Genomic DNA, 63,149 nt, shown 5'->3' with positions numbered 1-63,149 from the left:
TGGAGCATTGGCCTGTAGCACAAAGGGTCCCAGGTTCAATTCCAGTCAAGGGCACATACCTCAGTTGCAAGCTCTTTCCCAGCCCCCTGGTCACAGAACATGGAGGCAACCAATATGTTTCTCTTGTATCAATATTTCTCTGTTTTTTCCTCTCTTCCACTCTCTCTAAAAATCAATAGAAAAATACCTTCGGGTGAACATGAATATATAATTAAGTGTGTAGGAATTCAGGAGAGCATACTCTTTTTGCAAACTTTTTTCATTTAATATATTAGGAGCATCTTCCCATGCTATTATACATCCATCATCACTTTCCACAGTGGCATGTTATTCTCTTCATGGATGAGCAGTCGGTTTAATGGTCATAATTTAGACACTGACAGGAACAAGCAGATCACGTAAATGTGTAAATTGTAAGAAACCGAATCTATCTAGAGAGTTGGATAGATAGGTAGATATATCAATCCATCTTTAAAAACTCAAATGAGGCCAACGCCCCGGCGGAGAGGCTGAGGTCATCAATGGATTTGAAATATTTAAAGTGGATATAAAACTGTTTCAGCAATGCAGACAATTAAGTGTGTCGTTGTGGGCGATGGTGCTGTTGGTAAAACATGTCTTCTGATATCCTACACAACAAACAAATTTCCATCTGAATATGTACCAACTGTTTTTGACAACTATGCAGTCACAGTTATGATTGGTGGAGAGCCATATACTCTTGGACTTTTTGATACTGCAGGGCAAGAGGATTATGACAGATTACGACCACTGAGTTATCCACAAACAGATGTATTTCTAGTCTGTTTTTCAGTGGTCTCTCCATCCTCATTTGAAAATGTGAAAGAAAAGTGGGTGCCCGAGATAACTCATCACTGTCCAAAGACTCCTTTCTTGCTTGTTGGGACCCAAATTGATCTCAGAGATGACCCCTCTACGATTGAGAAACTTGCCAAGAACAAACAGAAACCTATCACTCCAGAGACTGCTGAAAAGCTGGCCCGTGACCTGAAGGCTGTCAAGTATGTGGAGTGTTCTGCTCTCACACAGAAAGGCCTAAAGAATGTATTTGACGAAGCAATATTGGCTGCCCTGGAGCCTCCAGAACCGAAGAAGAGCCGCAGGTGTGTGCTGCTATGAACATCTCTCCAGAGCCCTTTCTGCACAGCTGGTTTCGGCATCATACTAAAAGCAATGTTTAAATCAAACTAAAGATTAAAAATTAAAATTCGTTTTTGCAATAATGACAAATGCCCTGCACCTACCCATATGCACTCGTGTGAAACAAGGCCCATAGATATGGTCCCTTTCCCCACCTCAATACTAGTTAATTTGAGTAATTGTGTATTGTCAGAAAAGTGATCAGAACTAGTTTTTGTTTTGTTTTTTCTTTTGTTTAAAAGCAAGGCATGCTTGTGATGACTCTGTAACAGACTAATTCGGGTTGTTGAAGCTGCTCCCAGGTTCCACTCTGGAGAGTGATCTGAGACATCTAGTATTTTTTTTTTTTTTTTGTGGTGGGAGGGGAGGGGTGTGTATGTGGAGTTTGTTTTTATTTAGTCATTTTTTAAAAATCCTTTAACCTTTGGACAGCCCTTTAGGTGAGGAGGATGGAGTGATTCCACATTCCACTTCCTAGATCTAGTTTAGAAAACACGTTCCCCACCGGTGCTCTTAGGAAGGAGTACAGTAAATGCCTCGTTTAATAACATACTCCTTTTTGAAAGTTGCCTTTCTCTCCACCCTCGAGTAGGTTCAGTATTTGATGAAACTCATGCAAGTGGGTGGGACCTGTCTTGCCCCTCCTTGTCTAGGATGCACTCTGTCCGGGACTGACTTTCAAGGAAATTGGTTAGCCGTTTGCTGATTTTTTTTTAAGTTAATGTCTAACTTCTTTCACTGATGAATGAAGAAAAGTATTGCACCTTTTGAAATATACCAAATGGATTAAGTACATAATTTTTAAAAAAACATTTTTTCCTTGTCAGTCATTGTCTTACATGCTTAGCATAGATGTGCAGCTCAATAGTGTATGAAACGGTTCCTAGAACACAGCTGAAGACCTGGTATATATGAGGGGTGCTAGAAGACAGATGTCTGTGGAATGATTCACATCCTCTTCAAGTTAGGAGGATGGAGACCTGCTTCATTAAGAAGCTAGGAGTGGGGTGGGAGTGGGGAGAACATTTAACAACATGGGGACCAGTCAGGGGAATCCCCTTATTTCTGTTTTGCATGGGGAACCCTAGAGCAGCCAGTCGAGGCTCTCTAGTTTAATAAAAACCATGGAGAGAGTCTTATGAAGACTCTTCATAAGTGTTAATAGGGATTTTATCAGTTTATTTTGGTTGTAGTTCCCAACATTTAAAAAAAAATGTTTAGGTAATACTATCCACCTTCCCCAAATCCTAATTCTTGTAGTTTCATTAGTGTTGAACCAATGCTTTCTCATGTCTCAATTCTTTGTATATGCATTCTTTTCAGATGTATTAAACAAACAAAAAACCCTTCACAAAAATAAATAAATAAATAAATAAAAACTCAAATGAGCCCAAACCGGTTTGGCTCAATGGATAGAGCGTCGGCTTGGGGACTGAAGGGTCCCGGGTTCGATTCCGGTCAAGGGCATGTACCTTGTTTGCGGGCATATCCCCAGTGGGGGGTGTGCAAGAGGCAGCTGATTGATGACTCTCTCATCGATGTTTCTAACTCTCTATCTCTCTCCCTTCCTCTCTGTACAAAATCAATAAAATATATTTAAAAAAAAAACCCTCAAATGAGCCGAAATCAGTTTGGCTCAGTGGATAGAGCATCGGCCTGCGGACTGAAGGGTCCCGGGTTCAATTCCCATCAAGGGCATGTACCTTGGTTGCAGACACATCCCCAGTGGGGGGTGTACAGGAGGCAGCTGATCGATGATTCGCTCATCGATGTTTCTAACTCTCTGTAAAAAAAAAAAAAATCAATAAGATATATTTTTTAAAAATTTAAATGAGCCCTAGCTGGTTTGGCTCAGTGGATAAAGCATTGGCCTGTGGACTGAAGGGTCCCAGGTTCGATTCCCAGTCAAGGGCATATAACCTGGGTTGTGAGCTTGATCCCTAGCAGGGGGCTTGCCGGAGGCAACTAATCAATTCTCTCTCATCTTTGATGTTTCTATCTCCCTTTCCCTTCCTCTCTGAAATCAGTAAAACGAAAAAAAATTTTGAATAAAAAAATACAATTTAGCCCTAGCTGGTTTGGCTCAGTGGATAGAGCATTGCCCTGTGGACTGAAGAGTCCCAGGTTCAATTCTCGTCAGGGGCACATGCTGGTTGTGGGCGCAATCCTCAGAGGGGGCGTGCAGGAGGCAGCTGATCAATGATTCTCTCTTCATTGATGCTTCTATTTCTCTTTCCCTTTCCCTTCTCAGTGGATAGAGTGTCAGTCATGGGTTCATCCCTCGGTCTGGATGTTTCTGTCTGTCTCTCCCCCTCCCTTTCACTCTAAAAATCAATGGAAAAGAATATCCTCGGTGAGGATTCACAAGAACAAAAATATGATTCAGTCAAAGAGAACACTTCAAGGTCCCCAATTTTTAAAAAAATATATATTTTATTGATTTTTTTACAGAGAGGATGAGAGAGGGACAGAGAGTTAAAAACATCAATCAGCTGCCTCTTGCATACCCCCTACTGGGGATGTGCCCACAACCAAGGTACATGCCCCTGACCGGAATCGAACCTGGGACCTTTTAGTCCGCAGGCTGACGCTTTATCCACTGAGCCAAACCGGTTTCAGCCATTATCAATTCTTTTTTTTTTTTTTAAGGTTTTTATTTTTATTTTTTAAAATAAATCTTTATTGTTCAGATTATTACAATTGTTCCTCTTTTTCCCTCCATTGCTCCACCCCACCCTCTGTTCTTGTTGACTCTACTGCAAATTCTACAGGCTCAAATCAACCTGTGCCCCTCATCCATGTAGGTCCTCAGCATTTTTCTCACCTGCAATGGCTCCTTACAGATCTCACCACCTTCAGGAGCACTCTTACTCTTCAATCTGTCTTCCACAGTTATAAAATGTATGTGGCTTAAAACCTTTCAGTGGCTCTCCATTACTGAGAAAGTAAAAGTCATTCTTCGTAAACTGATCTGAAATCCTTCACAATCGAACTTTTTGCAGCTCCTTAGTTTAAGCCAATACTATTTGAATTAGCTGCCATTCCCCAAAGGACAGGCTCCTTCTGCTTCTCTGCACCAGTGTAGTCCTTGTTTCCTCCACAATATTCTTACAGTGCTTCTTCTCTGACAAACTCCAACCGAACCATCAACTCAATCTGCATCACCTCCTGGGCAGTGGTCTCCCCAGATCACTCTGAATCACAATGACCTGGGTCTCCTTGGGATTCCCTCTGTACTGAGTCTTTATTCTCCATCATCTCCCCCATATATAAATTCCTTGAGATCAGGGACCACACCCTGTCTTTGTATCCCTAGCATTTAGCAGTGATTGGAACACAATATGAGCTTAATAAACATTTGGTAAGTGATTAAATGCACAACACGATTCTAATTTCTGTGCTATTTTATTCACTTTTATCTCAATTTCCTAACTCAAGGATCGGAAATGTTCTCTCTTATTTCATGACAATGCTTTCTATTTTGAAGTTCCTCAGCATTTAAACTTATCACATCTTGTACTGAGCTAGGTGGCAATCGCTTTTCGGGTTTGTTTTGAAATTATTAACTTTTCATTACATGTAGGATCAGAATCTTCTCAAGGCAAGAACGTCGCTTGCATAGCTGTTGAAACTCAAAAGAGTCGATATGTATGTAAAGCTCAGGGCATGCGCGTGGGACACTCATTTATTTATTTATTTTTTGCTTTTCGATTTCTTTTTTTCTTTTTTTTTTGCTTTGGAGCGTGCGCACCCAGGCAGACAAAGGTGGGGAAAGTGACCAAGCAGCCACTCCAACGCATGCGCATCCCTAATACGTCCAAGCCTGTTGGAGCTCACAGGGAAGAAGGTGTGGTCTGGCCAGAGCAGCGGAAATCCAATCCAATTGAGCGAGCGTGGCCCCTCCCTCCCCGTGATTGGCTAGTTCTCCGTGTTGTGGGGCGGGGAAAGGAAGATATGGGGGTGTCCGAGTGGTGGGGTGGCGAAGAAAGACCGCCAATCTCCTTCTGCGCAAGCGCAAGTGAGGGGCCGCCAGGGGGCGTGCGAGAGCCGCAGGGAGTGAGGTGTCCCTGAGGCGCTGGGGAGCGCGAGCTGAGTAGCCGGCCTCGGCGCCTGCGCAGTAGCCCTCTGGGCCCCGCGCGCGGCGGGCGGGTGCCCCGCGCGCCTGCGCAGTGGGCGGCGGCGGCAGGGGGAGGTGGAGGCCGTGGAGCGGCAGCGGCAGCAGCGGGTCCCGCGACCGAGGCAGCAGCGGGGGTGGCGGCGGGCGGAAGCTGAGGTGACGAAGGCAGCGGCGGCGGCGGCCGTCTCTCTCACGGTGGCGGAGACCAAGGCGGTGGCGGCGGACCGGGAGCGGCCGGGCCCCGGCCCCCTGCTCGTTGGCTGTGGCAGGGCGGCCGTGGGGCCGGCCCGGCTCCCGCCCCCCGCGGCTCCCCCTCCGGCTCCTCCTCCGGGGAAACGCCGGGGGCCCGGCCCGGCCCGCACTCAGACCGCCGCTGCAGCCGCCGTCGGGGGAGTCGGAGGCGGCGGCGGCGCCATGGGCAGCCTGGCCTCTGGGGGAGACGTGGAACCGGGACTGCCCGTCGAGGTGCGCGGCTCCAACGGGGCCTTCTACAAGGTGAGGCGGCGCACCGGCCCGGGACACCCTCCTCCGGCCCCCGCCCCCGGCCTGAGCGGGCGGAGGGGGCGGGAGCGAGCTTCCGGCGCTCAGTCCTTAGAACCTCAGACCGCGCTCCCATCGCAGCCCTCCCGGGGGGACCTCTGGAACTTTATCCCCATCCTCTTGTTTTGGGCCGTTCTATTGCACCTGCTTTTCCCCCACCTCAGAGGAAAGGAACACGAGGACATTATTGTGCTCGGATTAGCCCTCCCCCCCTCCCCAGACCCCATGTACCCAGCACTTAAGGACTTTTTCTGTTTCCTGGTAGAAGACACGTCTTAGACTTTAATCACATTTCTCCCCACACACTCCAAGCACATGGAGAATTCTCTTTATTCTTTTTCTGTAACCCCCCTGGGAAGGCCGTTCCACATTATATCCGTTTCCCTTGCTCCAGAGGCCTTTACCTGCTGGCGCTGGGAGGCACCCCCTTCTTTCATCTTGTATTTCTGTTCCTCCCGACCCAAGGATAAATTGTCAAAGTCTGTGACATTTGGTATCTTTGACCTCAGGAACTGTGGATTGTACCAAGTCAAGTTGCCTCTTAGCCAGAAGGTGGCATCTTTTCGCCAGACAGCCACCCCACCCCACCCCTTTATCCTAAAGCTAGCCGGTCTGTCATTCTAAGCTAAGGATGGATTTGTCTTTATCATCTCACTTTGATCTCTCAGGTACATTTAAGTCTCTTCATCTTGAGGAATGTAAGTTTTATATTTAAGATCTGTAAAGGAGAAGGGGGGATTCATGAGGATTCTGTTGATCTTCTTACCCACTTCTAGAAGACTTATGGCCAACTCTCCCAATTTGGGAATCTGATGTAGTCTTTTTTTTCAAAAAATAATTTATTTTTATTGATTTCAGAGAGGAAGGGAGAAGGAGAGGGGTGAAACATCAATGATGAGAGAGAATCATTGATTGACTGCCTCCTGCCCACTCACCACTGGGGATGGAGCCTGCAACCTGGGCATGTGCCCTGACGGGGAATCTAACGGTAACCTCTTGTCTAACCTCCTGTCGTAGGTGAAAGCTCAAACACAGCCATGCTGGCCGGGCTGATACAGCTTTTTTTGAAGAAGGGGACTACCTTGCCCTTGCCCAGGATTTGGTTCTTTAGAACTTCTTTCACTACCACCTTTGTCCTGAATCCACTTTCTAGGACATTTTTTTCACTTTTAGATTAAGCCACAGAGAGACTCCTTTTGTCTCAGGAATTTTTCTTTGTGTGACTTGTTATTTTGAAACTTTTTGGACTTTATGCTTGGAATTATGCTTAGACTCCCCCCCCCCCCCCCCATATGTTTTGATTTTTTACAGAGAGGAAAGGAGAGGGATAGAAACATTGACCAGCTGCCTCTTGCACACCTCCTATTGGGGATGTGCCCACAACCAATGTACATGCCCTTGTCCGGAATCGAACGTGGGACCTTTCAGTCTGCAGACCTACGCTCTATCCACTGAGCCAAACCGGTTTCAGCTATGCTCAGACTTTGATTCCCATCTTATTCTTTTATTTTACCCTGAGGAGCAAGAGCAGAGATAGCTCCTGATAACATCATTTGTGAGAAGAGCTGCATTTCCTTCACTTCCCCTTAAACCTTCATCCCATAATAGAACTCTCCACCTTCATATCCTTGGAAATGACTTTCTCCAACTCCTTCCCTGTGAAGTCTTATCTTATCATGGAAAGGGTCTCCTATTTGCCCTTGGAATGAAAGGTTTCCAACCCAGTTTCGATAAGTTCTGTGTAGTCATTTTTTACCCACTCCAAATGCTATCTGTTTCTTACTACCCTCACCAGATTTCTTTAAGATTTAAAAAAATTGATTATGAGAGAGAGAGGAAGGGAGAGGGAGATAGAAATATTGATGGGAGAGTGAAACATTGCTTGGCTGCCTCCTGCACACCTCTCACAGGATCGAGCCTGCATCCTGGGCATGTGCTATGACCGGAATCAAATCAGCAACCTTTCATTGCTACACCAGCCAGGGCATATTTCTTTATATTCAGTGCCTGTGTGTACCCATATTTATCTATCTTATTCTCTCTTTAAGTCTTTGCCTTTTTATTCTGATATTTCTATATTCCTTTATAATCCTCAGGAACCACCTTATTCAATGTCTGAAGGAAGCTCCCAACTGAGCTCCTCTGTCAATTTTTTCTGCATTCTTTCTAACTCATGGGACTTTTTCTTCTAGGCTGCCTCCATAGCTTTTCTGTTTTCTTTGGAAAAATCTCTTAATTCCTTTCTGATTCTGAAAGTACATTTGTCTCATTCTTTTCCCCAAAACTTGCATTACTTTTGTTAAACTAACTTTCCTCATGAGATTTTAGCCCTATTTCACCCAGTATCTTGTCCTCTTACCTAGGTCTTTCCCATCCCCAGATTCTTAGATTCTTAAATTGAGTCTGAGATCAAGATAAGATGTTTGCTTTTGTTCTAGGGAGCATGGGAGCCAAGCACAGCTGGGAAAGATTGGTATCTAGTTCAAATGAACTGTGAGACAACTAGGAAAGGGATGTTTCCCTGTCTACATATATACCCAGCAGAAAATCTCTTTTCTGAATCTTTCCCTTTTCTCTTGGTGGTTATGGCAATGATAGACTTGGGTGAATTGGGGGACAGGATACCTTAAATCAGGGAGTAGAGATTGTAGTTGAGCTAAAGCCAGGTAATACAGATTTTTTATTCTGGCCACTTTAGAATTTTCTGCCCCATGACTTAGTTATAAAAAAAAAAATCCCTAAATTCAGACTAATTTTTCTTCAGTTTTCCGTGTCGTATACTTACCCATTCTGACCTTGCTTCTGATTTAATATTCATGACTCAGCACATTTTAGTGTGTGGGTCAAGGAGTGTGTATATTGCTTCTGGAACTGTAAATTGGGAAGGTCCTTTTCTCCTCTCAGAATTTGGTCCTATTTTTGATCTACCGTGAGAGAACTGCAAATGTCAGGTTTGGGATCTAAGTTGTTTTTGTCAGTTCTTTTCTGTCAGAATTTAATGTATTTTACTCTTTCAGTTATACTGTTCTAAACGAAATATCTGTTCACCTTCCAGGGCACAATCCAACTTTTCAGACCTTGCCTGGAAATCCTAATTCCCATTCTTTTCTCACTTTCAACACATGGTTTTTACCCAGACCCTTACTGCTTTTCTGCTAGAACTCCCTCTCTTTTGAGAGCCCAGGCAAGCTCAATTTCATCTTTTAGATGTTGAGGAAACTAAAGCACCTAAGAACCTAGGGCTCTTCCTTCTGATTAGACCTAGGCCCTATAAACCAAAGCCAGGATATGCCATAGCCACCAAATTGAGTCATCCTTTGGAGATTCACCTGCTTATCTTCCCAATGAGCATGCATTAAGCAGAACTGGGATCTGACTCTCTGCCACTAGTATATTTGGAGGAAAAAACTAGGATATGTTGGTGGAATTAAGGAGCAGAGACTGGAATGAAATATGAATGGAGTTAAGGTAAAAACTTGGAGAATGTTTGAAGGAAAAAGACTCTGGAAATAGAGTAAATGACATTTGGTTGAATTGCTGAGAGTGCGAGGGAAAACTCCATTCTGAGTTCTACATTTCTGCTTTGGGGATCATGGCAGCTAGAAAAACCAGGGTGTCATTGTTACCTCCACCTGAGGGCCAACTCTGATATGTTGGAGAAGAATTGGGTTAGAATTTTAGGCATATATTTTGTGAATAGTTTTATCTAGAAGTGGTTATCTCTTTACAAAAGAGGTAGGTAAGTAATTTTCTTCTATCTCTTTCACTCCTTTTATCTTAATCCTAAAATGTTTTTGTTTCTTTAAAAATATATTCTATTGATTTTTTACAGAGAGGAAGGGAGAGAGATAGAGAGTCAGAAGAAACATCGATAGGAGAGAAACATCGATCAGCTGCCTCCTGCACACGTCCTATTGGGAATGTGCCTGCAACCAAGGTACATGCCCTTGACTAGAATCGAACCTGGGACCTTTCAGTCCGTAGGCTGACGCTCCATTCACTGAGCCAAACCGGTTAAGGTGCAGGCATGTGCCCTTGACTTTAATTGAACCCGGGACCCTTCAGTCCACAGTTCGACACTATCCATTGAGCCAAACCGGTTAGAGAGGGATACAATATTTTTTAAAAAAAAATTTTTTAGTGGATGACGGAGGAGGAAACTTAAGGAGCTAAGAAAAGAACTGAAAAGGAAGAGGGACTCAGGCAAGTAGGAATAAAAATGCTTCAGAAGACTTGAATGGGGAATAGTAGGAGTGGGCATTGATGGAGCTGAATGAAGAGTAGAAAAGAGCCAAAACCGGTTTGGCTCAATGGATAGAGCGTCGGCTTGGGGACTGAAAGGTCCCGGGTTCAATTCCAGTCAAGGGCATGTACCTTGGTTGCGGGCATATCCCCGGTAGGGGGTGTGCAAGAGGCAGCTGATCGATGGCTCTCTCTCATCGATGTTTCTAACTCTCTATCTCTCTCCCTTCCTCTCTGTAAAAAAATCAATAAAATATATTTAAAAAAAAAAAAAAGAAGAGTAGAAAAGACGTTTCTGGGGAAGGGAATGGCAGAGAAGGTTAAAGCATGGGTAAGGAAGGGGCCAGATAGTACCGGGAGTGCTATTGCCTTGGGCAGTAGTAAGGTCCCATACTAAGATCCAATCTGAAAGAAGGGAAAGATGGCTTATATCAAGAATAAAATTTAGCCCCACAGGTATGGCTCAGCGGTTGAGTGTTGACCCAGGAACCAAGAGATCACCAGTTCGATTCCTGGTTAAGGCATGTGCCTGGGTTGAGGGCTCAATCCCTAGGGGCAGAGGGGGCAATTTAGGTTAAGATTTTCCCACCATAAAGAAACAGCAATATAATAAGTGTTTATGATGACCAATTCTGTGAAGTGGGAGTGATATAACGTGTGCTTTTGGTGTTTTCTCTCGTAATCTTTTATCCCTAGCTGCAAAGTTCAGGAATAGCTTTTGAACCTCTTTATTAAGAAAAAAATATTTTTTAATCCTTAGATTTCAATGTTTTCATTGATTTCAGAGAGAGAAAGAAAGGAAAACATTGATTTGAGAGAGAAACATTGATCAGCCTGAAACCTGGGTATGTGCCTTGACCGGGAATTGAACCTGGGTCCTTTTAGTGTATGGATAAACACTCTGAGTCACACCAAAGCTGGAACCCCTAAATTTTTTTTAAATCCTTACCTGAAGACATAGAGAGTGGAAGGGGAGGTGGGAGGAGGAAGAGAGAGAGAGGGAGGGAGGGAGGGAGGGAGGGAGGGAGGGAGGGAGGGAGGGGCAGGCATGCATCAATTAGCTGCTTTCTGTATACTCCCAGACCGACGATCAAACCTGCAACCCATGCACATGCCCCGACCAGGAATAAAACCGGCGACCTTTCAGTGCGCCCCCAACCAACTGAGCCATTCCAGCTGGGCTGAGATCTCTAACTTTTTTAGCTGCTATTGAGATATAATTGGCATACAGTGAAGTACATATTTTTAAAAAATATATTTTTATTGATTTTTTTACAGAGAGGAAGGGAGAGAGAGAGAGAGAGAGAGCTAGAAACGTCGATGAGAGAGAAACATCGACCAGTTGCCTCTTGCACACCCCCTACCAGGGATGTGCCTGCAACCAAGGTCCATGCCCTTGACTGGAATCAAACCCGGGACCCTTCAGTCCGCAGACCGACGCTCTATCCACTGAGCCAAACCGGTTTCGGCTGAAGTACATTTTTTTTTTTTTTTTAAATATATTTTATTGATTTTGTACAGAGAGGAAGGGAGAGAGATAGAGTCAGAAACATCGATGAGAGAGAGTCATCGATCAGCTGCCTCTTGCACACCCCCTACTGGGGATATGCCCGCAGCCAAGGTACATGCCCTTGACCGGAATCGAACCCAGGACCTTTCATTCCCCAAGCCGACGCTCTATCCATTGAGCCAAACCGGTCCCGGCTGAAGTACATATTTTTAAAGTATAAAATTTGTTAGGTTTTAGTGTGTGTGTGTGTGTGTGTGTGTGTGTGTACATAGATAGATATAAAATGATTTCTAGAATCAAGATAATGAACATTTCCTATCACTCCCACAAGTCTTCCACCAATCACTCATCTACTTTCTGTCATAAATTAATTGTATTTCCTAATTTTTTATTTATTTAATGAGTTTAGAGAGAGAAACATCAATGTGAAAAACATTGATTTGCCTCCTGTTTGCTCTGTACTGGGAATCCAACCTGCAGCCTGGACATATGCCTCACTGGGAATTGAACCAGTGAGTTTCAGTGCATGAAGTGATGCTCAACCAACTGAGCCACACTGGCCAGGGCACATTTCCTGATTTTTTTACAGAAGTTAAAGGCAATTCACTATAGAAAAGATAGTTTTTTAAACAACTGGATATCTATAAGTAAAAAAACGAGTTTTGTTATTAATTATCTTGCATCATATACAATATTTAACTCAAATAGATGATAGAGCCAAAACCGGTTTGGCTCAGTGGATAGAGCATAGGCCTGCGGACTGGGGTGGTCCTGGTTTCAATTCTGGTCAAGGGCATGTATCTTGGTTGCAGGCACATCCCCAGTGGGGGATGTGCAGGAGGCAGCTGATGTTTCTCATCGATGTTTCTCTCTATCCCTCTCCCTTCCTCTCTGTAAAAAAAAATAAAATAAAATATATATTTTTAAAAATAGATGATAGACCTAAATGTAAAATAAAAACTATAAAACTTCTAGAACACATATATACCTTTGTGGCCTTGGATTAGACAAAGATTTCGTAGATATGAAATCAAAAGCTCAGTCTTAAAATTAAAAATTGATGAATTGGACTTTATAAAAATTAAGTCCTTAATTTTGAGTATGTGAAAATAGGCAGGTAGAAAAATTGGGAGCATAGGATCAGACACATAGCTTTGGCTTCTGCAGTGAGGACATAGAAAGTAGGAGATAGACCAGCTATTTACTCATCCCCGTTCTCCCTTATCGTGATCTCAAGATTGGGGTCTTCTACAAATTTTATCATCCTTTTCTAATGGTTAGCAGTATTACAGTCTAGCATTCAGAAATCTCACATTTCTTAAGTTCTAATTTTTTCTTCTGTAAATTGTGTTTATCATTTTTAATTTTTTAAGTGTTCTCTTTATTCTTTTAGGACCCCAGGCATCAAGGCACCAAGTTTGCTCTGGCCTCTGGCTGTACTGGGGAGCTAGCCCCTTCTCTTTCCTTGGCAGAGCCTGCTGTCCTCTAGGTGTTTCAGAACGGCCTCATGCTGTCTCATGGGATATTCTTAGCCTCGCTGAATGTTGTTGGTATTTTAATTGAATTCTGGCAAGCTACTCAGCATAGCAGAAATCAGACAGATAGGAAGTCCCCTGTGGGAACCATGGTAGACCACCAGTTTCCAGGCTAGTTTTTGTTTATCCTTACCTGAGGATATTTTTCTATTGATTTTTAGGCAGAGTGGAAGAGAGAGAAAAAGACAGAAACGGCCAAAACCTGTTTGGCTCAGTGGATAGAGCGTCGGTCTGCGGACTGGAAGGTCCCAGGTTCGATTCCAGTTAAGGGCATGTACATTGGTTGCCGGCACATCCACAGTCAGGGGTGCGCAGGAGGCAGCTGGTCGATGTTTTTCTCATCGATGTTTCTAGCTTTCTATCCCTCTCCCTTCCTCTCTGTAAAAAATCAGTAATAAAAAAAATATATAAAAAAAGAAAAGACAAATATAAATGTGAGAGAAACATCAATTGGTTGCCTCCTGCACATGCCCCAACCAGTGCCCGTGTTGGGGAGGAGCCTGCATCCAAGCTCTTTACCTACCAGAATCGAAAGCTGATGCTCTATCCACTGAGCCAAACCAGCTAGGGCTTCCAGGCTGTTTTGATGCAAGTGATTTGCCTCCCTCTACTTTCTGTCTCATCTTATTTGTGGATTTTGCCACATCTCTTTCCATGTAGATATCACTCCTTTATCTCTATCTCAATATTCATATTCTTTTTCCAGTACAGCTTTTTTCTGGCCCTATCTTTAGATTGCTTGTGTCCCCACCTAAAACTATATTTTTAAGGGCCTCTGAATGTCTCTGTTCCCTTAATGGCTAAGATGGTGGTAAATTGTTATTCTCTTTTTTTAACTTTGTTTTAAAATTTATTCTAGGGCTTTGTGAAGGATGTCCATGAAGACTCTGTCACCATCTTCTTTGAAAACAAGTAAGACCTCGGGAATAGAGAATCTAGTATATTAGGTTCTAGAAGGAGCATGGAGAAGAGAGGGTGGCTGAATTAGGTTCTAGAAGGAGCATGGAGAAGAGAGGGTGGCATGATGCATGTAATAGGTAGGGGAAAGCCAAGGGTTTGGGTGGGCAGCTTTTTATGGATCGCATGAGAGGAAAGGGCTAAAGTTCAGTGAGGTAGGGGAGTATTTGACCCAGTATTTAGATGGTAACAAGAGATGGAAGATAACCATATGAGCAAGGCCTGGGCTCAGCCTCTCATCACCAGGGAAGGTAGAAATTGGGCAGCGATTTGAGGTGATAACCTAATCCTGAAAAAAATGGGCAACCACATGAGCCTGAATAGCTTTTGTATCACCGTTTCATTTGCAGCTGGCAGAGTGAGAGACAAATTCCTTTTGGGGATGTGCGGCTACCGCCTCCAGCTGACTATAATAAGGAGATCACAGAAGGGGATGAGGTGGAGGTAAGGTCCATGGAGTCCACCCTTTCTAAATTTCCTTTTTCTCACTGCATCTCCCTTACCCTGATTGTATCCTAGGCTCCTTCCTGGTTGGTTCACTCTCCTTATTCCCCAAGCTAAGCTACTACTTCCAGCCAGGTAGTCGATAGACAAGTGAAATGCAGCAGTTCCCTGCCCATCTCTGTTGTGATCAGCCAAACTTTCAGGGAGTTTCCTAGTTGCAGAGGATTATTTACCTTTCATTTATTATAGCAGCATGTAAATTCTAATGCTCTCTGATTTCTAATTAGCAGCTCCTTCCTTCAGTTTCTTTTATCTCGGTTTAAGGATACCTGCCAAGTACTTTAATGCTTATCCTGTCCTTGATGTTTTTGGATGGTCTTCAGTATCTTTTTTATTTTTATCTTCCCTTCAGGTTTATTCTCGAGCCAATGAGCAAGAGCCTTGTGGCTGGTGGCTGGCCCGGGTGCGGATGATGAAGGGAGATGTGAGTGATTGTGAAGGCCTTTGGAGAATGACTGAAACAAATATTTAGTTATAGAAAGGCGGGAGGTAGAAACTCAGGTCATCCAACAGCTTCTCCTTTCTTTCCTTTGGTCAGTTCTATGTCATTGAATATGCTGCCTGTGATGCCACCTACAACGAGATTGTAACCCTGGAACGGCTTCGGCCAGTTAATCCCAATCCCCTTGCAACCAAAGGCAGCTTCTTCAAGGTTACCATGGCTGTTCCTGAGGATCTAAGAGAAGCGTAAGTGTTAGGGATGTAGGGAGTAGTGTTGGGCTCAGGCCCTCTTTATAACCCTCATCTCTGCCCTTATTTCTCCCAGTTTCAGTCTTGTCTATTGTTCCCTTGGTCCTCAAGAACCCTTCTTGCTCCCAGTTCTTATTTTTCTTTATCCCTTGAAATGCCCCACCCCTTTTTTAATCCTCACCTGAGGATACTTTTTCCATTGATTTTTTTTTTTTTTTTTTTTTTAGAGACAGTGAAGGGGTGGGGTGGGGAGGCGGGAGAGAAACAAGACACAATGATTAGTTGCCTCCTGCCCATGCCCCAAATGCGGCTGGGGATGAACCTGCAACCTAGGTATATGTCCTTGACTGGGAAGCAAACCCCTGACTCTTTGGTGTATTCTAACCATTGAACACACCAACCAGGGCTTCCCTGACCTTTGCCTGCACTCTACACTCTGCCCTCTGAACACTTATATTTCTCTGCAGCTGTTCCAATGAAAATGTTCATAAAGAGTTTAAGAAAGCATTGGGAGCGAACTGCATCTTTCTCAACATCACAAATAGTGAGCTTTTCATCCTGGTGAGTTTATTTATGTAAACCCTTCCAGCAGTTTTTCCTTCTCCCGTTTTAACTTCTTTGTAGAAATGGAAGAGCTACAATGTGCTTATATTTATTTGTCAGAGAGGACTTGATTGCTCCTGGCCTCTGTGCGCCCAGGTAGCCCTACCTTTCCTTAGTGTTCCTTATTTCAGACCTTGAACTTTTTATTTATTTTTTAATCCTCACCAGGGCATATTTTTCCATTGACTTTTAGAGAGAGCAGGAGAAAGAGGGAAAGACAAAGAAATATTAATGTGAGAGAAACACATCGATTGGTTGCCTCCTGCACGTCCCCAACCAGGGCCTGAACCAGGGAGGAGCCTGCAACCGAGGTACGTGCCCTTCCTTGACTGCAATCGAACCTGAGACCCTTGGGTCTGAAGGCTGATGCTTTATCCACTGAGCCAAACTGGCTAGGGCGAATTTTTTTTTTTTTAACCTGGTCTTTATATTGCAGTCTAGGCTGGGACCCTCTCATATATTTAGACTAAAAAGTAGGCTGTACAGTTTGCACCTGTGTCTGCTGCCTAAAATCTGTTCCCGTAGGCACCCAGAGAGTAGGCCCTTGTGAGGTTGACAATGATTTTCCTCTTCCCTAGCTTTATTTTTTAACTCCCACCCTTGTCCAGAGACCAGGCATCCTGATTCCCAATTGCTGGCTCTCCCCGAGTGTGTATTCAAAGTCATTTTTTAAAAGATATATATTTTTAATGATTTCAGAGAGGAAGGGAGAGGGAGAAAGATAGAAACATCAATGATGAAAGAGAATCATTAATTGGCTGCCTTCTGCATCCCCCCTACTGGGGATCGAGCCTGCAGCCCAGGCATGTGCCCTTGACCAGATTGAACTTGGGACCCTTCAGTCCACAGACCGACGCTCTATCCCCTGAACCAAACCAGCTAGGGCTTGGCTTCAGAGTCAATTTTAATGACGTCCATTGATTTATTCTCAGTCAACCACAGAAGCCCCTGTGAAGCGTGCATCCCTGCTGGGTGATATGCATTTTCGAAGCCTGCGCACCAAGCTGCTACTCATGTCTCGAAATGAAGAAGCTACGAAACACCTAGAGGTAGATTTTGGCTTTTCTCTTTATTGCTGTTATATTGGTACTAGAGAGGCCCAGTACACAAAATTTGTGCACAGGTTGGGTCCCTAGCCCTGGCCGGTGATCAGGGCTGATTAGGGCCTGCCTTCTCCCAGCTGCCAGCTGCCAACTGCTGGCTGGGGCCTCCCTTCATTTTGTGCCGCCCCCTGGTGTTTAGCGCACGTCATAGCAAGCGGTCAAACTCCTAGTTGGTTGAACTCCCACGGGGATAATTTGCATGTTAGCTTTTTATTATATAGGATAGGATAGAATTACTGTCTTCCCTTCTTGCCTCATCCTTTACCCATGCTCTTATGTTTATAGAACACAAAGACGAAGGCCTTTGTGGGCCATTATACCTGATCTGCTATTTTATCCCAGACGCCTGCAGATGGCAGAGCTCCATCATGTTATAGTACAGTTGTTTACAAACTCTTTGAGCCATGGGACTCTGACTAAGTGAAATACTTGAAAGCACAGCACATAAAACATCAATCAGAGCAGGGGGGCATTTTCTTCTACTTGTCTCAGAACCAAAACACTTTGAAGGATATATTTGAGAACCATTTGTACCCTGGAAAGACAACTGAACTTGGGATCATAAGTTTTGCTTTGTCAAATAATTGACCTTTGGCAAATCATTTTATTTTACTGAACTTTTATCTTCATTTGTGACAGTGAGGTTAGACTAAAATACAGGAGTGGGCAAAAGTAGGTTTACAGTTGTGACTGCAAAAGTTTATTCGTATTATTTGTACTGCAACTGCAAACCAACTTTTGCCCTCCATTGTATTTCTGAGATTTGAGATCTAACCGTCTTAAAATGGTTAGATTTCCTTTTCTTAGGTATTATTCCATTCTAAATGAGTAGGGTATGTGTTTATGTTTGAACATGCATTTCCATTTATCAAGTAAACTGGTCTTTTTGGGAAGCTTTTCTCTGAGCCTGTGCAAATTCTGGATCATGGTAATCTTCACTTCTCTAGGGATGCTCTTCAGGGGACTGCAGTTAAAAACTCACCTGGTCGGTGCTCGGCAATGGAGCATTGATCCAGGAACCAAGAGGTTGCTGGTTTGATTCCTGGTCAGGGCACATGCCTGAGTTGCAGGCTGGATCTCCAGAAGGGGGTGTGCAGGAGGCAGCCGATCAATGATTATCTCTCATCATCAGTGTTTCTGTCTCTCTCTCCCTCTCCCTTCCTCTCTCTCTCTAAAAATCAATAAAAATATATTAAAAAATAAGTAAATAAAAATTCACCATTGCCTCCTGATAATAAAAACTACATCTGCTTCATTTCTCAGTGGATACATTTCCTGGTGACAAAGGTAGAATATTTAACTCCTTTAGAAGTTGGCTATATTGATCTGTATGGTAAAGTGTACCAGATAGCTAAGTTAACCATAGGTGCAAGGTTTTAAGAATCGGGACATGCTTTTGGTTTTGAGAAATCTTGTGTGGGTTTTTTTGTGTTTTTTTTAATATGTATGTATATTTTTTCCTTTTATGTATATATATATTTTAATATATTTTATTGATTTTCTACAGAGAGGAAGGAAGAGGGATAGAGAGCTAGAAACGTCGATGAGAGAGAAACATCGACCAGCTGCCTCTTGCACACCCCCTACTGGGGATGTGCCCGCAACCAATGTATATGCCCTTGACCGGAATCGAACCTGGGACCTTTCAGTCCGCAGGTCGACGCTCTATCCACTGAGATAAACCGGTTTTGGCTCTTGTGTGTTTTTTTAAATATATTTTTTATTGATTGCAGAGAGGAAGGGAGAGGGGGTGGAGAGAGAGAGATAAGCTTCAGTGATGAGACAGAATCACTGATGGGTTGCTTCCTATGCACCCCTTACTGGGTATTGAGCCTGAAACCCGGGCATGTGCCCTTGACCGGAATCGAACCTGGGACCCTTCAGTCCACAGGCCTATACTCTATCTTTTGAGCCAAACCTAACAGGCTAGGGCTTGTGTTTTGTTTTTAAAAAATTATTATTAAAATATTAAATATATAAGGGATAATAAAATAATACAACACCCTTAGTATACTTCTCTAGAAGATACTTATAAATCCAGTTAGATTCTTTCCTCTTCCTCCCTAAGTTATTTTGAACACCCAACTTAGTTATTTTATCCAGCCTTTTCTTCTTGCCTAGTGTAAATCCTTGCTACAATTCAAACTCATCTATTTTGGAAGTAGGAAATCATGGATTGTGATTTGGGAATGTCCCCTTTAGATACTTTCCTATTTGGTGCTTTTTACCTAAAACTCTCTCTTCTAGAATCTCCTGTCTTCGTACTCAGAAATCTCACAAAGGACTGGTTAAGAAGTGAAGCAGTACGGAGTTCCATAGGCTCCTTTTATGCTTTTCTTTACGTATTGCTTCCTGCTCAACTTGCCAGGTTTCATTTTGGAAATTGATATTAGTTTGACTAAAGTAATAGTCATAGTTCCTTATACTTGCATTTACTTTGTGGAAAGTCTTACTTGATTGTCTGGGAATGGGGTGGGTCAAGTGTAATCATTTAGCAGATGGCAGAATGGAGGCACAGTGTGTGTGTTTTGTTTAGGATCACACAACCAGATCAGTGCTATAGCTAAATCCAGATCTTTGGTGCCTCCAAGCCCAAACTCTGCCCTCATTTTTTTCCCTTTCCCCTAAGCCATTGGTATTTGGAAGGTAGGAGTGGAATTTAAAGTTCCTGAGTTTTCCACACAGGTTCTGATGGCAGCAGACTTTGGGGTGGTTCTGGTTTGCTTGCACATACTTTTTCTCATTGAAGTTATGCAAAGCGTCAGGTGCCTGGGACAGGTATTCTGAGACTCTGCCACTATGATTCCTACAGTGCCTTTTCCTTTCAGACCAGTAAGCAGTTGGCAGCAGCATTCCAAGAGGAGTTCACAGTGCGAGAGGACCTGATGGGACTGGCAATTGGGACTCATGGTGCCAACATCCAGCAGGCCCGAAAAGTACCTGGAGTGACTGCCATTGAGTTGGGTGAAGAAACCTGTACTTTCCGCATCTACGGGGAGGTCAGCAAAATAATAACTGTTTTCTAGATCTCTTAGGGATACAGAGGGGAGAGGGTGAAGTAGAAAGGAAACAGGAGTCATGTTGAGCTCCCTCCCTGACTTTGGTGGCTACTTTTCTCAAAGACAAAGAGTGGCAGAAAGATTATTGTTTGAGATCCAAGTTCTCTGTTTTAGTAATGACTCCCCACTCCTCTTAGACTCCTGAGGCATGCCGACAGGCCCGAAGCTATCTTGAGTTTTCTGAGGACTCTGTGCAAGTGCCTAGGAACCTGGTTGGTGAGTTGGGGGTGTGTATATATAAAAGGGAATTCAGTGGGGGGCCGGAAGTGGAATTCTCTAAGTGATTCTGGGCTTGGCACCTCCCTACGGACTTTAGTGTCACAAGGACAGAATGATCTATAGTAGGAATGACAAAAATGGAAGAACAGATTTCTAGGGATTGTAATATTTTGTCTTGTAAAAACTTAATAGGATACAGTAGATGCAGTAGAATAATAAACAAAATCTACATATAGAAGCTGAATGACTATCTTAACTGTTTTGACTCTTTCTCTCCTTAAAAAAAAAAAAAAAAAAAAAAGGTCTAAATTGTCCTTTACCCATTCAGGCAAAGTGATTGGAAAGAATGGAAAAGTAATCCAGGAGATCGTGGATAAATCTGGTGTGGTGAGGGTTCGAGTAGAAGGTGATAATGACAAGAAGAACCCCAGGGAGGAGGTATGGACAACTATGCCTGCAGATTGGTGTCCAGAAGCAGGTGGGATTGCTCACAAAGCCGTCCTCTGAGGGCTAGGATTTCCAGTGGGGGTAGAGCATTTTGTTTCCCCCTCGATGTAGAGCCAGAAAGATCATGTTGGTCTCTGGCCAGGTAGCTCAGTTGGTTAAGAGTCATCCCCATATGCCAAGGTTCTGGGCCAATGAATGTATAAGTAAGTAAGTGGGACAGCAAAATTCATCTTTCTCTATCCCTCCCTCCCTCCCTCCCTCCCTCCCTCTCAATGATCCCATTGGTTGGGCTCCCAGGGGAGATAGGGTAGAATTAATACTTCCAGTTGGCTCTCCTTCTAATCCATCTGCCTTTCCCTCTGTTCTCCAGGGAATGGTTCCCTTCATATTTGTTGGCACTCGAGAGAATATCAGCAATGCTCAGGCTCTGCTGGAATATCACCTCTCCTACCTGCAGGTACCCAAGCTAGAAACCTGGGAGAGGGAGCTCTGAGTCTAGCAAGGGGGCAAAGACTGCTGGTGGATTAAGTTAGGAGTTGTGCGCAGTTTGTCCCTCTGAGTAGAATATAGAAACCACTGGGTGGGAATTTGGGGCTGTGGAGTTGGATCCCATAATATTTTTTGTTTAACCAATGCCTGCCTTCTTACATTCCTGAAAGTAAAGTTACGTAGGGATGGTCGCGGCAGAGAACATGAAAGGAGACTGTTCACTGAACTTATACTTTTTCCTCTTCCTCATCTTCCTCCATTTTTTACCCAACCAGGAGGTGGAGCAACTTCGCTTAGAGAGGCTACAAATTGATGAACAGCTTCGGCAGATTGGGCTGGGCTTTCGCCCTCCTGGGAGCGGGAGGGGCACCGGAGGCAGTGACAGAGCTGGGTACACCACGGATGAGAGCTCCTCCTCCCTGCACACCACGCGGACCTACGGGGGCAGCTACGGGGGCCGGGGCCGGGGCCGGAGGACGGGCGGTCCTGCCTATGGTAAGGAAGCTGTGGAGAGGGAGGCCGACAGCGGGGCTTGTGAGGAGAGGCAGAGGTCTGGGTGGAAAGAGTGACGGAGGTGACAGTGCTCTGGGGGCCTGGGAAGTGAGAAGTCTTCCAGTTTGGGGACAGTGATGGATCCTGGGATTGGGGGGAGTGACTTGATTAAACTCCCTGTGTTCTATAGGCCCCAGCTCAGACCCATCTACAGCTTCTGAGACCGAGTCTGAGAAGAGGGAAGAGCCTCTCCGAGCTGGGACAGGAGATCCCCCGACCCGGGGGGAAGAGAGCCGGAGGCGGCCAGTTGGGGGCCGGGGTAGGGGACCGCCACCTGCTCCCCGGCCTACTTCGAGATACAGCTCTTCGTCTATTAGCTCAGGTACTAGTGCCAGACAGCTGGGTGGTGACTGTAGGACAAAGGGAAAGTCGGTGGGCACCTGACTTTCTAATTCTTTTCTAACCAGTGCTGAAGGATCCAGACAGTAATCCCTACAGCCTCCTGGACACCTCGGAACCAGAACCTCCGATTGATTCAGAGCCTGGGGAGCCCCCCCCAGCGAGTGCCCGCCGCCGCCGCTCCCGCCGCCGGCGCACGGATGAAGACAGGACTGTGATGGACGGAGGCCTGGAGTCTGATGGGCTCAGCACGACAGAAAATGGCCTGGGTAAGCGGTGTTTAAAAAGCAGAGCTGGGCAAGAACGGAGAGGTGGGAGTTTGGGTGCATGACTTGAATTTTCCCGTCTCACAGAAGATGAATCCAAACCTCAGCGACGAAATAGGAGCCGCCGCCGCCGTAACCGCGGTAACCGTACTGATGGTTCTGTCAGTGGAGATCGCCAACCAGGTCAGCTAACACTGCGTACCAGCATCCTTCCTTAGAGCTGAGAGAATGGGATGCCTCCTACCCTGTGATAACCAGGGACGGGGGTTCATTGGGTATCTAGGGGCTGGATACCTGGGTTCCTTCTGAAACTCTTGGTCCTCTGCCTCCCGCAGTGACTGTGGCTGACTATATCTCCCGAGCGGAGTCTCAGAGCCGCCAGCGGCCAACCCTGGAGCGCACTAAACCCTTAGAGGACTCTCTTTCAGGACAGAAGAAGGTAGGCAAGCAAGATGTACTCTCCTCCCCTTTTTTGTTCTTTAGGGGCAAGGGACACAAGAAATTTCACAAAGAAATCTTTTTTTAAAAAAAAAAATATTTTATTTTTTATAGAGAGGAAGGGAAAGGGAGAGAATTAGAAAGGTCGATGAGAAACACTAGCAGCCTCCTGGACACCCCCTACTGGGCATGTGCCTGCAACCAAGGTACATGCCCTTGACCGGAATCAAACCTGGGACCCTTGAGTCTACAGACTGATGCTCTATCCACTGAGCAAAACCGGTTAGGGTACAAAGAAATCTCTTGCTAAACGGCAGAGAAGACTGTTGGATGGAATGTAGACTATATTTAGAATAGTGGAAAATTTGAAAGAAGTTTCCAGCAAAGTTTGGTTCATATTTTATGGTCCCAATGAGAGTGACTTAGTTTAAGGACCAATCCCTGGGACACCAGGTGCCAGGCTAGGATGGTAGACAATGTCGTAACCTGAATTTCTACTGACCACTTCTCTCTCTCCATTCTTTCCCACTTTCCCCTCAGGGTGACTCTGTCAGCAAGCTTCCTAAGGGCCCCTCAGAGAATGGGGAGCTCTCTGTTCCCCTGGAGTTGGGTAGTTTGGTGAATGGGGTTTCATAAAACCTCCAGCCTGCATCCCTCCCTTCTCCATCTCGCTTGCTGCCCAACACCATGGCCCTCACAGGCCCGACTGACCTGCGCTGGAGCTGCTCTTATCTAGGGGGGAGGGGGGTGGCAGAAAAGCTTGGGTCCCCCTCCCCAACCTCCAGGAGCTAGTGGAGGGTGTGTAACAGGGTCATACCCACCTCCCTCTTTTCCACCCTACCCCAGGGTGAGGGGAGCCTCCTTCCCCATCAGACTGGATGTGCCTTTATCCTCTAATGCCCCAATCTCTCTGAACATCCCCATTCTCCACCTGTTGGTGCGGGGTGCTTCTTGACCCACCCAGATTTGACAGTTCAGGGGGGTTCCCCTGCTATCCCTCCTACCATCCTGTACCCCCGATTTCTGGGGCCTCATCACTGTGGAAGACGGGGATAGTAAGGGTATAGTGGGTGGGAGGCATGGGGAAGGTTTTGGAGTAGAACCAGGGGTGTGTATGAAGGGGTGACAAGGTCCCCCAGGGGAAGGGGGACCAACCTTATCTGGTGGATGAGAAGGCGTATTTATTTTTCACTGTACAGTATTTAAAAAGAGAATTAAAAAATCCAAACAGCTCTCTGGTTCTTGTGTCTTCCTTGTGCCAGTTTGGTCCAGCTGTTTCCCAAAGACTGAGCTGGTCCCGGCCCTTGCCTTCTGTTTCTCTGCACCTGGCTCTCGTGTTCCAGAGATGGTCTACTTTGGGGATTCTGGGTGAGGAGTGGCTTGTGTCTTGCTGCTTCTCTCCTCCCCCAAGTTTGCTGCTGGAGGGAGCTGGGCCACTCCTGTACCCTGAGTCACAGCTGGCTGGGTAGGGCTGGCCAAGCTGGAACTGTTCCTGCTAGGAGCCAAGAGCCAAGACTGGCTGCTTAATCGGATTACCTGAGGCCTGGGGCTTGGGCTGAGTCTTGGGCAGAGTGAGACCTAGATGTCCAGCCCCCATTCCCTGCTCTGGAATCAGACCTTTTTTTATCTCCCAGCATCTTATGTCACCGATCTCTCAACCCCAGGGGAGAGATCCCTGCCTCCAGACTCTGACTGAAGTTTGAAGATAAGCGTGTGGTGGAGAAACCTTTGTTTGGGGGCCGAGTTGGGAGTTTTAAGTCTTCTCACCTGGAGTGGTGCTGAATCACCACCCAAGCACCTGCTGGGATGACTCAGGCAACAAGAATGGCCTGCCTCCCAGTAACTGCCCTGACTTTCTTGCCCCAGGGGCAGATCGGTTTTGAGGGGCACTGGGCACAAGAAAAGGGTTTGGGGTGGGTGTGGGGTATTCTAGTTCTTCCTAGCACAACTGACCCTGAGGGCTTTTGATTCGGGTGTTTGCTCCCATTGTGCAAAGGAATTGACTGTAAATTGCCAAAGCTTAAAAAGGGAGGGGAAGACCTAGAGCTACTGGGGCTGGAAGGCTAGACTCGGGCTTGGGTGGGGAGGGGGCGTGGTGCCCTGAGGGGCTGGGGGCTGGGAAGAGCAGGATACTTGTCAGCCCAGGACTGTGAGGCCGGCGCTCTTGAGGAGGCGCGGCCTGCCAGGAGGGAGTGGGGAGGAGTCAGTCGTTAAAAGCTGTTCCCTCTCGGGTCTGACTCACCCACAAGGCCAGGTGCGAGTGCGGTGGTACCCGGGCTGCGCCCCGGCCTCAGCTGCGATACTAGCAGGAAGCTGACGGCCTCCGCCAAAGACCGAGCAGCTAGAGGTAGGAGCGGGACTGGGTCTGGCACTGCACCGCAGCAGGGAAAGGAGAAAGCAACCTGCTGTACGGACAGATTTTAACTCCACTCCCCTGCAGGGTGCAGGATTAAAACGGTAGGGAGCGGGGGCTCCAGAATAAGGACTCTTGAACTTGGGGACGAGATTCTCTAGGACTCCGTACTAGGAAGGCACTTCCCATTTTAAGGACACACTTTGGAGACCAACGTTTCGCTTTCGAGGAGAGGGCGTGTAGGCGCCCTCTTTAAGGCTTCCCTCCATCCCCATGGCGCTACCCGGCCTCGCACAAGACCAGGCTTGGAGCCTGGAACCTCCCACTCCCGCGGCCCCTGCCTCCTCCTCCTCCTCGGGCTCCCGGGAGCGGGAGGACGCTGAGAGCCCCGGGGTCTCCGGGGGCCTTCCCTTGGAGAAGGTGAAGCGACCCATGAACGCGTTCATGGTGTGGAGCTCCGCTCAGCGCCGCCAGATGGCGCAGCAAAACCCGAAGATGCACAACTCGGAGATCTCCAAGCGCCTGGGCGCGCAGTGGAAGCTGCTGGGCGAGGACGAGAAGCGGCCCTTCGTGGAGGAGGCCAAGCGGCTGCGGGCCCGACACCTGCGCGACTACCCCGATTACAAGTACCGGCCACGGCGCAAGACGAAGAGCGCGGGAGCTGGGCTGCCCCATTTCTGCCAGGGAAGCGGCGGTGTGGCTCTCTGGGGGCCAGGATACACCACCACCCATGGGAGCAGAGGCTTTGGGTACCAGCCCCCCAACTACTCGACATCCTACTTGCCTCGTGGTTTCATGTAAGTGGCTGGGAGCGGGGGTGAGGAAGGAGATGCCATGTCCTCCCTCCGAGCCTGGATGGGGCACGGATCAGAGGGCCTGGCTGACAAGGGCCTGAACCCACCCAAGCCGAGGTCACCCCTTTTGGGGTTGAGGGACTGCCGTTAAGGTTTGAGCAGCACCATCACCAGCACTCCCAGCAATTTGGGGAGGGTGGTTCTGTGGCCCAGGGTGGTTCTGTGGCCCTGGAGGGCTTTCCCATCAGCCTGGCAGGGCCCTGCAGTGGGGGTCGAAGGGGGCAGACTGCTGGCCCCTAGATGTTGATCTTGTTCCTATTACCTATCTGATTTCCTGCCATTGCCCTCCTCCATCTCCCCCCACTCCCCACCTCCGCTTCTGGCCCTGATGTGACCTGACTTCCTCTCAGCCCCCAGGGCAAGGAGAGGCTAATCCCAATTCTGCCCCTTTCTGGCCTGCTGCCCCGAGAGGAAAACAGGCGCACAGCACGCAAGCTCGCTGGTGAGCCTGCCCCAACAAGGCTGCCTGCCTCTAAGCTAGCCTTGGGTCTGGTTCCGGACCTGAAGTACCTCGTGGGGCCTGAATAGCCAGGGAAGGGTAGGTTCCATTTGTCTACCCAGTATGGGTCTGACCTGCCCTCACAGGCACACTGGGGACCCTGCCTGGAATAGCCCTCTAACCCGTATTTCTCTCTTTGCAGCTCTTCCCACTCTAAACCGGAGGCTTCAGCGTGCTCCCTCCATCAGAGTAACCCTAGGCTCCAGGGGGAACTGCTCCCCGCTTATAATCCCTACCCACCCCCAGGCTCTCCTACTCCCTACAACCCTCCCCTCTCAGGGGCCCCCATGCCGCTGGCCCACCTCTAGTAAGCATGGGTATGGACCTCCCAGGAAGGGCTCCAACCTCTTTTTCACCCAGAACTATCCTCCCACTTCCAAACTGCAAACCCTTCTTTTGCACATGTGACCGGTTTAGAGGAGGCCCGTGGTCCAGTCCCCTCCCCCGCCTACCCACCCAGAGGGAGCAACACACGTTTTTATATATATTTTTTGTAGGACAAACACGGTTTTGTACAATTAAGCCATGTCTCTGCGTCTTTATTGCCCCATCTCTGTTCCCCCTCAACAGGAACCAGCATCATCTCCACTCCCTTTCGCCTGGGCCTGCCAGAGCAGGAACCTCCTCACCCCACCCTGCGGCCCTGCCTGAGTCATTCTCCATCCCCCTCCCCTGCCTCCCACCCAGCTCCGGGGGCAGGAGACGGTCCCAGCCAGGCTGGGGAGGGAGGCAGCCACACGCCTTCGTCCCTGGCACTGTCCAGGCTCTGTCCTCTTAAGGCCAAAAGGGAAGTGAGGAGATGGGAGGGCAGGGCAAGACTTGCCCAGAATAGGTAAGCAGCTGGAAATTGCTGAAAAAAGAAGTTCAGCAAGTGGTTAAATTAATTGGTAGTGCATACACAGGACAGTGCACAATCAGTATCAAATGTCAGCCTGATAATCTGGTCCACCTTCTATGCCTTTCCATGGAAACACAAGCTCTGGCTCAGAAAGCTGCATCTGCAGAGAAATGGGGAATGATTAAACGTCTCGCCGGCAGGCTGGCTCAGACGGACCCTGAGGTTAGGTGGGCGAACAGGAACATGGAATGGATGGTAACAGCCGGTTCAGCCCCGCTACTCCTTTTTCTTCTTGTGAGGTGCCTTCGCGTTCCAGTAGAAGAGGAGCTGGGCAGCGATGAGGCCGTTACAGAGGGAGGAGACCACAAAGGTGCCAGCCATGAGGGGATCTCCGGTTTCCTAAGTGTGAGAAACAGCTGGGGTCACTCTCCAACACCCCCCCAAAGGCTCCAGAGACCAGGCAGCTTTAAGCCCGCGGGTGGGAGGTAAGATGTTTTAGTGCCCCCCAGAGGGGAGAAGGTGAACTCACCTGAATGGAGGTGAAGATTCGTGCCAGGGAGCCCCCAAAGAGCAAAAAGACTGTGACGGCTGAGAGCTGGCCCGTGTGCCCGTTGCGGTAGTTGGTGGCTGCCTGGAGCAGCTAGAACAGGAGATGAGACCCTTTGCTCTATCTTCTGAATTCTTCCCATGTTCCCATCAGATTCCCCCATTCTCCTCAGTCTAATATTCTCACACACAGCTTCCATTCTGCTCAATATTTCTTTCCTTGCTCCCAGTACGCACCTTCCCCACCACCACAGAAGGCATATTGGAGGCCTGGAGGATGGTGATCACGGCCAGGGGCGTCAGTGGAGAAAGCAGTATCAGCAGGACCAGAGCGTAACCCGCTAGGAAAGCCACACCTAGGAGTCAGAGACAAGGAGTCCTCATCAACCTCAGGAGTCCTCTGGCTTCCCCAGGCCTGAGCTCCAGCCGGCAGGCTCTCGGGAGCCGCAGCTGCCCTCGGGTAAATCCCCAGCACCTGTCACAGTTTGTCCTCGGTAGTGCAGGACCAGGAAGCAGATGGTGATTGTCTGGAGCATCAGGAATAGTGCTTCACCCCAAGAGCTGCAGAGTCAAGAGTTGGAAGGAAGAAAGGCGGGCCTGGAAAGAGGCAGGAAAAGCCTCCATAGCCCATCCATCTGGGGACACAGTTATCTGATTACTCCCTGCCCCCCCACAGCCCTGCTGGGCCCTGCCTCCAGCCTCCCAGCACCGCCACCACCGCCTCCGACTGACTCACTGAATCTAGAGCTCACCTCCTCTCATCAGCTCCATAGGCGATGATATTTCCAAAAGGGCTTAAGCTTTTCCTGCCCTTTGACCTCCCTCACCCTGACCCCACTAGAGTGGTGGGTATTTACCCTTGGGAATCAAGGGCAAACGCCTCACCTGAAGGGGAAGTTGTTGACAATGCTGTAGACCATGGTCCCAGTCAATGCCACTAGTTCCAGCATTACTGACTGCAGGCTCAGCCCTTCGGCACTCTTGGCTCCAAGGATTTTAAGCACCTGAGGCAGTTTTACTGAGAAAGGATGAGAAGGGTATATAGTTGAAGAGCTGATAAGCCTTGGAAGCACAACAAAACAGCTCTTGAGAAGCATGTTAATCCCACTTCTGGTTAAGGGATCCACCCAGTTCAATCTCCATCCACCCAACAGCAGGAAAAGGAAGATGAAACACATACCCAGAAGTGACCCAGCTACAATGCCCAGCCCCAGGCCTTTGCTGATGAGAATCTTCAGGCAGGGGACTGCGAAGAGAAAAAGGGGTGAGCAGAGAGATCTCCGGAACCCAGACCAGGGTTTTCAGGAGACAGTACAGGCCTATAGAAGTAAAGCACTGTGGTGGGCCACTGCTCCCTCAGACTAGGACACACCCACACAAGGAAGCCTTGGGTTGTCTGGAGGCAGGGGGAAAAGGCCGGCCCTTACTGCTCCAAATCATATCATGCTAAGATGAGGTAACTTCCAAAACAGCTTTCACCATTCTTTCCCTCCAACCCAATTTTTCATTCCCTGAAGATTACATCTAAGCTCCTGGGTCTGGCCAGCCGGTTGAGTGTTGTTGCTGATTTGATCCCAGGCCAGTGCACAGAGCTGGGTTTCTGGTTTGATCCCCAGTCGGGGAGCATATTGAAGGACACTGACCGATGTTTCTCTCTTCCTTCCTCTCTATGCATGTCCTCAGGTGAGAATTACATAAAATAAACTCCTTGGTCTTGCTTCAAGAGCTCTCCCTGTATAAAGCTGAACAATGCCCAAGAGTACTCCGCTCCTTTATTCTCCTTCACTGAGCGCCTAGGGGCGACCCACTTGGGTCTCGTCTTTACTCTTCACTCCTGAACCCGCTGTTGCTAGTCCTACCCTTCCAGGGCCCGGGCCACCCACATTTTCTCCAGCCTTTGAGTTTTCATCTCAAGGAGCTTGGCCCAGCGGGTGTCAAGAGTCTCCCGGGTCATGAAAGCAGGTAAAACAAAGTGTTTCAGAAGCACAGTGGGGCGCCATGAGCCGAGGGGCAGGCTGGGAAAGCTCCCCAAAGCGTCTGAGTTCTCAGACGGGCCTTGCTGTGGAACTGCCTCGTAGACAGTTGAAGGAAGTCAAGTTATTCCAAAATTAGACCATCGACAAACGTGGGGGCTGGAAGGAAAGCATCATCGGGATGGCAGAAAGCTTTGGGGGGTGACGCTTAAGGCCTGGATTCACGAGGCCTGCAATCAAATCTAGCCTTGCTCCTGAAGGTATAGCGATCAATTGAAGGTTGGAACTACTGGATTATATTTTAACTTCGTTTTATAAAATTTGAGTCTTTTGGCCTTCCGTTTTCTCAAGCATAAACTTCACAGAGAATTACTTCCAGCCGGCGATCCCCCTTCACCCCAAAATGGCGCACTCTCTCTACGGAGTCCGAGACACTTCCGCCCCTATCAGAAGTAATTTCCGCCCAGCAAAGCCATGCAGTATTCCCCGCCATCACTTAAGTCCGCGGTCACGCCCCACTTTGGCGCTCCAGCAGAACTTTGACCAGATGCCAAATAAAACTCACTGTGAAGCAAATCCCACTGGACGAAAAATTGGTCGTAGCATTTCTCAGGTAAAAGAAGCGGCACCAGCACCCGTTTGAGCAGCCCGTCAGCTTCGGCCGCCATATTGTAAAGATCGTTTCCGCCAGTTCCTTCCGAGCCTCAAGGGCCTCCGGTGCGCATACGCGCTCTGAAACCCCGCCCCCTGTCTTCCGGGACCGAGCTGGCCCGCCCCTGCGCTCCGCTCTTTCTCAGCGTGAAATAGGTCCCGTCCGGAGACCACGTTTCAGGCCCCCCTCCCTGCTGTTTGAATGTTAACGCAGGCTAACGCTGTACGCCTGCGCACTTCATTGTCTTGCGCCTTTGTTTACCCTTCCACTTTGGAAGCAAGATTTCTCTTCCTGCTTTTCTCCGCTTCTCCCGCTCGGCGCCATCTTATCTCCTCCCCGCGGACTTGACTGTTCAAAATTGAGAGAGGAGCTGAGTCTCCAAAATGGCGTTGGGTGGGGGCGCTGTGCCTCTCTAACTTTTGTTCTCTCGGCGTCTCCAGTAAGAATGGCACTGGCGGGAGCAGGAGAGCCTGCACCAGGAAGCCGTTTGCGGACTCGCGGTGCGGGCAGGGCTCCGCTTCTCCCTCCTCTACTTAACCCCGGCGTTGGCGAATGGGCGCGGCAGCGACTGCTCCCCCGGGACAGCGAAGCAGAAGAGGAGGAGGTGGAGAAGACGAGGCCATTTTCAGGGAATGGCACTGCTGCCCCCTGCGGAGCCCAGCCCCGGCGGGTTCCCTGAAGCACACGCAGGGCCCCGAGTCCCCTCCACCCCCTGTGACCTCGCTCTGAGGAAGGAAGGGCTTAACAGGGCTAAATGGGCCCAGCAGCTCGTGCCGGGGAAAGGACACCTGGACTACCTGGCGGGAGTGATGCCCTCTGCCCCCCAGCACTGGGACACTAACCCTGGCCATCCCGCGGTGGGACTGGCCTTCATGCTCTGCTGCTAGCACCACACTGTCTTGTTCTCATGGCACAGTCTGCCCGGCCGTAGGGGATGTCTGTGAGGAGTGGTGGGGCTCTTGGGACCTTGCCACATGGGGGCTGCCCACAATGGGGTGGTGGGTCTTAGGTCCCAGGGGCTACTTTCTGTTGCGTCAAGGCCTCCGACAACTGGCAGGGTCCCATTCTGGCCCCCAGCAATTGTACTGGAGAGAGAGTGGCACTTAGTGATGGTGCAGGCTGTCTGGCAGGCCCTTTTGTAGAATGTGGACACAGGCTGCCCTCGGGCTGCCACCTACCACCATTTGGAACATCAAGGCTGGCTCCCTGGGCGGCCCAGGCTGGAGGTTCCCAGGAGCACAGAGGGAATCCGATGTGGAGGTTGCAGTGCCCACTGCTCCCTCCCATTGTTGATGAAACCCTTTGCAGGCGAGGAAGCATCCTAGGTGCAGTAAGGGTTTAATCAACACAGTGGGCGGGGCAGGCATTCTTGTTGCTAAGGAGCCACTAGCCCATCCTTTGGAAACAAAATGACACAGGTGTGACCTTGCCTCCCACACTCATTGCTACTGCTGCCTGCTTCACCTGTAATTGCATGTAAGGGTCGGGAAGAATGCCTCCAGGATGGGTGACTCTACTGGATTGGAGAGGAGGAGCTGGCGCAGCCAAGGGCCCAGAATGAAGAAGGGAGGTGAGCAGATTCAACGCCAGCTACACCAGGCTTTGGGGGAGGAACCCATGAGGGTGTCACACATTGACATTTTCATCCCTCCTCACCAGCTCCCTTAGACGCAACCATATAACGCATAGAAACCATATGGCAAGAAACTCATGGCTTTTAATCCTGGCAGGAAGGACAAGGAAAACCAAAGATAGATTTGAGTAGGCTTTATTATTCTCCCATTGGGGAAGGGGGAGAGGGAATGCCATATTTAATAAAAACACCTCCCTTCAGTTTTCCCAGTTGCGTTATCTTTGATTTTGTTCTTCATGACAGAGGGAAGGAAGACAACTTTGTCCCTGAGGCAGCTGAGTGGTTCAGAGGGGCTGGTAGGCGGGTGTACGTCTCCGGGAGATGCAAAGGATAACAAGCACCAAGGCGAGGAGGCCGAGGGCAATCAGGCCGATGATAAGAGGCAGCCACGTGGATTGGTCATTGGGGCAAGAAAAACCTGGCAGAAAGACAGGCAAGCATCACAATGGTGGTGGTGGGATAAAGGTGGGAGGAAGGAACACGGGGGATGTTAGAGTACGTAGGTAGTTGGTGAGAAACTCGCCTAGATGACAGCAGTAAATGAAGAATGGGTAATGTAAAGGGAGGGCCTTAGCCTGGAGTGGGGCTTTCAGTGCAGTGGGAGAGTTCTAGAAGGGAAGAAGTTAAGTCTTACTTGGTCCAAAGGCCCCTGTAGGGGGTAGGTGAGTAGCTTGTAGCTTCAGGAAGAGCAGGTCGAGGTGGACAGCAGGTGAAAGGATGATGCTTGCATTTCTGCAGCTGAAGCTCTGGCCCAGCGGGGCTTGGAGTTCTCGAAGGGATGAATTTTGAATTGAGAATGCCCATTCTAAGAGAGTGAGGAAGGATCAGCTCTATATCCACATCCCCATTCCCATCCCCATCCCCCAGCTTAGGTCCCTTCAGGAGTCCAGACATCTAGTGCAAGTGATGAGAGAGGGAAGGTGAACTCACGCGTTGCTTGCGGGAAGGACACATTGTACTCCATAGCCACAGAGTTCAGGTAGACAGTGCTCTGCAGTGGTTCCTGCAGAGGTGACCAGGAAAGCTCAGGGTCATAGGGGAGAGTGATATTCATGTCCACAGAGGGATGCGGCAAGGGATTAACAGGGAAAGGAACTTGGAGAGTGAAGGAGAGAGGGGTGAGGTACCTGCTTGAATCCAAAGATGAGCTGTCCATAGGGGAATGAGAGAAGCAGGTGGGGATGGGCACCTTCACAGCCTCCCTGGGGCGAGGTTTTGTTAGGGTTCAGTACAGAGATGCCCCAGGCCTGTGGAAGTTAAAGATAAGAGGGTCATAAGGCTACACATCTGTGCCATCTAAAATACCTTTCAACCTCCCCCTATACTGGACTGATCTCCTCTCCTCTTCCTTCTTCCCTTCTGAACCAGTCTCATCCCCCGATTATCCCTTTTAGCTTTACCTTTCTTCCACCTTGGGTTGGGTACAGAATTCGAATCTGAATCTGGGCTTGGAGATGGACACAGGGCAGGGAGCCATTAGTCCAAATGTAGTCTCCTACAGCTGCCTGGGAGCCTGGGCTGGGACTGGGAGAGGGTGGAGGTGGTCCTGGGTGGGGGGAACTGGTGAAGGGTCCTGGGCTGGTGGCAGTGCTGTTGCTGGTGAAGGGTCCTGGGCTGGTGGCAGTGCTGTTGCTGGTGAAGGGTCCTGGGCTGGTGGCAGTGCTGTTGCTGGTGAAGGGTCCTGGGCTGGTGGCAGTGCTGTTGCTTGTTGGATGAACCGTGGTATTTCCAAGGCTTGTTGTGGTGACAGGATTGTGAGTGGTGGTTGTGGGTCCATGGCTGGTGCCTGTGGTGGTGGTGCTGTGGCTCTTGGTAGTTCTGTGGCTCTTGGTAGTTCTGTGGCTGGTGGTCCCATGGCTTGTTGTGCTTTCCGTAGCTGTAGGCGTCACCGTGAAGGATGGTACCAGAGTGGCCGATTTCTTACGAGGGCAGTCATTCCCCGTCCCCTGGGCTTTCAGCCGAAGAAAGACTGGTTAGCAACCCAGGGACAGGCTCCTTCCTGGGGGGCTCTCTCACCCCCTCCCCACTCCCCGTGCTTTTCCTTACCTGCTAGTCCCAGCACAGCCCCCAGGAAAAGCAAAGCAAACTTCATGGCGGAGCAGCCGGAGCTCTTGGTAGTGTATGGGCTGCGTACCCAGCCTACCCTATCCCCTGCCTCCTTTTGGAAAAGGAGGAAATGAAAGTCTTAACTTCCTGTAACTAAGCTAACCCAGCCCAACCTGACTCAGGGACCTCAGCCCCAGCCACCACTTAGTCATCACGTTTTTGTCACTAGATGATTGGCCCTGGCTTCACCCAAGTGGGAGTTGTCAAGAGTGGAGACCATCATGTGGGGAGAGTGAGTTGAGCATTGATCCTTGGGGACCCATTAGTCACCTCAACAAAACCCAACTGTTCAGGCAAATGACTACAGAACCAGTCAAAAGGCAGTCCCTCTGGTTCCCAAAATTCCCCAGGAAACATTCAACGTAAAAACCAAGTTACCAGTCCCATTTCCCCTCCACCCGTCACTTCCTCTTGGCAGAGACATGTGAGGCACTTGTGATGGGGATTGCCCAACCCTACACAAGGGTCACACTGTTAAATGACTATGACAGAAGGGTAAAATATCAGCTGGGGGTGGGGGGAGAGGGATATATACCCCATAGCAGGTGGGAAAGGGAAGAAATGAGAAGCCCAAACAGGCAGTTTCCAAGTAATTTTATTCAGAATTTTGTTTCCTGAATCAATAAATACTATACAAAACAATGTAAAAATGGCTACTATTTTTTCTCCCCTGCTCCCCCCCACATGGGGACAATCCCCTGGGCCACCTAACTCAAGGGTTCTCCCTCCAGATTTGGTCCAGTAAATGAGGTTGAGTGACACAGCCCCCTTGAAGAATCATTTCAGAGGAATTTGGCTGGAGCAGGGAGTCTGGGGTTTGGACGTTGACTAGGTTAGGGAAGTGGATTAGTGTTTTGGGGAGAAGAGACGGCGCCTGGGGCATGAGCCTACCCCAAAGAAAAGGGTATCTAAATTGTTCACGGTTCCTTCTTTGCCTCAAAAAGTGACATTTATTCAAAGGGAAAAAAAAAAGAAAAAAATTGACAAGATGTCCATCCCTTGGCTCCCTTCCCTCCCCCCTCCTGCTGCTCCTCAGCCTGCCAAGGACCGAGAACCCTGGCCGGGATGAGGTAGCAGGCCAGCCCCTCAGATGAGGTCAGCAACATTGAGGGGCATCTCCTCAATGGAGGTGTTGTAGAAGGTCTCGATGTCTCGAAGAGTCCTCTTGTCTTCTTCTGTCACCATGTTAATAGCCACACCCTTACGGCCAAAACGTCCACCACGACCGATTCTGGAAAAGAAGGACACCTTAGGACCCGGCACACAGGGAAGTTTCCAGTCCAGTGGGGATTGGGCAGGGGGAGTGGGTAAATGCACTCACCTGTGGATATAGTTTTCCCTGTTGGTGGGAAGGTCATAGTTGATGACTAGAGAAACCTGCTGCACATCAATGCCTCTGGCCTACAGCAAGAAAATAGGACAGCTTCAGCATTTGAGGAGGGCGTAAGCTACCCAGAGGGAACCTGAGTATACATGTAGGCAGCCAAAGGCAAAGGAAATGACGTATCATCTTCTCCCCTGAGAACCTGAGGCATGCCAGATTTTATTCCAAGTTGCTACTTTCCTGAAGAGGGGCACTGTGAGTCCCCTTGGAGAGGGAATCACCTTGGTTTCTCCCTTGTTTTTATATAAACCCCCTCGTACTCACCAGCAGGTCAGTGGTGATCAATACTCTGCTCGAGCCAGAGCGGAACTCCCTCATGATCACATCTCGTTCCTTTTGGTCCATATCCCCGTGCTAGAACAGGAGAGAAGAGTGTTGGCACATGGGTCCTAAAAGCTGGCTGACGTGGGCTAACACACTGTTGGTTAATAAGGGGGACCTCACCATGGCAGAGACAGTGAAGTCTCGGGCGTGCATCTTCTCAGTGAGCCAATCAACCTTTCTTCGGGTGTTGATGAAAATGACTGCCTGGGTGATGGTGAGGGTTTCGTATAAGTCACACAATGTGTCCAGCTTCCACTCCTGGGGGTGAATTTGGGGAAGAAAAATCAGTCAGGGGGCTACACCCAACAACTTCCTACCAGGTCCGCCTCCTGCACTGGGCCCCACCTCTCTTTCCACGTTGATGTAGAATTGGCGGATACCCTCCAGAGTCAACTCTTCCTTCTTGACGAGAATGCGAATGGGGTCCCTCATGAACTTCTTGGTCACCTCAAGCACATCAGAAGGCATTGTAGCTGACAGCAATACCACCTAAGGGGGGAAATAAATAGTAAGCCTAGGCTAGGATACTCCATTGCCACCTAAAACAAGCTAGTGCATAAAAAGGATGGAGACGAGAATTCTCTGGCACCTCACTCTTAATTCTGTCACCCCAGCCATAAAGGCAAGACTAACTTTCTCACCTGGGTGTTGCTGTTGAGCTTTTGGAATATGTCATAGATCTGGTCCTTGAACCCACGGCTTAACATTTCATCAGCTTCATCCAGTACAAACATCTTGATGTATTTGGGAGCTAAGGAGCAGGAGAGGGGGAAGAAGACAAATAGTAATCAGGGAGATATGCTTAACTTTCCCAATAAAGAACCAGAAATGGATAGGTTGTCTGCTCTCAGAATTCAAATTTTGATCCTTTGCCAGGCCAGACACTAGCCCTGGGAAGTAGAACACTAGCCGGGCTGAGACAGGGAAGCCAGGCTCAGATGACACGCATGGGGTTCATCACAGAGCAACTCTTTCTGGGGAAAATGAGCTTCATTGGCAACAAGACTGCGGCCAGTGGGAAAGCATGGGAAAGACTGGGAAAGCATGCAGAAGAGGCAAGTGAGCTAGAGGACCAGAAGATTAAGATACTCACACAGGTATCTGCGATTAAGCATGTCAAACACACGTCCTGGGGTGCCCACGATGATATGGGGAGCTTCCATCTGTAGCTTCTGCACCTCTGCACGCACGTTGGTACCCCCAATGCAGGCATGGCAGGAGGCACCCATGTAATCTCCTAAAGCCATGACTACTTTCTGTATCTGAACCCAGAAAAAAAACAGATGCTCATATTATTAGCTACAACTGTGCCAGGCCCCATTTTAAGTGCTTCTCATGGTTTGTTTTTCCCCAACTTATACGCACTATAATTAAAACTCACTTTTCAGGCGAGAAACAGGCAGGTTAAATGCATCTAAGATCACACTGACAGTTAAATGGCAGAGACTCAGGATTTGAACATTCTGGCTCCTGAGAATACATGATTCACAGTAACTGCCCTCTGAAATAATTCCGTTACCACGCTAGACCCCCATCCAATCTTCGGAAAGCAGAAAGCCAATAGTGACCCACTTATTCTCATAGCACCCAGTTTTATGTGCAAACAACATATCCATGCCACAAAAATTGTGTGGCATGTTCACTCTTAATGGAGTTGTGCTAGAACTACCTACTTACTGTTATCTAGAAGTTACTAGAGCAATCACAGCTTCACAAACTTTAAAACTACATCCCTCCTAAGCCTCATCCCAAACTTGTCATTATTAGTTAAACGATAATCTACTTATTATGAGACCAGTGTTTCTGATCTTTCCCCCTCCAAGACCTAGAATTATTTTATGTGCCTCAGGCATGAACCAGCTCTGGCCACCGACACAGGCATCAAGCTAGGATGAACTAAGGACAGTCTGCTTTGCCCCTGACTGATATAAGACCAACACCACCAATCAGGTGTCTCCTTGCCCATTGCCAGGGGGTTTGTCCATAAAACAGCTGCCAGACTTGCTCAGCCAGCCAGGCTCCACCCAGAAGCTTCCCACTTGACTCAGGAAATGGGAGGAGGAACGATGTTTATTGTGTTTGGGTAGATACTGCAGTTCTTGCAAGGTGGTGGTGGTTGGGAGCATCCTCAGTTTTTGGGTTGTGCCAATTATTCTAAATCAGTCTTTCAGGGGAGGAGAAATAAGCCACACTCACCTGCTGCGCCAATTCTCTAGTCGGTGCCAGGACCAAGGCCTGAGTGGCCTTTAGGTCTAATTCAATCTGTTGCAGAATCGAAATGGCAAAAGTGGCTGTTTTTCCTGTCCCAGATTGGGCTTGAGCGATCACATCATAACCTGAAATCAGGAGGAAGACTCGGTATGGTAGAGAGCACACACTTGGGGTCGTGAGACCTTCAAGACCTTGCAAAACACTATCAATAAGCACCTAGTAGAGTTACGTGCCAGGCACAAAGCACTTCAGACTTCACTGCCACAACCAGAACCTTAATGGGAACAGATCTGGTCACTAACTCGTGAAATAGACTAGAAATATAGCTGCAAAGAGGAAGTTATGAGCTGGCCAAAATACTACAAATAGAGGAGTTATTTTGTCCCTGGCTAATGTGACACAAGCACCACCAAACCAGGTGCAACTCTACCCGGGGGCAGTTCAGAGCTTGTTTTGGAGCCGAGATCTTACCCTTGATACAAGGAAGAATGGCTCGCTGCTGGATGGCAGAGGGCTTCTCAAAACCATAGGCGTAGATGCCACGGAGGAGGGACTCTGAGAGGTTCATGTCATCAAAACTGTCAACGATCTCATTCCAGTTGCTCTGTAGGATGCCAAGAAATTAAAGTAGAAACAGGGCTCATACAATGGAGCAAACAGGGCCTTGTGCCTGCCCTCAAAACCTCCTCCCCGCCCCCAGGGAAGCCAGAGGACTCTACATTGCCTAGGAAATCACTCTAGGGACCAGTCACTCGAAAACTGTGGGGCTGGTGGTTCTAGAAGGGATGGCAGGACTCAATTTGAACATTTCACATATACTCTCAGGGACACAAACATTGTAAACAAATTATATACAAAAGTGAAGACTCCCAGTGAATAGAGCTTAATTACTTCAGTTAAGATGAATCCCAGGGTATGGTATTAGTCTTAAGACAATGAACCACCAATCCAGAAACTAGGGGACACAGCCAGTAACATGGGATAATGGTGATGGGGCTCTCTTCTCACCTCGATGACGCCCTCAGGCTCCATTCCGTCGGGGCCATTGTCTCTGGATCTGTTGGTTTAAAATGAGTATGCAGACTGAGGCACGATACAAATCTTGGTAGCCGGCTCTTCCCACCAGCAACCCGCCTTACATGATGCCATCTCCACTCCCTAACCCAACCCCTAGTAGTTACTAGAGACACAGCAGTTACTTTTGTAACTGAATCAGGCCTTTGGCCCTTCCCGGGAGCGGCTCAGGTCAGGCCATTCCGATATGATGGAGTAACTCGCCTAGAAAAATCTGGAGGCCCGGAGATGGTGTTTGCCGCCGGCCCACGTGCCTTAGGCCACGCTGCTCCCAGGCCGAGCGAGGGCACCTCCCATCACCGCCCCGGCGATCCGGAAGTCCCGCCCTCCGCCTCCCAGAATCTGGAGGACATCCCCTTCCCCCCACGTCACTGCGTTGGCGCCCTCCCCCACCCCCTGCAGCCCATCTCCCCCCCCTCGCGGTGCCCGGATGTGGGAGGCCGCGGGCGGTGGCGGCCTCGCGCACAATGAGCCCCAGCCGAGCTAGCTCGTGGGGAGGTTGCACAACACTTAAAGGCGAAGCGGGCTGGGGGAGGGGAGGACATCGGGCCGCCATGTGCTCATTCCCTCGACCACCCGGCGACGTAACCCCCCCACCATGGAACAGCCCACACCCCGCCCGCCCCCTGCGCGAAATGGCGTCGCCCTCCCCATACCTCGGGGCGATCACCCCCGAAGGAAAGTGGGCCTGCCCATCCTCAGTTTGCCAATTGCCCGGCTTGTGCGGCAAAATGGACCCGCCCGCCCGGGGCCGGGTGGGCTGGCGCCTCCCGCGGCTGCTCTTCGGGCTCGGGCTCCATCCTGGCCGTCGAGAAGGCCAGCACCCCGAACGGCCGGCTTCCCCCTAGACCTTCTCTCAACGCGACGCCCCGACTGGACGTGGGGACCCAGGCCCCCCCGCAACCCCCCCGGCGAGTGGTTCCGCCAGAATCCTGCGGAATCCGGCGCGCGCAGGCCCTCCCTCCGGCAGAGGCCACCGGGCCGGCGGCCACCTCCCTTCCCCACGCTGGGGCGCGACCTCCTGTGGCCCTCGGCGCCGGGGCTCCGGGCACCGTCTCCAGCCGAGGCCTAACCGGCCTCGCGCTCCGGGCTCGCAAAGCCAGGCTGTGTTCGCCTCCGCCGGGGCCCGCCGCGTCCCCCCCAGGACCGGCTTCCTGGCTTGGTTCCCCCGCAGCCCTGTGGGCCTCCGCTCTCCCCACACCCGCCGCGGGGCCCTCGGAGGGGAACGGCAGGGTAAGTAGCCCCAGTCTGGAGCAAGTGCCTTCCTTACCGGGGATCTTGACTCGCAGACATGATCCTTAGAAACTAGGGCGGAGTGCCCGCCTATCGACAACTTATAGAGCGCCCGACCCCGCCCCAGCCATCGCATTGGCTTGGCCGCCTGGGCCCCGCCTGCCGGCGCTCAGCAACTCGGCGTGACGTTGGTTTGTAGGCGCCCTGGCACGTAGCCACCATTGGATAACTTGAGCGCCTATCAAGCTGGTGACCCGCCCCGCGGCCTCATTGGCTACTGGGCCCGCCCTTCTCACCGGCGCGGAAGTGACATACAGGACTCTGGCCTCGCGGCCAGGCAGCCATCTTGGGGCCCTGCACCTCCACACGTGCCGAGGTGATAGAGCCTCAGTCATGTGGCCTCGCAGGCCCTATCATGAAAAGGGGGCGAGGTTTCAGCCTCCAGGGACTTCCGGGCTCCCGGGACTACCACTTTCCTTTGCCTTGGCCCCAGGTGTTCTGCGGACCCACATTTCGTTCTCCAGCAGAATTAGGCCGGACAAAAGCCGGGTGTGTCCAAGTGCAGCGGGGAGGATGGGGTCAGGAGCCATACCCTAGGCCTAGCGGCTGGGAGGATTCCCCTGGCTGGAGGGGAGGAGATGGAACCGCTGACTTCCCGGCTTAAGAGCATTGTGGGCTGCTGTCTTAATCCTGTCTGGCTATCTTCCCTTAAGTGTCCTGCCCCCCAACTTTAGTAATTCTAAGACTCCCCTATTTTTGAGGATTGCCTACTCTCCTTCCATCCTTTGCTCCTCTGGGTGGGAGATTCTCTTTGGTGTCCTCGGCACTGAGCGAAGGATGGCAAACTGGCCCCTGTCTCATAGAAGGGTAGTTAGCACTGACTGGAGAAAAGCCTGAGGTAGAGCATGTCCCTTAAACCTGAGGCCCCTTAAGGAAGACCACCACTATGTATCTCCAAAGGATCCTTTATTGACCAGAGCAGGACCGTGGCATTTATATATATTTGTAAAAAAAGTTTGAACATCTGGCAGGCAGTAATCCTTTGCCCGCCCACCACCCAGCACAGATTTTCCTGGGCCCACCCATACACATGGAAGGAGGATTACTGCCCCACCCAGGCCACAATAGTCCCCTGCAGACAGAGGGAACCGGGGCTTTTCCATGGCCACCCCCTGATGTCAGAAAACAAGTTTCTCTCAAAGAAAAAAAATACAGAAATCAATTAAAACATTTAAATATGAAAAACCAAAGGGAATTGGATGGGAGAGGCAGGAGAGGAAAGGAATTGTTGTTTCGTGGGAAGAGGGTCTCCCATGTCCCCCTGCCCATTAACGAATGGGCTTGAGGCCTGGGATACGAGGCTCACACAGTGAGTTTGCAGTGACACAGCTCCTTGTAGATCTGCCGACGAAGTTTGGGCATGTCCTGCTGGGTGAAGCTGAATGGCTGAGACAGGGCCAGGTGCTTGCAGTACTAGGTGTTAACAAAGCAGGCCATGAGAACCACCTACTGAGTATCCCCTTAAGTCAGGACCTGTGCTACACATTTCATATGACATATATCTCATTTGATCTTTCAGAGAACATTTCACAAAGAGAAGAATCCAAGGCCCTATAGCCTGGGACTAAATAAAAAGTCTGGCTCTAAATCCAAGGTGCTTATTTGGTACATGAAATAACTAGTATTAAGATAAAGAAAATACTTTGCACTGAAACCGGTTTGGCTCAGTGGATAAAGCGTCGGCCTGGGGACTGAAAGGTCCCAGGTTCGATTCCGATCAAGGGCATGTACCTTGGTTGCGGGCACATCCCCAGTAGGGGGTGTGCAAGAGGCAGCTGATCGATGATTCTCTCTCATCGATGTTTCTAACTCTCCATTCCTCTCTTCCTCTCAGTGAAAAATCAATAAAAAAAATATTTTAAAAAAAGAAAATACTTCGCAATGGGAGTGAGGAGGCAGGTCTATGCCAGGGACCAAGGATGAGAATAATGTGGGATGTGGAAGCCAGAAAAGAACCACTGAAACCAGGATGTCTGCATTCTAACACATCCGATTACTCCCTGCTCCACAAGTGGCTCTGAGCCAAATAAGGGATGTAGAACAGCCTCCCATCTCCCTCCCAATCCAACTGTCACCTGCTTACCTGCAACACAAAGGCGCCACAATCACTGTCATTATTCTGCCTGGCCACGTTCTAGAGAACAGAAAGAAGGTAGAGCCTTTACCTGGTGACTTAAATTTGTGCCTCCTACCACTATCCCAATCATGAACTCCATGCCCCTCCCTCTAGAACTTACCATTTTGAAGTAACCTTTCCAACCTTGATGGAAATCGAGCCGGTCTTTCTTCACTGCCTCTGCCTGTAGATACTTGGCAATATGCTATGCAGAAGGAGAAATGGGAGAAGTGAACTCATGGTGTGGTGGTCAGGCACCAAGCCCAGGTTGCTTCTCCAGAGACCCCCAAACCCACCCTTGTGCCTGGAATGCCTTCCCTCACAAACCTTAGGGCAGCGGCGGTTTAGGGTGCGCTGCGAGTCAAAATAGGTGATGGTGCGTCGCCTCACATCCACAGAGATGAGGGACCAATGCACCTCCAGGTGGATGGGGATTAGCAGCAGCTCCTTGTTAAAGATGTCCACCTAAGGAGAGTGTCAGAGATCAGGTAAGGCAGCACGAGTCCTGCCTACTGCCGTGAGCTTCTAAAGAATGGAGAAGCCTGGCTGGCCTGGCTCAGTGGTTGAGCATCAACCTGTGAACCAGGAGGTCACAGTTCAATTCCTGGTCAGGGCACATGCCCACCTTGCAGGCTCAGTCTCTAGTTGGGGGGAGGGGGGATGCAGGAGGCAGATAACTGATCAATGATTCTCTCTCATCATTGATGTTCCTCCCTCACTCTTCTTTCCTCTCTGAAATCAATAAAAATATATTAAAAAAAAGAATGGAGAAACAGGCAAGGAGCCACATGGGAGAACACAAGACTGCCCCTGGAGCGCGAGGCAAGGCTCAACATCTGATGTCTAGATTCTTTCGTTAGGGAGGAAAGCAAGACAGAGGAAGTGGTATCAGAACAAACACTCAACAGCCCAGAATGGCCAGTTATTTTTCACACATTAAAGGTACAAGTGCTTAGTAGCTAAGCACCCAGGCTCAGGGTCCTGGAACCAGACTGCCAGGGTTCAAAGCCACTCCTCCATTTACTAGCCTGTGACCATGGCAAGCTACCTGGTAACTCTTTATACCTCAGTTCCCTTATCTGTAAGGTGAAAATAGCAGCACCTCTATCACCTATTTCTATGAAAATTAAACTAAATATCCATAATGCACTAAGAACAATGCATGGCACTGAGTAAATGCTCAATCAGTTAACACAACAATCCTTCAAGGATGTTCTCAAGTTCAACCTAACAATGAGTTAACTGCAGCTTGAAAAAGTAAAGTAACTCGCCCAAGGTCGTAGAAAAAAGGGTAGAGGTGGGACTTAAATATAGGTAAATATTTTCCCAGTAGCAGGCATCATCCTGATTTCCCTCTTTTCTTCATTTCCCACATCCAATCTGTCAGAAAGTCCTATTGGTTCTCCTCACAAAACTTATCCTAGATAAAACTCCGTCTATTTCTACCATCACCACACTGCTGCAAGTTTCCCATGTGGACTCTGTGCTGCTCTCCTACGTTAATCCGCCTGCTTCCACTCTTGCTCCCTTTCATCTTATCTTAGATGAGTTCAAAACATGAGGCACTTCACAGCCTGCTCAAAACTCAACAGCTTCTCAGTACACATGGAATAAAATCTACCCTCCCCTCCAGGCCTTACATGATCTATTCTCTGGCCACATTTTGTATCATTTTCCCTTTGCTCACTGTTTCAACAACATAGGCCCCTGGTCCTCAAATGTTCTCTCTCACTTTGTGTCCCATGTACTTGCTGTTTCCTTTGTCTAGAACACTCTTCCCCCAAATCTGGACATGGCCAGCTCATCATTCCAATCCAGCCAACAGAGGCCTTCTCAGATCACCCTATAAAGTTCCCACTTCCCGTGCTACTACATTACTCTGTTTTAACTTGTTTTTAGCAATTAGCACTAGCTGAAACTTAACTTGCTTATTTATTCTCACCCAGTAAAGGCAATGAAGTTTTCCTTAACACTGCATCCTTAGTACCTAGAATGGTACCTAGAGCACAGAAGACATTTGATAAATAACTGAAGAATTGAATGAACAGGTTGAGGAAAGAGTTCATAAAAATAGAACTCTAATTCTTTAAAGACAAGATGTTAACATAAGTAGATGTGAATTCATAACTCACGTTTTTGGTCCACCTTTTCACCCCATCATAACCCTTGGTGCGGAGTTTATCGTAAAAGAAGCTGTTGAAGAAATGCACCTGTGCCAATGACAGAAAAGAGCTGGATGGAATTAAAACCTCAGCCTCCGGTGTCCTCTCCTTTCTATGGCTCTAAAGACTGCTTTCAACAACCTGCACTCCAATTCACTGAGAGAGAAAAAATCCCAAACATGTTTGTAACTTTATCTTAGAGCTTCCTACCCCAACTTGTGGTTTAGCCATGGGGAAAAACACTAAAGACCGGGGAAAAGAAACAGATTTGTTAAATTCAGGACCAACATTATAGATTTGAATTTAACAGGTTGCCTTCTACCACCTCTCCCCAGAAACTAGGACCCTCCTGATGTAAAACAGGAGATGAAAGGGACTGAAAAGCTGCTCAGAACTGTGGAAATTCTCCTGGGTACCTGCGTGGCCTACCTTTTCAGGGACTGTGTCCATGACCAGGTCTCCGTACATGTTCATCACCTGGGGAGAAGATGGGAGGCAACTTGCCATGAGGGTGTGATGTGGGTACAGGGGTCTTCCCCCAAAGAGGGCCCCAGACACCCTGCTCCCTCTTGGGCCTGTTTCTCTCCTCCTCACCTGGTCATTAAGCCAGTTCTGTCCATACAAGGTCCCCAAGTCATCCATGGTCAGCACATGCCGCTTATAAGCCACTCGGAAGCCCCTCACCATGGCATTGCCTGGCATCCGCTGGTATGACTGGATCAGCTGTAGCACCAGGCCCTTCCTGAGTAGGCCAAGGATGGGGTCACTCAAGAGACAAGGGGGCTCGGGCACACAGAGGTCCCTTCTGTTGTCTAGGGTAAGAGTCTAATCTTCTCCCCTTTTCTAAGTTATGGGTCTCTTTTGAGACCTGCTGAAGGCCTACTCCTCAGAAAGAAGCACACCAATACTCAGGTACACACAATACTGCAGGACTCTGGGTAAAGACCCTCCCAGGCACCTTGCTTGCAGATTACCCTACTTCAGTTCTAGCTTCCTCCTCCTTCCCAAGTACATCCCTGACAGAAAAAGCAGCATCGTCTGCCCACCCACTAACCCCAGCCCTCTTCTAAAGGGCATCTCTGTGATGCCTCACCTGGAAGGCGTAGAAAACTCCTGCTGGAAAATGTCCTCCAATTTCTCTACTACCTCATCAGTGCTAAGGGGGATGAGGCTGCCGTAAGTTTGAAGGAATTCATCTAAGATGCCTGAATACAGGAGGGAAAGAGTACTAGGGTAAGACCTCCAGACTCTCATCTAGGAGTCTGCTGAGGGGAAGAGACTGGGGCCTCTAGGGTTCCTTACTCTGCACGCAGGTCACATGCTCCTCCCGCAAGGGGCTATGCTGGCCAGTTTTCTCCCCGGGCCGCTCTGCCTCTTCTGCAGCGTCCAAATCTGAGCCCTGAAAAAGCTCCTGGGCCATATGGTCCCCGATGCTGCACACATTACTGATGAGGATGCTGGCATCAGGGGGGGCCAGACTTCGCTCCCCTTCTGGCCCAGATGGTCCCCCAAAGCCGTTGGGCAGAGTACAAGAGAGGAGGCCTGTAGGGCAGGGGAACAGGATGGGGATGAAAAATTGGTTCAGGTCAAAGGACAATGGGAAGATCAATATAAACTCTTAAGGAAAGGAGACCCTAAAGCATGAGATAAGCATGTCCAAGAGGTTATACAGAGACACAGAGGAAGAGTTAACTACAGTCTACCTTTGAACTATGTGGGGGATAAGGACACACTCCCCCCTCACACAGGTGTAACTTTAACTCCCCCAAAACCCAGCTGTCCCATGGTATCTGTGGGGGACTGATTCCAGGATCCCTGTGGATACCAAAATTCACATATGCTCAAACCCCTTGTGTAAAATGGTAGAGCACAATGCATATAATCAGTCTTTTGCATCTGTGGATTCCCAACTGCATACTGAAAATAGTCTTTGAGGCCTAGCTGTTTGCTTAGTAGTTAGAGCATCAGCTTGAGGACCGAAGGGCTGCGGTGCCATTCTGGTCAAGGGCACATAATTTGGCTGCAGATGCAGACTCAGTCCCAGGCCCGGGCCCCGGTCAGGAGGCATGTGTGGGAGGCAACCAATCAATATGACTCTCCCACATCGATGTTTCTCTCTCTCTCCCTCTCCCTTCTATTCTCTCAACAACAATTAAAAAAATAAATAAATAATATATATATATATATATATATATATATATATATATATATATATCTATCTATCTCCTTAGGTGAGGATTAACAAAACAAAGTCTTTGATTTATGATTGTTTGAATTCCCAGATGTGAAACTTACAGACACAGAGGGCCAACTTCAAATATAAGTGAACTCACACTGTTCAAATCTGTATTAAGGGTCAACTGTACTCACAGGGAGAAAAGCAAGACTAGGGAGCCAGAGAGATGCACCTAACACAGTACCTGACATATAGCAAAGGCTCTCAAAAAATAATTAGTAAAAACACCGCCTAAATTGTTTAGTCACTAAACTAGTGTGATTCTCCAAAAGAGAAATACTCTGAATGAGGATTTCACACACAATCATATAGGTGATTACACTCCATAACTAAGAGATCCCTTCCCACCGTTATGAGAATGGCACCCTCTGGAGATGCACCCGCAGGGCCTTTATCCTCAAAGACTGAATGAAGAGGGATTTCAAGAAGACAAAGACACACTTTTCTAAACCATGTCTCCCTTTTTCACCTATGCACAGAACGAACACTTACTTAAGGATTCTGTATCCCAGCCTTGACTACCTCCCCTTAGTTCCTGCTGAAAGTGGGGCTTAATTTCACAGCTATTCTGGACACCACCACCACCACCCTTACCCTCACTCTGCCATCCAACTTTCCTTAGGCTCCTGGTTCTCCAGAATCTCAGCCCACCCCCTTCCTCCACCCTATTCCCACCTTACCAGAGTTAGGGTCCAGAGGAGACTTTGGAGTCCACCTTAATCCATCTTCCTCTATGGGGGGCCCAGAGGGCACTGGTGGAGACCCTCTCACCCCATCCTCAGCCATGAGAGCACCTAGCAGACCCAGCCGAGGGGGAGGTGGCCCCCTGGGCGAGTCAAAACGACAGCAGGGGGATGGCACTCGTGGTGTCGCACCCCCTTCCTGGGGTGAAAGATGGTTCTTGGGGTGTGCAAGGCTTCGCCGCCGGCCCCGGTGGCGCCCCCAAAGCTTCCAGTGGAATGTCAGCGAGGTGCTTTTTGAGTAGAGCAGCATCTGGAAGGCTCTCATAGCTCTGCGACGGCGCTGTGTGAGGCGCTGTGAGGTTTTTCGATGAGTAGGGCGGGGAGGGGGAGGGCGAGGGCGCTGGATGGCTCCCAGCTGACCCCATCTGGGGGGCAGCCTCCAAGCTGCCACTTCCTCTTCCTCATCTTCCTCCTCCTCCTCTTCTTCCTCTTCACTAGCTGAGGCATCAAAAGAAGGCCGAGGGACAGGGAGGCGTCTGGCTGGCACTGTGGTCCCTGACCCAGGATCTGGCCCAAACCCTCCACCTGATTTGAGTCGAGGTTTGGGGGGTGGGGGCCAACGAAGACGCTCGCGCCTAGGGCTTGAGTAAGCTGGAGCTATGCCAGGTCCTGAAGGCTCAGGCCCCCAAGACCCGGTCCCCTGTATAGTCTCTTTCATCTTCCAGTAGCCTGTAAAACAAAGGAGTGTCAGAATCTAAACATTGTTTCCCTGGCCCTGCCTTTCTTCCTCAGCATGCCTGCTCTGAAATCAGATGTGAATAAACCAGGATCCAGCGAAATGCAAAAAAGAAAGAGGGAGATAAAAGCCAAACGAACTTCAGACTTTCCTGGTTAACATGGTCCACAAGGGACCCTTTAGCAACTGTGCCATCATCTCTCCCCTACCCCGATAGAGGAAAAGGAGAATGGCTAAAGCAGCAGGCCTTAGGGATCTTACTTGGTCAAACCCCAAATTTTCAGGCTCTCCTTCGCTGTTGTAATGCCACCGGGAGTGTCCTAACTGAGAGCCTAATAAAGGATATGGCTCAGCCGGGGAAGACTGACATGGTACATGAGAACACAGCCTCCAAAGGAAACGGTGGCCTAGAGTGGGAAGAGTTCTCTAACAGCCTGGAATGAAGTGGGGGAGAGGGAGCATGCTCAGACCGTCTCAGGAGGGACTGGGGATGCCAGAGCCGTGGTTCAGGTAGTAGGATCTAATGACAAGGGAAGCATGTAAAGGAAACCGAAGGGGAACCAGCCGGCTGCTTGAGCACCCGAATCACGGCGCTGGGGGAAAACGGAGCCAGCGAGCCGGGCTGGCCCAGCCCCCTCTCCTGCGGTCCCCGGGGACCAGAATGGGTCCCAGCAGCACAGTCCTAAGCGGACCGCTCAGAGCGCGAGGGCCTGGAGAAACCCCCTCAAGGGCCTCGTGAATCCCGGTTAGGTGGGAACGAGGTCCGGGAACGGCCGGGGCAGGGCTAGGGGGGAGGGAAGGGGCGTCCTCACCGGGAGCGGCGAAGCCGGACTGACGGGCCCGAGGGCGGGCGTCTCCGGCCTCAGGCTTCCCGGCTCATCTCTCCGGTGGCGGCGGCGGCCCCGCCACTCCTGCTGTCTTCAGGCGCAGCCGTCGCAATTAGGGGTTCCAACGGCTCCGGGCCGCGCGCCGCGCCGCCGAGCCGCCCCGCCGCGGCTGCCGCTGGCTCTGCTTGAGCTTCCACCTCCACCGCCTCCCCCTCCTCCTCCTGTTTCCCCTCCCGCGAGCCCCAGGCCCACCGGCGGTGGCGGCGCACGATTACTACGTCACACTCGGCGAACGGCGCCGGCGCGGCCACCACGCGCCTAGGCCCGCCCACCCGGGGACGTAGCCGCCACGGGACGGGCCCGCCCCCAGCCGCACGCCCCGCCCACCGCCGCCCTGGGCTGCGCGCGGGACCGCCGCTCTGCCTTCTGCGCCTGCGCGGCCCCTGCCGCCGCGGGGCACGGTCCCTTCAGGCTTGAGCACACGGGCCCGATCCCTTCGTGTAGTGGGTGCGCCAGGGGGTGCCACGAGGCAGGAGGTCCCGAGTAGAGGGACGGGGCTGAGGTAAGGCAGTGGGGGAAGTGGATCCGAGGTATCACTCATTCTCCTTTATTAACTTTGAGTAAAACAAAGAGCTCAGGAGTGAGGCAAAGACCAGCATCAAGACATAACGACTCATCCAAGGCTCCCCGGCGACCCGTCTCAGCCCGGAGGGGTTCGGAGTGGCCTGCCACGCCGGGGAATGCAGAGCATGAAGGGCAAAACTGGGGACCGGTCGTCGTCGGGCATCCCCCGCAGAGTCCCATAATAAATAGTCCTCTAGTGATGGAAGCTAAGGCGCGGCAGATCCAGGGAAGTGAGGATGGCGGTGAAGGGACAGGATGCCTGGAGGAAGGTGTGGCACAGGGAACTGGAGTTTTCCTGCGTGTGGGGAGGCTTTGTGGACTTCTGCCAATAGGGCGATTCTCTCAAGCTGCCGCTAGGTGGCGGTGCTGTTCTGGAAGCATTCCAGGGGGACCCGAAGCCGGTCTAGACAATGCCTGGCATTCTCTCCTCACCCTCCACAGCCCCAAGAATTTGAGGCTAGATCAGAGACAAAAGCAAGATATTCTACCTCCTTTATATTCATGAAATCAAAGTCTAGGCGTTGGGTGGGAAGGGAAAAGGGAGGAACAGAGAGTCATGAGTTATCAGAGTGAGGGTTCCAGTTAAACCCAGAAGAAACCTCTGTTCCTTCCCATTCCCTGTCCTTTGTCTAGTCAGCTTTCGGCTGACTCCCAAATGTACCCAAACCACTCTGGCCTTCCAAGCCCAGGACCACCTTTTATAACCATCACAGTTTCACAAACCCCAGGAAGGTTCCATGCGGAGAGAGGCTGAGTTTTGCCCTTGCTCGGGGGACTGTGACACTCAGAACATCCCCTTGGTGTAAATGGAAGACACCTGAGAAGAGAGAGGAAATAGATCAGGGGTCCTCAAACTTTTTAAAGTGGGGGCCAGATCACGGTCCCTCAGAGAGCTGGAGGGCCGGACTATATGAACTACTAATTCCTACTGTAACACCTCGGCTGCGCTCACTGCCCAAAAAACCTGGCGGGCCGGATCAGACTCCTCTGCATGTGGCCCGCGGGCCGTAGTTTGAAGACCCCTGAAATAGATGCTCAGTGAAGGACAGCTATTTGCCCTCCCCCAACTCAACCTTTTTCTACTTCCTGTAAGGATGTCAGTATTCTCTCTCTCTCCTTCATTCCTTAGATCTGCCTCTACATAACAGGCTTCCAACACCCTGTCATAACTCTCCCACCACTGCCCCCAGGTCTGATAGGTCCTGCTCTTCTCATATCCGTCTCCCCTCTGCCCACAGAGCTGTTACCTGCACTGTAGCAGCTATTGTAGGCCCAGTCTGGGTTGGAGGGCATACTTCGTATACATCGGAACAGCGTCTCCTGCTTTCCCTGGCCCTCCCGAGACACCACCTGACCCATGGTGAAAGTCACATCGTGAAACAGGACCTGGGAGGGGAGGGAGGAGATGTTGAAGACAGGATGGTATGGCTCAGCTCTGAGAGGCCTCAGGGCCCTGCCAAGGAACAAAGGAGGGTCTTCTAAGTTTGGTATGAAGAGAGGGTTGAGAACCCTCAGTGTTGGAGCCTAAGGCTCTGGAAAAACTGGCTTCCAGGCCCCCGTGTGGAACTCAGCGTTTGTTTGGGGTTACCTGGCTATAGAGCAGATACACTCCAGCATCCCAGACGCGAACAACGTATCCATGGGCCTCCAGACCTCTCCCACGCTTCAGAGCTGGCTGCCACATCAGCTCTGTCACATCTGAGTCCTCTGGAGGTGAGGAGGGTGGCAGTCAGCATTCCTGGGCATCCTTACTTTTCACCGTGAAGATTCGCTCAGGCCGGGTACCAGCCCCAAAGCCCCCGGACCTTCCCTTTCCCCCAAGCCATTGAGGACAGTGCTCACCCTTGGAGGTCATGTTAACGGGGACAAGGTGCAGCACCGAGTGCCTCTCTGCGGAGAGGAGGAGGAAATCTCAGCAATGCCCACCTGCTCTGCGGGCCCCATAGTCGGCCCTCCACCCTCACCCTGACTCGGGGTGACAATCTCCAAGTCTTCATGCTGCTTCGTCACCTCCCACCCCGCGGCACCCCGAAGGCCTCACTCTTCTGTTTATGGGCGAGCACTGCTCTCCTCCGCCGGGGTCTCTCCCCGTTCTCCAGGGCTTCTTGGCTTTCGGGGCCCTGCTCAGGGGAAGAGAGTCAGGGTTAGGCCCAATGCAAGGGTCCCAGACAGCCTTTCCGCCCAGCCCTCCCCTGCCCAGAGTGCCTCTCCTCTGCACCTTTCCCCAGCAACCCGAGTCTTGGTGCTGGCTGCCCTCCAGGATCTGGTAGGTACAAGAAGCATTAATCTTTAACAATTTCCTTTACTGCAATGGCTGCTCTCTTGACCTCCAAAACCGGGACCCTCTCCGGTACCCGCTGGGAACATTGCCGACCAGGCGGCTGGGACCAAGAGTGCCAGAGACGACCTGCCACCGACCCTTCCCTCCTGACACTCTCCTCCCCGCACTCACCTGCTCCTGGAGGCTCAGCCACGGATGCCCTTCCCCCCTCTCAGAGGGCCCTCCGGTCCTCCGCAGCTGGGCCACCTCTCTCCTCAGGATCTGCAGCTCTGTTTGCTGCATCAGCAGAGCCGTGGCACAAGCCACAGCCCCCAGGGCCGCCCCCCAACTCAACCAGAGGGCAACCGAGAGTGCCGGCTCCCGGCCCCGGCCCCCCATGTCTCCCGGGGGCCCTCTGGGGGCCGGAAAGGAAGGAGATGAGGCTGGCATGAGCTGGGGACCCTGCCAACAGCTGTGGCTCCAGGAATGGGTGACAGGAGGTGCAGACAGTGGTGCAGAAGGGAGAAGGGCGTTACGCAAGGGAGAAGTAAAAAGGAACTTGAGAATAAAAAGGAGGGAGGAGGAAAGCAAGCTAGGACACTGCCGGTGCTCCTGGCACTCTGCTGAGGGGCCGGTGTGGCCGGGGACCCCCGCCCTCCAGCCTCAGGCGCATGTGGTGCGGTCTCTCTAGGAAGCACGGGGCTGCAGTGGCACCCAGGAGGAGCGGCCAAAGCACAGGCTCCCTGGGGCGGCCCTAGAAGGGGGGGAGGGAGGGCTGGCTGGCGATGGGGCATGGTGCCAGGAGCAGGGATGAAGGGACACGCTGGGCAGTGTGCAGGGTCAGGGGATGAGGGTGGGAGACCCTCTGCTCGGGCCTAGGAGAGATCTCCGGGGAAGCTCGCTGGGACTGACGGAAGGTAGGAAGGGTTAGGGTTAGTGTGGAGATCCGGGGTCTCTGAAGCAAGAAGCCGGCAGAGCTCTGGGGTTAAGGCCGGGCCGGGTGTGCTGGAAGAAGGCCCGCACTACTCTCTGTGCTGAACTTGGCAAACGCGACTTCCTGTTTCCCGAGAAAAGCTCTTACATAAGGTTCTGGGTGAAGCGAGAAAGAGACAGCCCCAAGCACCCTACCATTGTAGGATTCCTCCCCTGGATCCTGGGGTCCAGGTTCCCATGTTCCCGGGCCCCAATGTGCTGCTTACTGACCCTGAAACCTCCTTGAGGCCCGCTCCCGCCCCCCATCCCAGCCAGGGCTTTGTGCCAGCACCTGCCCATGTCCCGCGGCTGCCAACAGGAAGGGCCCTGTTCCGCCCGCCAGGGATTCCCCCCGGAGGAGGCCCGCCTCCTAGGTAAATGAGGCCGCTGCGGCTGGACCTTGGGCAGGGGATCGATTTTGTTTCCTGGCAGTTTGCCTTCCCACTCTCTGCTCGCACCCCGGGGGCCAGAGGCATGTGGGTCCCCATTCCCAAGTCGGCATGCGAACCTGGAGCTCCCGGTGTCCTGCACCCCGCTCCCCCATGCCCAGACCCCCTTCTCAGGGCTTTCAGTTTCCCCGAGGAGGTCCCCTGAACCCCAATAAAGAGAGCAACCACGACTTATTCTCTTTAGTTTTTACTTATCAACATCTTGTCACAATAATAATAAAAATAATATCTGTTTTAAAAATCCACAGGGAACCATCGGGGGAGGAACTTGCTTGGTCTCTTCTCCCTCACATTTGGGAACTCTTGGCCCAGTCCCAGCTCATGGTATCCAGCTTCTCTTCGTGCCTGAGAGGGGTACCCAGAGTACAGTAAACAGTGTACCAGGGGCTGCAGCCAGGGTGGGGCGCCGGGAGACAAGTGGGGGGTGTCCAAGACCGGGGGTTTGGGAGCCAGCGAGGTGGGGGACCCGAGGTGGGGAGAGGGCTTTTCAGAGACGAGTGGGGATATTGATGTTGCCGGGAAAACACGTGAACAAGCCCTGGCAGCTTCCCCGGCGAGAGGCCAGTCTGAGGGAGGAGCAGCTCAGGGTGGGGCCCAGGGGACGGGGTGCTCGGAGAGCCGTCGTGGGGAGCCAGCAGCCTGGGAAAACCACTGCGATGCCGGGGCCCCTCAGTGAACTTGGAAGAGTCCAAAGTAGGTGAGGAAAGGGGCGGCCTTGAGGTGGGCCCAGGGGAGGGTTCGGATCCGCAAGGAGGACCCCGGCCGCAGGGGCAGCAGCCCCGACACATGGCAGAGGCGGAGCTGCGACCCGTGGGAACTCGCCGTGGCCGAGAACTCCTCCAGGCACCGCAGGGCCAGCGTGTCGTCCACCAGCAGGTCCAGCTTCAGGTAGACGGCCTTCCCATCGTCAAAGTGCACCTGCGGGGGAGCGGGTGGCCGAGTGGGGGCCTCGCCGGCCCGGCCTCAGCTTCACATTTCCTCTGAGACCCCGTGTCCGCTGCAGCCCAAGCCCCAGCTGCCCACCCCCTTCAGCTCCCCCCCACCCCGCCCTCCTCCTCCGAGCCCGCGGTGCCGGGGCAGGGGGGGGGCCTTACCTGGCAGTACAGGTAGTAGAGCCCAGCCCGGGTGACTACAAAGCCCCCGCTCTGGCGGTCGTAGCGCAGTGGGTTGGAGCTGTTGATTTTGGCCTCCTCCCAGCCACTCACCGTCCCGTCCACACCTGAATGTGGAAGTTCAAAGAGAGGGGGAAAGTCCCTTTCCAGGACTTCACGTTCCCCGGGCACCCCTGGGCTTTATGACCCTCCAGGGCCCGCCTGACCCACGGCCTCCGGAGCCCACGGGGTGATGGGAAGTTACGTGCAAACATCGGACCTCAGTCACCAGAACCACACACGGCGAGCTGTCACCAGCCGCTTCCGGGGAGAAGAGCAGGGCTGGAGGAGAAGCCTGGGGGCTTTCCTGTTTTGAGCCTACGGTGTTTACCTCTTTTCCTCTGGGGATGTATACATAGGTTACTTAAATCACACATTACTTGGATTTTTAAAATTTTTTTAAATGGTACCCAAATATTCACCAGCTGATGCATGGATGGGGAAGATTGTACATATCCACACAATGGGATATTGTTCAGCCTTAAAAAGAAATGCTACGAACTATGAAAACATGATGCTAAATGTATTCAGTCATAAAGACCAACACAGTAGATGTTGTCCTATATGACTGAATGCATTTATACAAACATACAAATACACAGAGACAGAGAGTAGATTAGTGTTTGCTTAGCACTGGCAGCCTGTGGGATTGGAGAAATAGGGGTCATGGCTAAAAGGTACAGGTTTTTCTTTTTGAGGAAATGAAAATGTTCCAAAATTACTTTAGTGATGATTGCACAACTGTGTCAATATACTCAAAACCATTTAATTGTGCACTTTAAGTGGGTGGATTGTATGGTATGTGAGATCACCTTTATCTCAATAAAGCCATTACAAAAAAAAAAAAAAATCTACCCTGACTGGTGTGGATCAGTGGTTAGAGCATGAGTTGGTGCACCAAAGGGCCCAGAGTTCGATTCCCAGTCAAGGGCACACACCTGGGTTGCAGGTTTACTCCCTGCCTGGGTCGGGCAGGTGCAGGAAGCAACCAGTCGATATGTCTCTCTCACATGGATCTCTCTCTCTCTCTCTCTCTCTCTCTTTCTCTCTCTCTTTCTCTCTTTCTCTTTCTCTCTCTTTCCCCCTGCTTCTTCCCCTCTTACCCTCCCTTCTCTCTCTGAAAAGCGAACTCCAAACTTGCTTTGCTGTCTCTATTCCACGTTTGGCTCATGGTTCCACCTCCCACCAGGTATATGTCTCCCTCTCCTTCACCAACTTTATTCCCCCATCATCACCACTTGCTAGCAACTCTGCCACTTAAATAGCTCTGTCCCATCTTCCTTCCAGCCTGCCCTGCCCCATCTCACTGTGTGTCTTCCCAGCCTCTTATTTCTGAAGGCTCCCCGTTTCCGGCCTGGCGCGCTCACATGGACCACGTCCAGTCCACAAGCGCACTCTACGTGGGTCCGAATCCCAGTTCCACCACTTAATATCGCCATGGCCTCAGCCAAGTTAAGTGACCTCCATCTATAAAACGATCAGAATGTCTTTAACTGAGATCCATGTGGTATTCCTTACCCCTGAAAGGACTGAACTTTTCCTTGATCCACATCCTTCTCCACCTACTGGCCCATTTCTCTGCTCCTGTTACAGAGAAACTTCTGGAAAGGGTTGTCACTGTCTCCAGTTCCTACTTCAGATTTTTTTTCGTAACCCAATACATGCTGGCTTCCATCCTAACTATGCCACAGAACTGCCCTGGCCAAGTTGACTTTTTATATTAGCAAACCCGCAGTCATTTCTCTGTTCTCATCTCATGTGACTTCTCAGCTGCCTTCAACACACACAGCCACATCCTTCTTGAAACTGTCTTTTTTTTTTTTTTTTAATTTGAAGAGCATTTTTTTCATTATTATTATTTTTTAAATCCTCACCCGAGAATATTTTTTCTGTTGATTTTTAGAGAGCGGGAAAAACAGAGAGGAACATTCATGTGAGATAAACACATCAACTGGTTGCCTCCTGGATGCACTCGACCAGGGCCTGGGCCGGGGAGGAGCCTGCATCCGAGATACATGCCTTTGACCAGAATCGAACCCAGAACTCTTTGGTCCTCAGGACAGCACTCTATCCACTGAGCCAAACTGGGGAGGGCGAAACTATGTCTTATCTTAGGTTCCATAACTCTACCCTCCCTGGGTTTCCTCCTCTCTCTGGCCGCTTCTCAGACTCGGCTGGGATCTCCTCCTCCGCTCCACTCCCGGGTCCCAGGGACTCCGGGCTTCACTCATGGGGCTCTTTTTCCCACTGGAGTCTCATCCAGGCCTGTAGCTTTAAATACCATCCACAAGGCAGTGACCCCTGACTTTATGAGTCCTGGCCTAGCCCGAGTTAGTCTTCCATGCCCAGCCATCTATTTGTGGAACTCACTTTCTATTCTTATCTATCCACTTGTTTATTATTAGATCTCAAATGTAATTATTAATATACAGACCTCCCAACCTAGTTCTTCCCCCCATTACCCCCATTTCAACAAATGGCATCATTATTCCCAAAGACACCCAACTTAAAAATATAGGAATCATTTCCAATTTCTCTCTTTCCCTCACCCTACACATCCAACCAACAAGCGAGCCACAGCTTCGAGCCACATGCTTGCTTCTCTCCACCTCAGCTGCCAGCCTCCTGGGCCAACTCACCCTCATGCCTTGCCTCCTGGCCTGTCCCCTGGAAGGGCATTCCCGGTCAGGGAACAGTGTGGGCAACGTCCAGAAGAGGAACGTTAGTGGGGAAGGGGAGTCAGCCCAATGAGAGTGGAGGATCCATAAGGATGTGCAGGGAAAAGGGGTTGAGACCATGACAGCCTGAAAGCCAGGCAGAGAAGCAATGGGATATTGAGGATGAGGTTTGGGGGCTTAGCTTGGCAACACAGGTGGTGGGAGAGTTTGGAATGGGGAAAGGTTTAGACTGGGGGGATGGTAGGGATGGAAAAAAGAACCATGCCCGGCCAGCAGGGCTCAGTGGTTGAGTGTTGACCTATGATCCGGGAGGTCACAGTGTGATTTCCGATCAGGGCACATGCCTGGGTTGCAGGCTCGATCCCCAGTGGGGGGCGTGCAGGAGGCAGCCAATCAATGATTCTCTCTCATCGTTGATGTTTCTCTCTCTCTCTCTTCCTCTCCCTTCCTCTCTGAAACCAACCAAAAGAGAAAAGGAGAACAGAAACTAGAAGCGTTTTGAGAAAACGATCAGAGCATGAAGATAGGGAAGGGAAAGGAGAGGGAAAAAATTGAAGGTGAAGAGGAGTGAGTCTGAAGGAGAAGCTGGGCTGGTGGTTTGGTGGGAGGATCTGCCGGGTTCGGGAAGGGGAAGAAGTCCTCCTGGGGTCCCGTGACCGGATCACAGAGAAAGTCTGAGTCTGGGGGCTGAGAGAACCGAACCCTGAGGGCCTTCCCCAACTGGCTTCTGGGGTTCTGAGGCTGAAGGCAGGACAGGGGTGGTTTGAGGGGTCCCTCTTCCAGGAGGCCGGTGCTGTGGGGGCCAGGGAAAAGCACGGAGGCGGAGAGAGGGTCTTACCTGCTTGTGCTCCGTCCTGTCCAGGCTGTGGATGAACTGTAAACACAGGGAGGGTTGGTGAGACCTGCCTGCCCCTCTGCCACCCCCCACCCCCGGGCATGGCTCACCGTCACCCACCTTCATAGTGGGCAGCAATCACTCTGCGAGCCCGCGGTTTCCGGCCTTTAGGAGCTGAGAATCAAGAGGAGACAGATGGGCAGAACAGCCCCCACATATCTGGGTCCAGGACCTACCCCCCCCCCCCCCAGCCCCTCTAGCAGCCCTGGCATCCTCACTTTTGTCCAGAACCTCACGCCTTATCTTTCTACATAAGCAGAGCGACTATAGGACTTATCATGCAAATCAGATGCTTCCGAGCTCAAAAAGGGTGCCATTAACAATCACACCGAGGTAGCAGGTATACGCCAGGACAGCCCCCACACACCTGGTCACACGGTCACATGGTTAGCCCGTTCACACGTTTTTGCTTCTTGGGGCCTCAGCTTCCGACTTCCCCACTCTGTCTACATCGTGACTCCGACCCTCCCCCTCCCCCTTTATTCTCTGTGTTTCAGTTTCCCCATTCATAAGGGAGGATAACGGTTTTTGCTCTGCCCACTCACAGGGCTGTCAGGATGAGCAAAAGCAGTAATGAACTCAGAAGCCACCGAGGTTGGGACAAAGAGGTGCTCACCATTCCGGCGAGGCCGCACCAGCCGTCTCAGGAAAGGCACAGGGTCCGGGCTCTCCTCGGACTGGGGACTCAGTTCCTGGGGGGAGTGAGGGCAGGGCTCCATCGGAGTGTTGCCAGGGGCTCCCAGACCCATACACGGAGGCGGCCAGAGGCCATCAGGAGAGGCACAGACGGCACAGATGTCGCAGGGAGGAGGGACCGAGCTCTCAGCCAGCGGTGGCTGAGGCCCAGGGGAGGAGGCAGGTTTCCGGGGTCAGGTCTCCGCCCTCACGCCTCTCCCAGAGCGGCCACACTTCCCCACCCCACAACCGAGTGCAGACCCTGCCAGCCATGGGCACCTTGCACACGCGCCCACACTCCTCAGAGTGCACGGTGGGCAGGCAGGCTGCACACACAGCCCGCATCCCTCCTCCACCGTATCCCTCTCTCCCACGTCTCTCTCAGCCAATAGCACGTCTCCTCAGCGGACACAAACCCAGCACAAGCCCCTCACACAGCTGTCACCCTCTCTCTCCCACACACCTACCAACACGCAGACGGCCGGCCAGCACGGCCAGGGCACTCCCTGCACCTCACTCGCACACACTGCCCGTGCCCAGCAGCCTGCAGTCAGCACCGCCGCCACTCACCAGAGGGTCCTGGTCCTCGTCTGCCACCAGCTCCCCCTGGGAAGGCTCCTGCTGGGAAGGAGGGAGGGTCACCCTGTCCTCCTCCACCTGACATCTCACCCTCCGCCCACCTCCCCGGCCCTGGTCCTCCGCCCCCCAGCCCCACACGCCGCCCCGTGGGTTCTGCTCCCCATCTGCCCCGGGAGGGTGTGCGCCAGGGCCTCACCTGGGCAGAGGACGATGCCCGGCTCCCCAGGCTGACCACGGCCAGCAGGAGGCCGAGGCAGGCCAGCGCCAGGCCCAGGCCCAGCATGAGCGGGGCCAGCAGGGCGGTGCCCGGCTCCCCCGTGCGCCCCCTCTGCCTCGGGCTCCGACGGGCAGCCATGGGGGCGGGGGCTGTGCCTGCCTCACCGCCCCCCCATCCCGGGACCCGAGGGATCGGGGGAGGGGGAGCCGGCGGGAGGATCGGGCCGGGGAGAGGGAGGGGCCAGGGAAACCAGGCGGGAGGGCGGGGATGAGGACAGGAAGCCGGACACTGTTTGTGTGGGGAGGCTCGAGCCCGCCGAGCGCTGTTCGCGGAGTGCAGTGCGCGGGGCGCAGTGCGCGCTGCTCCGTGCAGAGCGGCTCCACCGAAGGGGGAAGGCAGGGCGGTGTCCGTGTGCGGGCGCAGCCGTCCGAGCTGGGGCGTGCAGCCCAGGGCTCTCCGGGCAGAGGGCGGAGAGAGGGAATGAAGGAGGGCACGAGCGGGAACTGCACCCAGGTCCGTGCGAGGCTGGTCATGCTACCAGGCACCTGCCATCCAGTCCTGCCATCCAGTCCCGCCTGCTCCCGACCCGGGCCTGGCCTGCGCGGGGCTGCCGAGGGCAGTGTGGGTTCTGCTCCCCATCTGCCCCCGTGTGGGTTCTGACTTCCTGCAGGAAAAGCTTTCACAATGCAAGTCCAGGTGACTGTGAGGGTAGCAAGGAAGGCCTTGGCACAGGAGGAGCCACAGGAGAGCCTTAGGCTGAGCTGCTGCGGCTCTGAAAATATTATGTGGGCGGCGGCGGGGCTGCTGTGGCTCCCTGGGAAGTCAGAGAGAAGGGGGGCCTGGAGCCAGGGTCAGGGGGTGCTGCCGCCGCCCTTTGCTTCCCTGCTGGCAAGTCTCCCGGGGACCGTTAGGCCTGAGGGAGAAAGAGGGAGGAGGGAAAGGCAGGGGTTGGATCCTTTGTCTTGAGGAGTTTGTTTGTTTGTTTGTTTGTTTATCTCTCGCAGGCCTGAATCTTAGGGGAGGTCCGGGGGGGAGGGTTTCAGCAGATTATTCATCCGTTCTCCAGGTGTGCCCTTTCAAGGTCATAGTCTCTGCTCCTCAGTCAGCAGCAGGGCAGAGGCTGGCATTGCTCACACCTGGTTTTGCTGCTTTTCTGGGTCTGGAGCTAAAATATTATACAACGGAGGCCGAGATGTTCTTTCTAGGGCGGGGACTTTCTGTATCTGGCTGCACCCGTAAACTGCTCGGCCTGTTTGTTCAGCGATCTGCCTCAGTTTCCCCATTCAACTTGACAAAGAATTCTCCTAGCTTCTTACTATCCTGTCTCATTCCACCCGCAGAGATGCCCATTCCTGACATCTGTTAGGGGTGATGGGAAAGCAGCTTTTGTCTCTAGTAACTGCTTCCTGCTGACAAGGGCCGAGGTCACTGCCTGTGTAGGCTAAGGGTGTCTCTCCTTGCCTGGTGACAGGGAGATGAGGGAATGGGAGCTGAGACTGGAACTGAGAGACTGTGAGCTGATTCTTCCAAAGCAGAGATGGGCCAGAGTCCCGGATTGTTGTAACCTAGAGGTGACAAATTCGACTAGACGGTTTTAACAAGAAGGTTAAAAAGGCATGGCCTACACATGAGAAGGAAAATTACAGTAATTCCAGGTCTGAGGACAGGAACAAGCCAGGTGAGAGAAGGAGGGACCGACGTTACAGAGTCCCGGTTACAGTGGTGGAGGGGCCTTCCCGGACGAAGGGGTCTGAAGCCCCTTTGTTTATTATATTTAATTCAAGTTAGACGAAGGGGGTATAAGATCTCACTTCTTTTTAAAATATATATATTTTATTGATTTTTTTACAGAAGAATAGAGAGCTAGAAACATCGATGAGAGAGAGAGAGACATCGACCAGCTGCCAACGTACATGCCCTTGACTGGAATTGAACCTGGGACCCTTCAGTCCGCAGACCGACGCTCTATCCATTGAGCCAAACCGGTTTCAGCAAGCTCTCACTTCGGAAGCAGCTTTTTTTTCTGCCTAAATTTCTGGGCTGGAAAGGGAAAGTTGTTTCAAGGTGGCAGAACTTTGGTCCCTTCAGTCCTACCTTTTAAATAATAAAGGTTTACGTTCCAGAAGGCAAGTTGGTAGACGGCTCCTTAGTTCATTGACTCGATTATGTAGTCTTGAAAATAAGTCAATTCCATTAATCTGTTGAGTCTCACTTCAGGAGGCAATGATGCAGAGGGACTTCCAGAGTGAGGCCTGTGTGGCATACACAAGCAATCAGGTATTTAATAAGGAGTGTGCCTGTGAAAACAGAAGAAAAAAAATGCAAAGGTTAATGAGCACAGCAAATCATAAACCAGTTTCTGAGTCTTTAAGACCGTCGGAGGAGGGGGTTTTAGATGTAAGGCTTTTGCTGGAATGAAAGCAACCAGTGACAATATGATAGATCCTTTTTATCTGCAGTTTAACTACTCTGGTGGTGTTATCAGATGCTTAGGTAAATACTATATGGCATACATTTTGTATCAGTAGTTTTCTTTTCTTTTCTTTTTTGTATCAGTAATTTTCAATAATTCCAAGTCAAGGGATAGGAGAAGAAATGAAACATCAGTTTGGAAGAAAACTAAAAAAAATTCAGGATTCAATCCAGATTGTAGGTGAAAAATAAAACCAACTGGAGTCTAATATCCACAGTTGTGTATTATAGATTCTATTGGAACACCATTTTTCTTCCTAAAAATCACACTCATTTTATTAACGATGACTCAAGACTATTTACTGCATTAAGTCCAGATATAATTTGGCCTGATTATTTGCATGAACACAACAAAAATAATAATTGATTATATAGGCTTTCTTAAATCTGCTTTGCTGGAATCTGATAATGAATACCCAGATTGAGCTTAATTAGCCCCCCAGGGTGAAGAAGCTAAACCATGTATAATAATTGCCAACAGGATTTGCTTGCAATTCCTATAGATTTGGGTGAGTTTCTCAAGTTCCTGAAGTCCCCAAAATGTTGAGATTCTTTCTTTGCCAACCTCCTAGGGAAGCAACCTCCATTGCTTACTAGAAAAATTGCCATGAACCATGTGACTAAGCAAGGTACCAGACCATTTTCCCAAGGGGCTTTTATTTACTTCAAAGACAATATTCACTCCTTAAAGCTTTCTGGTGACATCTAGAGCCTCGGCATGTCTTTTTTGATCATGACATTTCAAAGTCTTGGTTAAGAAAACTACAACTGGAAACTGGTTCAGTGTGTCTTCTTTGTAAAGAGAATCTTATTGGATTTATGAAAATAAACACATCAACCTGAAAGTAATTCTCACCCATTTAGAGTTGTCAAATTCTGGCCCTGATTGGTGTTGCTAAGTGGTTA

General features: G+C 50.5%; 9 protein-coding genes across 17 annotated transcripts; 3 read left to right on the top strand and 6 right to left on the bottom strand.

The window, feature by feature from the left end:
• The first annotated feature begins 470 nt into the window (after positions 1 to 470).
• On the top strand, positions 471 to 1,251 carry LOC311610700 (cell division control protein 42 homolog). The gene has a single exon (XM_084862221.1). The coding sequence runs from the start codon at positions 565 to 567 to the stop codon at positions 1,138 to 1,140; it is 576 nt and encodes a 191-aa protein (XP_084718347.1). The 5' UTR covers positions 471 to 564; the 3' UTR covers positions 1,141 to 1,251.
• A 4,068-nt stretch (positions 1,252 to 5,319) lies between these two features.
• FXR2 (FMR1 autosomal homolog 2) lies at positions 5,320 to 24,003 on the top strand. Its single transcript, XM_084863842.1, has 17 exons — positions 5,320 to 5,773; positions 13,965 to 14,017; positions 14,413 to 14,506; positions 14,919 to 14,990; positions 15,105 to 15,253; positions 15,724 to 15,817; positions 16,792 to 16,908; positions 19,791 to 19,961; positions 20,159 to 20,237; positions 20,569 to 20,678; positions 21,058 to 21,144; positions 21,452 to 21,671; positions 21,859 to 22,050; positions 22,136 to 22,336; positions 22,421 to 22,516; positions 22,669 to 22,772; positions 23,312 to 24,003. Exons 1-17 carry the CDS (start codon positions 5,693 to 5,695, stop codon positions 23,405 to 23,407), a joined length of 2,016 nt encoding a protein of 671 aa, XP_084719968.1. The 5' UTR covers positions 5,320 to 5,692; the 3' UTR covers positions 23,408 to 24,003.
• Positions 24,004 to 24,108: 105 nt separating this feature from the next.
• Positions 24,109 to 26,853, top strand: SOX15 (SRY-box transcription factor 15). Of its 2 annotated transcripts, none has more exons than XM_084863881.1 (2): positions 24,109 to 25,921; positions 26,620 to 26,853. In XM_084863881.1, exons 1-2 carry the CDS (start codon positions 25,398 to 25,400, stop codon positions 26,783 to 26,785), a joined length of 690 nt encoding a protein of 229 aa, XP_084720007.1. In that variant the 5' UTR covers positions 24,109 to 25,397; the 3' UTR covers positions 26,786 to 26,853. The 2 variants fall into 2 exon arrangements, with proteins under 2 accessions (XP_084720007.1, XP_084720006.1); XM_084863880.1 differs by having other exon boundaries at positions 26,329 to 26,744.
• Positions 26,854 to 26,985: 132 nt separating this feature from the next.
• Positions 26,986 to 30,571, bottom strand: MPDU1 (mannose-P-dolichol utilization defect 1). 4 transcript variants are annotated; one of them, XM_084863876.1, is made up of 7 exons: positions 30,400 to 30,571; positions 29,042 to 29,107; positions 28,747 to 28,879; positions 28,337 to 28,422; positions 28,099 to 28,217; positions 27,845 to 27,955; positions 26,986 to 27,714 (listed from the first exon to the last, which is right to left on the bottom strand). In XM_084863876.1, the coding sequence occupies exons 1-7, from the start codon at positions 30,500 to 30,502 to the stop codon at positions 27,592 to 27,594; spliced, it is 741 nt and encodes a 246-aa protein (XP_084720002.1). In that variant the 5' UTR covers positions 30,503 to 30,571; the 3' UTR covers positions 26,986 to 27,591. The 4 variants fall into 4 exon arrangements, with proteins under 4 accessions (XP_084720002.1, XP_084720003.1, XP_084720004.1 ...); XM_084863877.1 differs by having other exon boundaries at positions 29,745 to 30,514; XM_084863878.1 differs by lacking the exon at positions 30,400 to 30,571 and adding an exon at positions 29,745 to 30,328 and having other exon boundaries at positions 28,337 to 28,458.
• A 1,612-nt stretch (positions 30,572 to 32,183) lies between these two features.
• CD68 (CD68 molecule) lies at positions 32,184 to 34,651 on the bottom strand. The gene is made up of 6 exons (XM_084863863.1): positions 34,166 to 34,651; positions 33,520 to 34,070; positions 33,247 to 33,366; positions 33,050 to 33,122; positions 32,754 to 32,924; positions 32,184 to 32,537 (listed from the first exon to the last, which is right to left on the bottom strand). Exons 1-6 carry the CDS (start codon positions 34,209 to 34,211, stop codon positions 32,404 to 32,406), a joined length of 1,095 nt encoding a protein of 364 aa, XP_084719989.1. The 5' UTR covers positions 34,212 to 34,651; the 3' UTR covers positions 32,184 to 32,403.
• Positions 34,652 to 34,802: 151 nt separating this feature from the next.
• On the bottom strand, positions 34,803 to 40,659 carry EIF4A1 (eukaryotic translation initiation factor 4A1). 2 transcript variants are annotated; one of them, XM_084863854.1, is made up of 11 exons: positions 40,489 to 40,659; positions 39,153 to 39,201; positions 38,616 to 38,748; positions 38,130 to 38,269; positions 37,027 to 37,195; positions 36,575 to 36,684; positions 36,279 to 36,422; positions 36,054 to 36,191; positions 35,874 to 35,963; positions 35,547 to 35,626; positions 34,803 to 35,456 (listed from the first exon to the last, which is right to left on the bottom strand). In XM_084863854.1, the coding sequence occupies exons 1-11, from the start codon at positions 40,509 to 40,511 to the stop codon at positions 35,312 to 35,314; spliced, it is 1,221 nt and encodes a 406-aa protein (XP_084719980.1). In that variant the 5' UTR covers positions 40,512 to 40,659; the 3' UTR covers positions 34,803 to 35,311. The 2 variants fall into 2 exon arrangements, with proteins under 2 accessions (XP_084719980.1, XP_084719981.1); XM_084863855.1 differs by having other exon boundaries at positions 40,418 to 40,602.
• A 741-nt stretch (positions 40,660 to 41,400) lies between these two features.
• On the bottom strand, positions 41,401 to 49,525 carry SENP3 (SUMO specific peptidase 3). The gene is made up of 11 exons (XM_084863845.1): positions 49,257 to 49,525; positions 47,706 to 48,437; positions 46,092 to 46,331; positions 45,883 to 45,994; positions 45,384 to 45,531; positions 45,219 to 45,266; positions 44,760 to 44,837; positions 42,955 to 43,092; positions 42,749 to 42,832; positions 42,595 to 42,645; positions 41,401 to 41,924 (listed from the first exon to the last, which is right to left on the bottom strand). The coding sequence occupies exons 2-11, from the start codon at positions 48,424 to 48,426 to the stop codon at positions 41,814 to 41,816; spliced, it is 1,731 nt and encodes a 576-aa protein (XP_084719971.1). The 5' UTR covers positions 48,427 to 48,437; positions 49,257 to 49,525; the 3' UTR covers positions 41,401 to 41,813.
• Positions 49,526 to 49,862: 337 nt separating this feature from the next.
• On the bottom strand, positions 49,863 to 53,442 carry TNFSF13 (TNF superfamily member 13). 3 transcript variants are annotated; one of them, XM_084863871.1, is made up of 7 exons: positions 53,284 to 53,442; positions 52,114 to 52,158; positions 51,937 to 52,015; positions 51,738 to 51,785; positions 51,484 to 51,602; positions 51,143 to 51,281; positions 49,863 to 50,712 (listed from the first exon to the last, which is right to left on the bottom strand). In XM_084863871.1, the coding sequence occupies exons 1-7, from the start codon at positions 53,425 to 53,427 to the stop codon at positions 50,603 to 50,605; spliced, it is 684 nt and encodes a 227-aa protein (XP_084719997.1). In that variant the 5' UTR covers positions 53,428 to 53,442; the 3' UTR covers positions 49,863 to 50,602. The 3 variants fall into 3 exon arrangements, with proteins under 3 accessions (XP_084719997.1, XP_084719995.1, XP_084719996.1); XM_084863869.1 differs by having other exon boundaries at positions 52,348 to 53,378; XM_084863870.1 differs by lacking the exon at positions 52,114 to 52,158 and having other exon boundaries at positions 52,348 to 53,376.
• Positions 53,443 to 53,747: 305 nt separating this feature from the next.
• Positions 53,748 to 60,073, bottom strand: LOC311611579 (tumor necrosis factor ligand superfamily member 12). 2 transcript variants are annotated; one of them, XM_084863874.1, is made up of 7 exons: positions 59,751 to 60,073; positions 59,546 to 59,596; positions 58,917 to 58,992; positions 58,361 to 58,414; positions 58,244 to 58,279; positions 54,671 to 54,795; positions 53,748 to 54,494 (listed from the first exon to the last, which is right to left on the bottom strand). In XM_084863874.1, the coding sequence occupies exons 1-7, from the start codon at positions 59,907 to 59,909 to the stop codon at positions 54,246 to 54,248; spliced, it is 750 nt and encodes a 249-aa protein (XP_084720000.1). In that variant the 5' UTR covers positions 59,910 to 60,073; the 3' UTR covers positions 53,748 to 54,245. The 2 variants fall into 2 exon arrangements, with proteins under 2 accessions (XP_084720000.1, XP_084720001.1); XM_084863875.1 differs by having other exon boundaries at positions 59,546 to 59,593; positions 59,751 to 60,064.
• Positions 60,074 to 63,149: the final 3,076 nt, after the last annotated feature.

Source organism: Pipistrellus hanaki (assembly GCF_964339955.1).
Source record: "Pipistrellus hanaki genome assembly, chromosome: 16".
In the NCBI taxonomy this organism is placed as follows: Eukaryota; Metazoa; Chordata; class Mammalia; order Chiroptera; family Vespertilionidae; genus Pipistrellus; species Pipistrellus hanaki.
Note: the sequence above shows the minus strand (reverse complement) of the source record. Positions and strands in the feature narration are given on the sequence as shown.

What these genes read in the sequence shown, in the direction of transcription:
- SENP3 (XM_084863845.1), bottom strand. Translation starts at nt 48,426, where the DNA reads ATGAAAGAGACTATACAGGGGACCGGGTCTTGGGGGCCTGAGCCTTCA. An exon ending in TGAAAAGGTGGACCAAAAAC is followed by an intron (nt 43,093 to 44,759) that starts GTGAGTTATGAA and finishes CACTCTCCTTAG; the next exon opens with GTGGACATCTTTAACAAGGA. An exon ending in GTGGCGCCTTTGTGTTGCAG is followed by an intron (nt 41,925 to 42,594) that starts GTAAGCAGGTGA and finishes GTTAACACCTAG; the next exon opens with TACTGCAAGCACCTGGCCCT.
- FXR2 (XM_084863842.1), top strand. Translation starts at nt 5,693, where the DNA reads ATGGGCAGCCTGGCCTCTGGGGGAGACGTGGAACCGGGACTGCCCGTC. An exon ending in ATCACCTCTCCTACCTGCAG is followed by an intron (nt 21,145 to 21,451) that starts GTACCCAAGCTA and finishes TTACCCAACCAG; the next exon opens with GAGGTGGAGCAACTTCGCTT. An exon ending in CAGTGGAGATCGCCAACCAG is followed by an intron (nt 22,517 to 22,668) that starts GTCAGCTAACAC and finishes TGCCTCCCGCAG; the next exon opens with TGACTGTGGCTGACTATATC.
- LOC311610700 (XM_084862221.1), top strand. Translation starts at nt 565, where the DNA reads ATGCAGACAATTAAGTGTGTCGTTGTGGGCGATGGTGCTGTTGGTAAA.
- SOX15 (XM_084863880.1), top strand. Translation starts at nt 25,398, where the DNA reads ATGGCGCTACCCGGCCTCGCACAAGACCAGGCTTGGAGCCTGGAACCT. An exon ending in TACTTGCCTCGTGGTTTCAT is followed by an intron (nt 25,922 to 26,328) that starts GTAAGTGGCTGG and finishes ACTTCCTCTCAG; the next exon opens with CCCCCAGGGCAAGGAGAGGC.
- LOC311611579 (XM_084863874.1), bottom strand. Translation starts at nt 59,909, where the DNA reads ATGGCTGCCCGTCGGAGCCCGAGGCAGAGGGGGCGCACGGGGGAGCCG. An exon ending in ACAGGACGGAGCACAAGCAG is followed by an intron (nt 54,796 to 58,243) that starts GTAAGACCCTCT and finishes TTCCACATTCAG; the next exon opens with GTGTGGACGGGACGGTGAGT. An exon ending in TCTACTACCTGTACTGCCAG is followed by an intron (nt 54,495 to 54,670) that starts GTAAGGCCCCCC and finishes GCTCCCCCGCAG; the next exon opens with GTGCACTTTGACGATGGGAA.
- TNFSF13 (XM_084863869.1), bottom strand. Translation starts at nt 52,605, where the DNA reads ATGCCAGCCTCATCTCCTTCCTTTCCGGCCCCCAGAGGGCCCCCGGGA. An exon ending in ACTCGGGTTGCTGGGGAAAG is followed by an intron (nt 52,016 to 52,113) that starts GTGCAGAGGAGA and finishes TCCCCTGAGCAG; the next exon opens with GGCCCCGAAAGCCAAGAAGC. An exon ending in GCTCGCCCATAAACAGAAGA is followed by an intron (nt 51,786 to 51,936) that starts GTGAGGCCTTCG and finishes TCCTCTCCGCAG; the next exon opens with AGAGGCACTCGGTGCTGCAC.
- CD68 (XM_084863863.1), bottom strand. Translation starts at nt 34,211, where the DNA reads ATGAAGTTTGCTTTGCTTTTCCTGGGGGCTGTGCTGGGACTAGCAG. An exon ending in GGCTGTGCTGGGACTAGCAG is followed by an intron (nt 34,071 to 34,165) that starts GTAAGGAAAAGC and finishes TTCGGCTGAAAG; the next exon opens with CCCAGGGGACGGGGAATGAC. An exon ending in CAACCCAAGGTGGAAGAAAG is followed by an intron (nt 33,367 to 33,519) that starts GTAAAGCTAAAA and finishes TAACTTCCACAG; the next exon opens with GCCTGGGGCATCTCTGTACT.
- EIF4A1 (XM_084863855.1), bottom strand. Translation starts at nt 40,587, where the DNA reads ATGCGATGGCTGGGGCGGGGTCGGGCGCTCTATAAGTTGTCGATAGGC. An exon ending in CCGAGGGCCCCGCGGCGGGT is followed by an intron (nt 39,202 to 40,417) that starts GTGGGGAGAGCG and finishes TTAAACCAACAG; the next exon opens with ATCCAGAGACAATGGCCCCG. An exon ending in CTAGAGAATTGGCGCAGCAG is followed by an intron (nt 37,196 to 38,129) that starts GTGAGTGTGGCT and finishes TTCTGGGTTCAG; the next exon opens with ATACAGAAAGTAGTCATGGC.
- MPDU1 (XM_084863876.1), bottom strand. Translation starts at nt 30,502, where the DNA reads ATGGCGGCCGAAGCTGACGGGCTGCTCAAACGGGTGCTGGTGCCGCTT. An exon ending in CCGAGGACAAACTGTGACAG is followed by an intron (nt 28,218 to 28,336) that starts GTGCTGGGGATT and finishes TCTGACTCCTAG; the next exon opens with GTGTGGCTTTCCTAGCGGGT. An exon ending in CTTCTGTGGTGGTGGGGAAG is followed by an intron (nt 27,956 to 28,098) that starts GTGCGTACTGGG and finishes CTCCTGTTCTAG; the next exon opens with CTGCTCCAGGCAGCCACCAA.